The following is a 56,169-nucleotide window of genomic DNA, read 5'->3' on the forward strand; positions in this document are numbered from 1 at the left end:
TAGAATTTTTAAATCTTATATTTTATTTAAAACATTGAAAAATTAATTTTTCTTAATTTATAAATTCAAATAATAAAAATAAAATATCAGAAGATTCACAAAAATTCAAATAAATATTCTAAAAATCACATAACATAAAATTAATTAATTTTGATGGGAATCGGATTCGTTAGATTTAAGAAATTATCAGTACATAGGAGCACTCCACCTTCAACTGCGAATCACAATCCGTATAGCTTTCTCAAACTGACACAGCAGTTTCCATGATCCATAGTCCACTGCAAGGGTTCATGATTGGACCACTAAAGCCAGCCAATAGACTAGGAGACGTAATCCCAATTTATGGATTCCAGGTTCTCCTCTAGAGACAAAAAAGCATGGTCTGGAGGACCCTGATGCAACCATGACTCTATAGTGCATAAGGGTAATTTCTCGTAGATGTACACGCTTCGCCCTCATTAGTGAATCTCAAAACCGCTATCTATGTACATGTCGTGTGATGATATAACGATGGGGTTTTAGCCCTGTCTCTAAAGGCTATTCATCACACGCAATAGCCACACAGTCTCTTGGCTCTCATCTGGGCATACTTCGACCTCATCAAGGGATAACCCACTAAACCCTTCTCGGTAGATCCCTATGCTCAGGTATCTTGGGTTTTTCCAAACATCGGCTGGGCTAGCGCGTCGGGCCTAGTCCGAGTATCAGCAAATAACATTTGTCTAGTATGGTCCACAAAATGACCATACTTCTACTGAGTTTATGTTCTACTATATAAAATGTTCATAGAAGCTCTCATAAGGCGGCCACTTAAACCCAACAGTTTTAAGGTCTAAAATTATTTAGATACTAAAAATCCAAAGTTTTCTAAACATTTGGTCATAAAAATTTGATGTTTTCTCTGTGTACAGCAAGACCACAAACTTGGCTTGCTGGAGCCAGAGTGTGAGCTGAATGAATCTTCGGTGGCAATGATTCTATTGTGGATTTCGTAACATTGAAAAAGAGAGAGAGACGATGGGGAGGTTTGGGGTTATACAGATCGTGGAGAGAGAGAGAGGGAGGGGGTTTGGGGTGTGAGAATGAGAGATAAGAGAGAGAGAGTTAGGTTGAGAGGAACACGACACTTTGAATTAAGCCCTATTTCCCCGGGGCAGTTTGATTTGGGCAAACAAGCCAGGCCTAATTAAATAAAAAAGAAATGCAAATTGGGGTTATGTTGGAGATATCATACCACTCCTTAAAAGGCCAAAAAAATAAAATAAAATAAAATAAATCGAGCTACTATTGTCTAGAATAATGAACCGCCCCAACTACGGGCAATTCAAAAGATTTTTTTAATAAAAAGTGAGGGTCTGGTATTCGGGGCATTGTACAACCTAAAAATATATAAAATAAAAAACTAATAAAATGAGTACCTTGTTTTCAATACAAAAAAAAGGGAAAAGTTTATATAGAGCCGAGGCTCTAAACAATCAAATTTGAGCCTACAGCAAAAATTTATTAGAAGATGTTGTTTTGATACTCAAATATCTTCAAATTAATCATATCGGCATCAAGATGCATGGACATGAGAAAAAAAAAGATTGCAAGTTTTAGAAATAGAAAAAGTTTATATAAGGTTGCAACCTTAAAATGTAGAATTACAGATGCACCTTAAAAATCCATCGAAAAAGGTTGTTTTAACGCTGAAAAAACTCGAATTGATTATCTCGGCATCGTGATGTGAAAAAAAATAATAAATTGAATCCTAGAAATAGTGCATCTTGCAATACATTATCTAGACCGTCTATTTTCAATATTTTCATATGTTTATAGATCTACTTGATTTTAACCATTTTTTAAATTTAAAATTTTGTAATTAGATGTGACAGTAGATTTTGAGATAACCTAATAATTGTTTTTTAACAAAATTACATGTTATGATAAAATTTGGAGTTGCGCCTTAATTGAATTGTTTAAGGTTGCAACCTTATAGAAACCACACCTTTTGGAAATAGTGTATTTTGTAACGTATTTTTAGACCATCAATTTTCAATATTTTAAAGTTTTCATAGATATGTCGATCTACACTATTTTTGAATCTTTAAACTTTATAAATAACTATAAAAATATATTTTAAGGTTATCACAAAAATTTCCAATATTGAAACCATATTTCTCGACACTATTTGAAGGTAGGTTTTAATTTGATGGCTTAGAGCTTAAGCTATATACAAACCGCACCCATAAAAAAAAAAGCAAAAAATTTATATAGAGCTGAGGCTCTAAAAATCAAACTAGAGCCTACCTCAAAAATATCACTAGGAGAGGTTGTTTCGATGCCTAAATATCTTCAAATTGATCATCTCGACATCAAGATGCATAGACATGAGAAAAAAGAAATTTCAAGTTTTGAAAATAGTACATTTTGTTACGTATTTTTGGATCGTCAATTTTCAAGGCTTTCAAATTTTCATAGATTTGTCGATCCACCGTGCTTTTTAAGCTTTAAACTTTATAAAAAAGCTATTACAAATATTTTCAATATTGAAACACCATTTCTCTAACACTATTAGAAGGTAGGCTGATTGTTTAGAGCCTAGTGCACCCCCCAAAAAAAAAAAAAAAAACAAGAACGTAAACTTTATAAAACTGTAAGCCATGTAACGATTCCGCATATGAAAACCTTCCACCTGGGAACGATATTAGCGGCACTTCGTAATCGTCCTTATCCTTACGCTTATTATGTATTAAAGAGCGCCTCTAAAGTCTTGAAGTGATAATCCGAAAGCGACACTCTGTTGATTTGGGTTAGAGAGAGAGAAAATCTTACAAACTAATATTAAACGGTGAATAAACCACGGATCGTAAAGACACCTCAAAAATCTTCTGTATAGTTTATTGTATGCATCAAAAAAGACCTTTAAATTTCTTTTAGGAAAATTATATATATATATATATATATATATTTTATTGTTACAGCTCTACTGAATAATTTCCATTATTGCCTCTGTATCTATGTTGTAAGTTCAAAAGAAAATTTAAACAAAGGACGACTTCACTCGAATTCGCAGAGTTACAAAAAAACAAAACAATTTTTATCCATATAATGTAGAGAAAGAGGTGGAGAGAGGATACTCAGACTCACAACAAGGAAAAAAAATTATGTTCTTAAAGAATAAAAAATTTAAAATTTTTGGTTCTTGAATAACGAAAAATTTGAAATTTTCGGTTCTTCAACAACAGAAATTAATGTATTTTCAGTTGTTGAATAATTGAAAATACTTTGAATTCGATTGCTCAACAACCAAAAAAGGATAAAGGCGTTTTTTTTTTTAATTTCCGTTTTGACATGAAAAAAACAGACACAACGGTGATAACGGAAACTACTCAATAGAACCGTAATAACGAAAACTATTATAGATATATATGTAGTTTTCTCAAAATCTTTTGTATAAGTTTATCGTATGCCATAGAGCATCTAATGGTTTCCACTAATATTTAGGAAATATCAATGGTTTCCACCAATATTTAGGAAATGTCAATTTAGATCAGAAAAGTTCCTTTAATATACAGATGACACAGCGATTTCCGCTAGGAACGGGTTACTGTTATAATAGAACTTGCTAATCTAGCCCTGTTTTTTATTATTATTATTATTATTATTATTATTATTATTATTATTATTATTATTATTATTATTATTATTATTATTATTATTATTATTATTATTATTATTATTTTTATTTTTATTTTTATTTTTATTTTTTCTCAAATTTATTTAGTTTTTATTAGTAGATAATTTAGGCCGGATTCTCAATCTAAATCGGTAATTTTTGATCTAGACAGGTTTTAAAATGTGCTCGATTCACTTTGTCGATCCGGGGTTTTAAACATTGGTGTCCATAGTTGGTATCGCACAATGTTGTTGAGTAATTACCTTGTGGGGTCCAGCCCCATAAGAAGTGAAAAAAAAAAAAAAAAAAAACCCAATAAATATAAGAAAGGGTTAGAGAGAGAGAGCGAGAGGTTTTTAGCGAGAGAATATAGATGGTGTTTTAAAAGACAAAATAAAATAGTTTTTTCAAAGACTTCATTTACAAGCAAAGATACAGTTTTTTGAAAGCTCTTGGAGAGAATAAACTGTAGGTTTGTAGCAAGATTTCTATCACCATTCTCAGACCATCCAGATGTCATTTTTCCTATCTCTTACACTCAACACTCAGTTGGAAAACCAGAATAGTTGGTGTGCTATCCGGTTGTTTCTCCAAGTCATTGAAAGAACATTTTTTTTTGGGCTTTTTTAGAGTTGATATTCTTGGTGCTTGTGAGGTAACTTTGTATTTTGTCAAAGTTATTGTGTTCTCTCATGTGATTATAAGCCTCAAGTTTTGGGTAAAAACTTGAGAACAAACTCATAATGTAACCCTCATTAGATTTTAGTGGATTCTTCTCGGATTTAACTTGTAGTTTTTTTCTTTATATTGAAGGATGTTCCATATTAAATCTTGTGTTGTGATTGTGTTTGGTAGAATTTTTTTTTTTATTTTGTGCTTTCTATTGTTATTGAAACTAAGCAAATTGCCATTTTTAGTATTTGCTCGATCGTTACCTTTGATTCACGTATAGAAAGGAATGGCATTGCTTCTCAACAAAAGTAAAGTGATTAGCCATGTCCACAGTTGGTATTCCATAATGTAAGGTGATTAGACACTCAACAAATACATAGAAACCAATTTCTACGGTTGTCCTAATCCAAATCCCATGCTCTGATTCTTTTTTTTTTTGTTTGACAATAAATTGTTTCATTACTTGAAACAAAGTATTTCACCCATGCTCTGATTCTCTATGCAAAAGAGAACACTGGAAGTAAAGTGGTACCTCAAGATCCTCAACTTTGAAAGTCCTACTCTTTTTGGACATTTCCCATTATTTCAGGGCATAGTATAAAATTCCCATTGCTACACTAATCAGAGAGACTGAGAAAAAATCAGATGGCTGTGCTCTCTTGCTCACTGTATGTTAGCAAATGCCATAGAAGGCTAAATATCCCAGAAACACACTAAGCTCCAGCTCCTATCGCTTCTACCGATCATCCCAAAAACCAGGCTTCCATGAACCTTGCAGGGAACTCACAATCAGCTATGGAAACTCTCTCTTATTTCCTTCTCACTCATGGCCAGCAACCTATGTTAACCACTTTGATTATCCCTGTCCTCTCCACTCGGCTCCTCATACTCCTCTATCTCCACCGCAACGAACAGTCAGGCAGCGAAAAGAAGCGACCACCTTACATGAAGACTTATGGCCATGCGTTTTGTAGCAGGCCCATCCTTGTGGCCACCAACTACCTCACCTACAACGGCACATATGTGGCCTTTGCACCGTATGGATCATATCGGCGCCATGTTAGGAAGATTTGCATCCTGGAGCTTCTCAGCTCGAAGAGAGTCCAGTCGTTCGGGATTGTGCGAAAAGAGGAGGTGCGGCGACTCGTGGACTCTATCTTCTTATCCTCCAAAGCTAAAGCTCTTGTGAATTTGAGAGATGTGTTTCTTTCTCTCACGAACAACGTGCTCTGCAGAGTGGGATTTGGGAAGAGTTACTGGGAGGAGGAGCCAGAGTTGAGGGAGATAATGAAGACTTCGCAGAAATTGACTGGTGGCTTCTTTGTGGGGGACTTCATTCCATCACTGGAGTAGGTGAAATATGTGACAGGATTGCAAAGGACGTTGGAGAAACACTCTAGCCAAAGGGATTCATTCCTTGAGAAAGTATTCGCTGAGCACCTTCTTGCTACTCATGGGAAGGAGGAGGAGGAGAAGGACTTGGTGGATGTACTGCTGCAGCTCCTGAGAGAGGGCACCCCTGATTTCACCCTCTCTACAGATAACATCAAATCTGTTGTTATGGTAGGTAACAAATTGAACATAAAATCTGTTGTTATGGTAGGTAACAAATTGAACATATTTCACTGTTTTCTGCAATTCTCTAACTCCTCCTCCGGGAATGAGCGCATTTCACAACTCATCTCTCTGTCTCTGTAATTTGAATTTGTTCTGTATTCTATGTATGTTTTACTTATCAACCAGTCAAAATTTCAATTATATATAAATGTATTTGGTATTTTTGCTGCATGTTTGAAATCCTACAGCTCAACTAACAAGAATGAACAATATATTTACCAAATTATGATTGACTAGCGTGGGTAATGGGCTTTGGGTGTCGGTGGTTCAGGGGGCTGATGCCTCATCATAAGGTCCACCCCTTCTCGCCATTAACATATAAAAAAAGAAAAAGAAAAAGGAAAGAGGTATTGATTTCAGCCAATGTTAGGTTTTAAACTTCCCCTTCTATGCATCTGGCAAACGTCATGGAACTTTAAAATTTAGTAATAACCAGAAAAGTATGATATGTCACCACATATTCTTTGTTTTGAGTCATCAAGTATGATATAACCAGAAACGTATGATCTATATATACATATACCGCAAGCACCTTTAATGGCGCTGTTGTTAGTTAGGCGCTATAAGCTGCACACTGAACTGTAAATGTTTGCAGGATATGTTTGTAGCTGGGACAGCTACCACTGCAACAACACTAGTAGGGGAATGTCTGAGCTAATGAAGAACCAATTGGCAATGACAAAAGCCCAAGACGAAGTATGCGGCATAGCTAAAAGCAATAACACAAACATGATAGAAGAGAGAGACTTACACCAGCTCCATTACCTAAAAGCAGTGGTGAAAGAGATCTTGCGGTTACACCCTTCAAGTCCATTGTTGGTTCCTCGTGAATTGATAGAGGACTGCAACATAGAAGGCTACCATATCCCTGCAAAGGCTAGAGTTTTTGTGAATGCTTGGGCCATTGGGAGGCACCCATACTCTTGGATAGACCCTGAAGACTTTAGACCCGAAAGGTTTGTAGGTAGTAATATTGATTACAGGGGCCAAGATTTTGCACTGATACCATTTGAGGCAGGGCGAAGGGGATGCCCTGGGATTTTCTTTGCAATGGCTATCGTGGAGCTTGCATTGGCACATGTCTTGCTTTGTTTCAATTGGGCAATGCCTGATGGAAAGTATCCTGAGGATCTGGACACGAATGAAACTTCTGGACTAGCTGTGCACAAGGAAACCTCTGTGCCCCCAGTGGCAACTCCTCAAACTACTTCACAATAGCATTACTGGTGATTAGTAACATTTTTTAATTTCGTTTTGAGTTCTGTAATGCTACCTGTTCCTTAGGTTTTTGCTTCGGTCAACATATCAGTTTGGGTGAGGCAGGTCAAGGGTTCAAAACCTTAAATTTGTCCCATATGACCCAATCAAGCTATCTTCTGTATTTTTTTTTAAGTTGGGTACGCTGCAAGTTAGCTCTCATGCCCTACACACTAAGAAGAGAGTGATTGCATTCGAAGGAAAGTATCCAAACGGAAGGCAGCATTTGTCCTACATGCAAGAACTTTGTAGAAAATGTAAAGAAATGTGTAATTATCTATCCTATAATCACCTTGAAAGAAGGTTAATGTATCCTGAATAAACAGAAGCTGGAGGGTGATGACCGAAGTTCGAGGGCTAACTGCAGCAACAATACATGATTAGAAAATATATGTATAACATGAAGATAATTAGTTTGGCCAATGTTCACAGAATTGGGAGCCAGTGGTGAGGTGACCAAGCTGGTTCTGAGTCAAAGCCGGGAATCAGTCTTGTGCCCATGGAATCTGTCAATTCTGTCAGAGAACTGGCTTGTGAAAGAACTGGGCAACCTGGACTGGCGAGATGGCCTAGTTCCCACATTTTCATTTTTTTGTAATTTTATTTTTAAAATTTTTAATTTGAATTTTAGCTTTCTATTAACATAATCTTCTTGAGAGAGAGGTTCCCACCCCCACTATGTGCAATGGGGGAACCCGAAGGCCTTGGCAAGGCACAAAAAGCGGTGGAGTGAACTAGTTTTATATTTGCTTCTCAGTAATCTCTCTTACCTCCCCGGACTGGGACTAAAACTGATAAACAAGGCACATAAAGCTTTAACATTCATTTATAAGCAAATCTACTAGCTTTTATATAAGCTAGTAACATTCAAATTATAAGGCTTTCAAATTCTTAGATAAAGCTACTTAGTATAAGTGTTTGTATATAGCTTATACTATTGGCCGAAAGCTTTCCTATCTCTTTCTCACACAAAACAATGAAATGTAGGAGCTCTACTCATTTGACAACCATAATTTACACAACATTGATATGTGTATAACCTATGAAATTGGTGCGTCGATAAATGACTTCCATTATATAAAGCTCTATCTTATATAAGCTTTTGTGTAAAGCTCAATCTTATATAAGCTTTTGTATATAGCTCATACAAGTATTGACCAAAATTTTATACAAAGATTTGACATAAGCTAGTTGCATTTATTCAAAAGCTTATATAAAACTTCTACACAAAATCTTTTATATAATATATAAAATAAAAGCTTATAAGCTAACATTTACAGAAAATCTTATGTAAAAAGTTCATCTTTGTCTATAAAATAGTATTTGTTACTAACAAAAAAAATTTAACATTTTTCTGTACTGATGTGCATTAGCAGTGCCCAAATCAATCACAGTCGCTCATTCCCCCTCAGACAGAGAGGAATATCTTGTTATTCCATTGCTCACAAGCAAGTACTTGTAACTTGTGACTATTTCTGTATTTATGAAATGATTGTTGTAGTCAGTGAGCTTAATGCATATTATTGTCATTCTGTGATGTAACTTGAATATTTTGAATTCACTATATTGATATGTGATAACAATATAATATCTTAATAATTGTATCCTCTTATAGATCAATTGTGTTGCAATGAATTCCATTTGAAACTTCATTTTGACTGTGAAATGGATGTAATAGTCAACAAATACTCAAACATGAAATAAGTTCTCAGTATTTACTTGTTTTCGGTAAAACCATGAAAACCATAATGCAATACCTTCATTTCTTTTTGGAAACTTAAAAACTAGAGTTTCGAGAAATTTTAGCAATTTTTTGAAATTGTTTAAAGTCTGGGTGAGCTCAAGAAAACCAATCTACTAATCCAGATTGCTAAATCGCTGATTCGGATTGGTTTCCTGGATGACCCATTAGCCTGGCTAATCCAGGGTTTTAACTACTGGTTTGGATATTTTTTAGACTGGTATTTTGAAAAATTTTGAAGGCTCATCCATGTGGTTTTGAGGCTGTATTTAAGTGCTTTTGCTGCGTTGGGATTCCCATGTAGAATCTAAGTTTGGTAACAGAGCCTTAGAGGTTGGTCTTTTAAATTTGACAGCTCATGTGGTTGGCTCACAACAATAGAAAATGGTTATTAATTAATAAGCACCATTACTGGAGAAAGGGCTACTAGTTAGGAACTATATTCTGTAGACTGAATTGCATAAGTTTGCAGGATGTGTTTGTAGCTAGGACAGGTTCCACTGTGACAGCACTAGAGTGGGGAATGCATGCGCTGATGAAGAACCGATTAGTCATGTAAAACGCCCAAGATGAAGTATGAGGCTTACTAAAGCAGTCGCAAAACCTTGATAGATGAGAAAGAATAGCACCCGTTCCATTACCTAAAAGCAGTGGTGAAGGAGGTCTTGTAATTGCACTCTCCAGCTCCCTTGTAAAAGGCTAGCATATTCCTGCAAAGACCAGAGTTTTGGTGAATGCTTGGGCAACTGGGAGGCACCCTGACTCTTGGGTAGATGAGTTTAGACCTAAAAGATTTATAGATAGCAATATTAATTACATGGGCCAAGATTTTGCATTGATACTATTAGGGGCAAGGCGAAGGGGTTGCCCTGAAATTTCCTTTGGAGTGAATATCATGAAGCTTGCATTGGCCAATCTACTGCTTTTTTTTTATTTTTTATTTTTTTATTTTTATTTGGGCATTTCCTGATGCAATGAATCCTAAGGACCTGTTCATGACTGAAGCCTCAGGGACCAATGTGCACAAGAAAATCCCTTTGCTCCTAGTAGGCCACTGCATCATGCACTTCGTAGTAACTCTGCTGGTGATTGGTAAGATTTTTTTCTTCTTTACTTGTTGATTGGTGACACCAGTTATCCATTAGGTTCCTCCTTAGTGGTGGACATTGGTTTGGGTGAAGAAGGTCGAGGATTTGAACTTTTGAAAAATTTGTGCTAAAAAACACAAACAATCTAGACGTCTATTTTATATGTGATTTCTGGTTGGTTAAACTGCAAGTTACCTCTTATGCCGTGCACATTGAGGAAGGAGAGTGTTCTTGCATTTCGACGACAGTATGCAGTTGGATGGCAACATTTCTCCCACCTGGAAACCAAAGTTCATGGACCATGGTAAGAAATGGGTGATTATCTATCCATCCTATGTTAGCATTGCAAGAAGTTTAATGTGTGCTGAATAAACAAAAGTTGGAGGGTGAAAATTGCAGGAATAGTATAGAAATGGGTATGCTGACCTCCAAATTTCTTGCCAATAAAGATTAAAGAATATATGTATAACAAGGAGATATATAGGTCTGAATCAGGGTTTATAAAATCGACTCGGCCAAGGTACTCGGGCCTTGGCCGAGGCAGGTTACTCGGGTGAATCCGAGTAACTCGCCCTAGTCCTGTTCACCTTTTTTTTTTTTTCTTTTTTTTTAAGAAAATGAATATAAAAACATGCTATATATAATTAGTAGGCAACTTTTTCAATCAGACAGCTAACTTCAAGTGGATTACACCGCTTGACATAAATTTACCTTTTGTAGGAGGCGTGGGGTTCGATTTCTCAAGGGCTATCTGCAGAGCCATTCAGATTTTGATGACTAAAATTAGCTGCATTAATATAGATAAACTTTGTAAATATTTTATACAATCTACTCGCCCAAGACTCGCCTCGCCCATAAGGCAAAGCCGAGTATCAAAACGCTGGTTTGAGTATTTTGTGGACAGTGGTATTTGAAAAATTTTATACTGTGGCTTTTGTTCTGTTGGATCCTTTCTTAGGGTCTTGAGGTCTAGAGAGAAAAAAAGTCAAATTAATGTGCTTCGCTCTCTGAGAATCAAATATAGCACATGATTTTAATTTAGAAACATCTAAGCATTTGAAAGGAGCATTATGGATGAGTTGCCGAACCAAGTTAAGGCATCTTAGTTTGGAATCGTTCGTCACCATGCAAGAATTCTATCACTCACATGGCCTTTAATAAAGTTTATCACTTTAAAAATACCTTTTATAATGCGCAACACAATTTTTTTTTGTCATTAGAGGGTTGGGTGTGCTTTTGATTCATCATGCAAGGATACATACATTTCAAAGAACCACAGATGAACCCAATGGATTATCTCGGAAGAGTTTGGATATAGTACGTCTTTAAAACTATCATCCATTAAAGAGCGGTTTGACGTCTGGACCTTATAAAATCTCATCATATCATGTCAAAATGAGGTGGAACCTCAAATGTATGCTTAATAAGGCCTCAAACACCTATGATCCAAGAATCATAAGAATTGGATATGGTTTGGTTCATCATCGTTTAAACCAAGAAACCCAATATGATATTTGGAGAATCGATTTGAAACTATTGGAAAATCGTATATGAGGCATGACATACCTCATCCCAAAATTTTAGGCTATTTTGAGACAACTTGACCCCTCATCTACAACGATCAGAAGTCAAACCTAACCTATCTGTCTTCTACTAGTCGCATGTTATGCCAGGATGACCTCCTGTCACTAAAATTGGGATTTCTCCGAATCTACAATGCGTATTCTAATGGGACTTCGACCATTAGATTCTTTACTCAAAGCCCTATAAATCATATGAGGGACGCTTTCTTTGAGACTCGTATGTGAGAGCGGCTATCTTCGTAATAGTGGTCATAAAATTGTGTAAAAGTTTGACCATCTGACCTTGATACCTCTCGATGTATGGAGGCTTTTAAGTCCAAATATTGTGGATATGTGCGTCATGAGCCTCTCTACAAGTTTATCAATGTTTTAGGGTCTATAATCCTATATAGTGGAAGTGGTTTGTGTTACACATGTAAAAACAAATCACACATATGGGTGTTTTATTTGATTTTTCTCTCTTTTATTTTTGGCCATTGGATTGCATTTAATCCAATGGTTGTGATGGTTTAGGAACTTTAGAAAGCCAAGGGATTAAAATCGCTTTTGTTTAGGGAGAGAAAGAGTGAGAATAAGATAGAGAGATTGGGCTACAATTGAGGTTTCTCTTGAGGGCTGATGTATGCTCTGTTTTAGAGAGAGAAAGTGAGCAAAAGCTTGAGCCCATTATGGGTTTGTTGTGTGCACTCTTTTAGTAAGAGAAAGTGTCAAAGAGCACCCATTTTTTGGTATTCTTGATGCCTTGGTTTTGGGCTCTGTTTAGAGTTTGAAAGGGCTGTTGGAAATTAATGTTTTGAGCTCGATTCACCTTGTAATCTTCTCAAATCAGTAAGTAAAGTCCCGCACCATTCTCCCGTAGATGTAGGTCACGATTTGTAACCGAACCACATTAAATTGTTATGCTTTTTTAATGCATATTGTTGGATTTTTCATTCCATGGTCTTGCTTTGATATTGTGTAGTTTCTATTACTTGTTTATATTGATATGAATGCACAATAGCTGTGAATGTTATAAATCCTTGCCGATGTTTCACCAATCGATCCCCACAATTGGTATCAGAGCCTAGGGTTTGTTCTTCATTGTGTTTGTAAAGAAAATGTTTTTGCTATTGAGGTTATTTGCTATATTTTTCTTTAAAATGGAAAGGGTAATGGAATTTGAAAAATTAAATCAAGGCAATGATGGAAGATTATCTTGTTGGAAAAGAATTGAATAGGCCTGGAAAATGATGATGGAATATTATCTTGTTGGAAAAGAATTGGATAAGCCAATTCGAGGAAAAGTGGCCATGCCAGAAGGAATGGAAGATTGAGAGTGATATATTTTTGATCGAAAATGTTTGGCTGCTATTAGACCATGTATTTCACCATTGATTTTTTTTTATCTTTGTTAATGTAAAACATCTACATCGCTTTGACAATCTTTTTAGCAACCTTCTAGTGCAAATAAAATGCATGCGATGAAAAAAAATGAAAGAAAGTGTTACAATTATATCGCATGTGAGTGAATTTAATTAAATTTATGCAAAATTGAGGCGTTTGAAAGTGAATTTGGATGAAGAAGGCTAATATTTGCTTTTGCTGAGTTTTTTGCCTGCTAGTTGGGATAACTTGGTTACCACTGTGACTAATACAATGGGTAACAAATTTAATTTGAAAGATGTTTGTAGATTCATTGTTAAATGAAAAGACTAGAAAGACATCCACATAAATGCTTGTTGAGTCAAATCAAGCATTGACAGTAGGAGATAGATGAAGAACACAACATAGAGACCAACCGTATAGATTTAATTAGGAGTAAATCTCATAGCAGGGGCTGGTCCAGGTCACAAGGAAAGAAGGTTACTTGCTGGTATTGCTAGAAACCTGATCATACAAGAAAAGATTGTTATGCTCTGAAGCAATGTTTAAAAAGTCGTCGAGTCGAACCGAACTCGCCCAGTTCGACACGAGAATAGGCACCCTCGTGCCGCTTCCAGCAAAACATGAAAAATCGCCCGTGTCTAGAGAGAATCGGGTGAGTCCAATGATTAGGTTACTTGTTGGTATTGCTAGAAACCTGGTCATGCAAGAAAAGATTGTTATGCTCTGAAGCAATGTTTGAAAAATCGTCGAGTCGAACCGAACTCGCCTAGTTCGACACCAGAATCGGCACCCTCGTGCCGCTTCCAGCAAAACATGAAAAATTGCCCGTGTCTAGAGAGAATCGGGCGAGTTCGACGATTTTGATGTCAAAAACCGGTTTCTGATGTCACAAACATAGCGGAGTCGGGCGAGTTGGACATACGCATATGTGTGTGCTGTGCACACACGTGCATGAGCGCGCATAAGCTTGAAGCACCAACTTTTCACTGTCACGATGTTTGTAATTTTTTGTAACTAATTTGTAGTTGCTAATCTTTCTCAAAATGTTTGATGTGGGATATTGAGCTAGTAGTCTTGAGAACGTAAAGTAATATATATATATATATATATATATATATATATATATATATATATATATATGTATATATATATATATATATATATGTATATATATGTATATATATATGTATATATATGTATATATATATGTATATATATGTATATATATATATATATATATATATGTATATATATATATATATATGTATATATATATATATATATATATATATATATATATATATATATATATATGTATATATATATATATATATATATGTATATATATATATATATATATATATGTATATATATGTATATATATATGTATATATATGTATATATATATGTATATATATGTATATATATATATATATATATACATATATATATATATATATATATGTATATATATATATATATATATATATATATATATATATATATATATATATATATATATATATATATATATATGTATATATATATGAAAATGTTATACAAAACAACAAGTAGTGTAACGTGGTTAAGTCGGTCTGACTTTTGTTGCACTTGTTAAAGGTTATGAGTTCAAATCCTCCAGGCGACATTCCATTTTCTGTCTAAAAAAAAAAAACGTTTTAAAAATAAAAAAAGTTTCTTAAAAAAGAGAAGAAGTTATCAAAATATATACAAAGTTATCTTGACAAAAAAAAAAATTATGATAAAAAAAATTCATATTGAAAAAAAAAAAAGTTATGAAATAAAAATAAAAATTACTTTAACAAAAAAAATAATTTTTGTTAAAAAAATAAAAGTTATCTTGACAAAAACTAAAAGTTATTTTGATAAAAAAAGTTACATTGACAAAAAAATAAAAGTTATGACAAAAAATAAAAATTGTTTTGACAAAAAAATAAAAGTTTTAACAAAAAAGTAAAAGTTATCTTGACAAAAAAATAATTTTTTGTCAAAAAAGTAAAAGTTACCTGGACAAAAGATTTTGGTTGCCATTTTTGGTGGTCATTTTTGACAAAAGTTACCTTGACAAAAATAAAAGATTTTGGTGGTCATTTTTTTTATCGGTTTAATCCATTATTTATTATAGTTTATGATTATATATTTCATCCATGATAATTCTATGATTTTTCTTTTATGTGATATAAATTTAATTGTTAACATAAGTTCACACAGGGACATAACATCTCAATATTCGCATATTGATGAGAAAAATAAAAATTAATAGTGTGGTCCCCCAATTTCTTATTAGATTCCTGAAAAGAGAACATTTGTAATGAATTTTAATAATTTTTTTGGATTTTTTTTTAAAGTTTAATTCGACCGATTCGGTCGAATCCCGATCCGGATTGCCGATTCACCGATCTGGATGAGTTTTTGGGGTGCCCGATCGGGTTAAGGATTCGTTTTTTATACCATTGCTCTTAAGGATAAACAAAAGGCCAAGGGCAAGGATGGCCATGCCGAAACAAGTTTAATTTCAGATGGTGAAGATGGGGTCACTTTTAGTATTGTATGCATGATATTGTCTATTGCAGATACTTAGTTTTTAGACTTTGGTGCTTCATTTCATGTTTATCCAGAAAGGTCATATTTTTCATCTACACAAATGTGGATGGTGGCTAGGTTTATTTTGTTGATGATCGAACTTGCAAAAGTTTGGTTATTGGAAATGTTATTATCAAGCAATCAGATGGAAAGAAGCACACATTGAGAAATGTGAGGCATGTTCCTAACTTGAAGAAAAATATGACTTATGCTGGGCAATTAGATGATTTTGGCTTTATAGTGACTTTTGGAAATGAGTCATGGAAGATTTTAAGAGGTTGTATGACAATGTTGAAAGGGCAAAATGATGGAAATATCTACACTCTTCATGGCACGGCTCAAAGGAATGATGCTACAGAGAAGATCGTTGCTACACCTAATAAGCAAGATGAAATGAAGATTTGGCATAATCGATTGGGTTATCTTAATGAGCATGATCTTGTTCTTGTTTCTAAGCATTCATTTCTTGATTTTTGTGAACATTGTGCCATGGGTAAGCAACATAGAGTTAGTTTTAGAAGACATAAATCTCATAGAAAAAGTAAAGCATTATAATTGATTTATTCTGATATTTGTGGCCCTGTTAATATTAAATCTCTTGATGAAACTTCTTATTTTGTCATCTTCTTAGATGATTATTCTAGAAAGTGTCGGTTGTACCATTTGGCATCCGAGGATCAAATTTTTGAAGTTTTCAAGGCTTTCAAAGCCAAAGTTGAAAAAGAAACAGATAGATTTATAAAATGCATGCAAACTGATAATGATGGTGAATGTTGCTCAAATTTCTTTGATACTTTATGTAGAGAAAATGATATTCGTAGGATAAGGACTATTCCTGGGACACCATAATAAAATGATGTCATTAAAAGAATGAATAAGACTATCATTGAAAGAGTAAGGTGCATGCCTTCATAATCTGGTATTGGAAAGCAATTTTTAGCTAAAGCTGCTAGTACAACTGTATATTTATTCAATAGATCTCCCATTGCACCCTTGAATATTAAAATACTTGAAATTTTATGGAGAAGTAAAAGTGTGTCATATGAATAGAGCCAGTGAGAATAGAGCCAAGCTGAATGCCAAGTCAAGAAGATGCATTTTCTTGGGTATGATAATAATGATAGAGGTTTTACGATTTGGGATCCTATTGGAAAGAAGAATCTTAGAAGTTGAGATGTTCTCTTTAATGAGAATGTAATGTTTGTTGAAAAGAAGCAGGAAGAGCCAAAACAAGAAAGGCTTATTGCAGATATACAAGAATTGTTCCACCTCAACAACTGCAAGAGAGTCAAGCTCAAACTTAAGATAGATTGATGTAGGTAATGCTAGTTATAAGAATGACACTAAATTAATTCAAGATAAAGAAGGCCTACCAGTTACACCTGAGTCAGAATTAAGAAAATGTATATAACCTCACAAATCCATACAAATATATTCTCCCCCTTTATATTATGCTTTGTATACTGATAATTGTGAACTTGAGTACTTTCATGTGGCTATTTATTGCCTTAATGCTGAAAGATGGCATAAGGCAATGGTGAAGGAGATTGATGCTTTGCATAAAAATGATACGTGAGAGTTGGTGGAACTTCTACATGGGAAGAAAGCATTGAAGAATAGGTGGGTATATGCTATTAAATCGGAGGCACATAGTCTTATGCGATATAAGGTTAGACTTGTGGTGAAAGCTTATGGGTAAAAATCAGGTGTTGAATAAAAGTTTTGCTTATGTTGTTAAACATAACTCTATTAGAGTTGTTTTATCATTGATTGCTAACTTGAATTTAGAGTTAGAACAACTTGATATTAAAACTGCCTTCTTGCATGATGATCTTGATGAAGAAATTTATCTGTGTACTTAAAGGTTTTGAGAACAAAACCAATCCTAACTTGGTTTGTAAGTTGAGAAAGAGATTGGTATAATTTAGAACAAGCATCGAGGCAATAATATAAAAAATTTGATAGTTTTATACTGGGTGAAAGTTATTCTAGATGCGAATTTGATCATTGTGTGTACTTCAAGAGTTTAACATATGATTCTTTTACTGTTTCGTTGCTTTATGTTGATGATATGCTTGTTGCTAGCAACGATCTGAATGAAATCAAACCTATGAAGCTTGATATGTCCAAACATTTTTCCACCAAAGATCTTGGACAAGCCAAGAAGGTATTAGGCATGCACATCCATAGAGATAGAAAGCAAGTTAAGCTTTGGTTAAGTCAATCTGAGTATATTTCTAAGTTCTTAAGCACTTTAATATGATTGATTGTAAGCATGTTTCTACGCCATTAATTGCACATCTTAAGCCCTCTAAAAAGGACAATTCAATGAACAAAGTAGATAAAAGTAACATGAAGAATGTTCCATATATTTCTGCAGTAGGTAGTTTGATGTATGCAATGGTTTGTACTAGACCTGATATTGCTCATGCAGTGGACACAAAATGTATGGTTGTGTTTTGGAAACTCATCATTTGAAGTTGTTGGTTATGTAGATGCAAATTTTGCAGGATGTCGTACTACTAGAAGGTCTATCATTATATACATTTTCAATGTTGGTGGTGTGTAGTCAGCTGGATGTTAAGGCTGCAAGATATTGTTGCCTTGTCATCAACTGAAGCTGAGTATGTGGCATTAACTGAGGCAGCGACGGAAATGATTTGGTTGAGGATGTTTCTTGACAAGTTTGGGGTGAAACAAGATAAGCATGTTGTGCATTGTGATAACCAGAGTATTATTCATCTAGCTAAGAATGCAGCTTATCACTCCAAGACAAAGCATATACAGGAAGATACCATTTTATTCGAATCGCCCTCGAGCGTAGAGATTTGTAGGTGGACAAGATTTACACTGAGGATAACCTTGCTGATATGTTGACAAACATTGTCTCAATTGAAAAAAAATACGATATATATAAGGCCTTCATGGTTGAAGGAGACAAAGCCTCGAAATGATGGAGAATGATCCATTGGTGGTTGGTTTAGAGGCTTAGTGATTTGTCTTCAAGTGAGAGATTGTCACATATAAGAAACAAATCACACATGTGGGTGTTTTATTTGATTTTTCTCTTTTTATTTGGAGCCATTGGATTGCTTTTAATCCAATGGTTGTGATGTTGTAGGAACTTTAAAAAGTAAAAAGATTAAAAACCCTTTTGTTTAGAGAAAGAAAAAGTGAGAACAATATAAAGATATTGGGCTGCAATTGAGATTTCTCTTGAGGGCTGATGTATGCTCTGTTTTAGAGGGAGAAAGTGCGCAAAAGAATTAGCCCATTGTGGATTTGTTGTGTGCTTTTTTTTAGTTTGAGAAAGTTTCAAAGAGAAGTCATTTTTTGGTGTTCTTGATGCTCTAGTTTTGGGCTCTATTTAGATTGAGAAGTGGCTATTGAAAATTGATGTTTTGAGCTCGATTTCACCTTCTTGTAATCTTCCCAATTTAGTAAGTAAAGTCTCACACCATTCTCATGTAGATGTAGGTCAAGATTTGTGACTGAACTACGTTAAATTGTTGTGCTTTGTGAATGTATGTTGCTGGATTTTTTATTCTATGTTCTTGCTTTGATATTATGTAGTTTTTATTGATTGTTGATATTGATATGATTATACAATAGTTGTGAATGTTATAAACCCTTGTTAATTTTTCACCAATCGATCCAAACAGTTTGGCCCTCAATGCTCGGATGTATTGTCGGAATTCGCAACATATATGGGTCCAGTTCAACGAATCGTATCTCCCTGATCATTAATCCATTTGAAATGAAGTTTGGCCTATTGTTTTTGTCTTTGGGTCCTCTTTCTCAAAAATTTCAAATTGGAAGGATTTTTCATCATGGAATGAATTGATTACACTCATACATGTTGGAACAGTCTGTTGGTTTGATCTGTGAGACGGACCTTAATAACTGCAATCCCGTGATTCTGTCATGCAATATCACACCAAATCTTGGTAGTTTTAAATAAGTTTAAATTCATATAAAAGGATAGGATATATTGAACTCAAAACATCATAAAACCCTCTTGAGGATATTTTTGAATTCAAATAAATTATAAAACCACCTCCCGAGAGAGAGGTGGTTTCCGGTCAACAATATGGAAAGACTTCGTAGTTCTTCATCCTTATTATCTTAGAGACATTTATTTAAGGGAAAATTACAAAAAACCCCCAAAACTACATTTTCTATTGAACTTACCCCCAACCTAACTTTTTCTCACTTTTTTCCTCAAAATATACTTTCTATGCAAATACCCCCAACTAAAAATAAAATAAAAAAGGGCTAAACTATCATTCCTTACTTTTACCTTACCCATGCCTTTCTCTCCTCTATCCCACCAAAATAAGGGCTTCGGCACCGTGTAAGTGCAGTCTGGTAGTATGGCTCCAGTACTGTGTAAAGTGTGGTCCGACAGTCGGGGTGCGACACTGTGTAAAGTGTGGTCCGGCAGTAGGGCTCTGACACTGTGTAAAGTATGGTCAAGTAGTTGCAAAAGGTGGTTTGGCAGTTGCAAAGGGTAGCCTGACAGTTGCAAAGGCGGTTCAACAATATTCAGTTTCTGTCCGGTAGTTGTCTTAGGACGGTCCGGCATTTGGGCGCTCCAGCAATGTGATGGTGCGCTCTGACAATGTACTACCGGGGTTCAAAAGTTAACGTCAAATTTGGCCAAAGTAATTTTTGTATACGGGAAGGGCATTTTCGTTAATAATAATAATATTTTTCCCTTGGGGGTATTTACATAGAAAGTTTCTTTTGGGGAAAAAAGTGAGAAAACGTTAGGTTGGGGGTAAGTTGCATAGAAAGTGTGGTCTTGGGTTTTTTTTTTTTTTTTGTAATTTTCCATTTATTTAAACCTCACTTATGTAGAGAGAGGGTTGGGGGGACAATTAGACCTATTTTTCTGTTTTAAACAGTGTTCAAAACAATGGATCTGATCAACTAGTCGGTCTTGACTTGATCCGATTGGTTCGACCGATTCTGACTTGATCGACAGATTAGTGTCTCGATGTTTTTTAAAAAAATGGAATTTTGATAAAAAAATCTCAAAAAACTTACAAAATCCCAAAAAATTTGTAAAAAAGGTTTAAAATTTACATGTATTATATTTTATATTGTCACATTAGAAAAGAAAAAAAAAAGGTATAATTGGGTTTCGGAGAAAATGATTAGTCACTTGAAACAATACTTTTTCAGTGATCTATATATCATAAATATGTATTATAATATATAATATAAATTACATGAATAAAATATGTATATATAATATAATATAATTATATAAAATTGTTCGTCTCTTTGTTGATAAATTTCCATCTCTCTCTTTCATATTTGTGGGTATGTGTATGTCTATGTGCCCCTCGGGGATTGTTGGTGTAGGTATTGGATTGAAGATCAAATAACATGAACAACGAATAAATCTTATATCCCCCAAGTTGAGGGACAACTCTGGTGCGTGTGTGTCTACTGGCCAAACCCGACAAACCCTACAGTTAGCAAATAAAATTTGTAATAATGTATAGAGTTTTAAATTGAGAAATAGAAGAAGTAAAATTGTTTCATGCAGGTAAACCATAGTCTACAATATGTGGTCCAGAGGTAAAGATAGTTACAAATAGGTAGTCCATCTAAAAACAAGTGTAACTAATGCTTCAAATGTTTTTTTAATATAATTATTATTTCTAGCTTCCAAATTGTTATTTTTTTAAATTCATCATCTCCATAAAAAATATGATCAAATTATATTTTTAAAAATATATTTATGGCCAAGCCCACATTTCTACAATATGCGGGCTGGCAGTATCCATAGAAGAATAGGAAAAAAAAAAACAAAAGAAAGAGAAATATATAAAAAAATTTGTAACAACAACTTTGCAAACTATACATTGTGACAATGCACTTCTCGGCATATTTTTAGAACAAATCGCTGATTAGTGCACTAATCGACCGATTAGTGCATTGAAAAATTCCTATATGACCGTTAGAATCGGGCCAAATCGGGAACGGCCAGTGATCAATCCCGAATTAGTTAACCAATTTTTTAAAAATCGGCCGACCTTTTAAACATTGGTTATGAATGCCCTATACTTATGACGTGTTAGTGAGAAAGTGGAGAGAGAGGGAGAAATCTGTAAATCAATTTCTTACGCGCTCAATGAAGAAGATAAGCCTCCATTAGTGCGCTACCCTTATGTTGTGTGCGCTAGTATTTTTAAGAAGAGAAGAAGTAGCTACTAATTCCTACTGTCACTTGAAGCCCGAGGAGCAGAACGTGGACAACCCCCCCGTCACAGTCAGATTTACGGGCCCCGAAAGTGTTGATATTTTCGATTTTATATATGTTTTCTTATTAGAATATTTTATGTATACTTGAAGGCCCGAATCAAGAGCTTTCGATCCCTTATAGAGGATTGAGGTAAATTGTAATGGGGATTGAAAGTTCCTAAAACTCCTCACGAACTCGAGTCTACGTAAAAGCCCTTTTGGTTCAATATATAAAATTTGAAGGCAAATTTGGCAGTAGGGACAATGATATAGGGCCCAAAATGGGGCCTATAAATCTAGTACAGACCATAGTTACCGGGAGCGGGAGCGTCGGAACGATGTCTGGCCAAAGCTTCGGAGCTCGGGTAGCGAGTTTTGGTGAGGGTAAAAGTAGAAGATCGAGATCCTGTATGAAGAGGGAGCGCGTTCCCAATACATCGAGATTGAGATCCCTATTTAACAAGAACACTTTCCATGTCAAATGGGATCGTGTTCCCATATTCATTAGGATCGTGCTCCCATAAACAACATGATCACACCCCCATCTAAGAATGGCCATGCTCCTATTTGGAGAGGATCGAACTCCATTCAAGGAAGGATTGTGTTCTGTGCATATTAGTCCACGCTCCCATTACAGAACTCCACTTTATGAAAATTTGACTTAAACTATAATTATTTTATTTTAAAAATTAATTTTATTTAAGAAGTTTGTTTTAGAATATTTTGGAAAAATAGAGATGGAGTTTCGAAAATGTAGGGATCGCTCTTAAAACTTTGGGAGCGGGGATCTAATTTATTCAAGAACGAGATCCTAAAATTTAAAGAACGTGTTCCGTGCAATATCGAGAGCGAGTTTCGTTCTGAACGGGATCGAGAATCATAAAAATTGGAACGAGCTCCCAAAAAGTAGAGAACGAGTTTCGATTGAGATCCCTGCTACAGAGCGCCGGAGCGGGAGCGCCACCCTAGTTGGGCGCTCCCAATAACTATGGTGCAGACAACTCATTTTCATAAACCTAGAATGGTGCAATAGTAGGTTTTTAAAGTCTTGAAAGGGGTAAAGAAAGAGTCAATGTGAGGAGTTTCCAAGATTTGAGAATTAAAATATGCATAGGAACTTAGTGGATTGTATGATGGGAATGGGTTAGCTTTTAATATATGTTGGAAAGTTGAAAGACAAGTAGCATAGAAGGCGTTGGTCATTCCAATAGGGAGCTAATGTTTTATGTAATTTCACTTTTGCATTTTGCTGTAATGTTTTATCTAATTTCACTTTTGCATTTGCTGTAATATTAGGGTGAGCTTTGATTTTCTCTCTTTACATTCTCTCTTTGTGTGTTTCTATCATTAAGTTGCAATCTCTATCATGATGTAACTTTTAGACCAAATCTAACATATTCTAGTGAGTTTCATGTCCTTAAACTTTAAAATATTGTGACAAATTTATTAGAATACTCGCACTACTTTGCATACATAATTAGCAATTCACAACATCATACTTAAATTACTCTCACATATTTATACATACTCCAAAACTACTCAGAAAATCTCTGTAGTAGTAATATTACAAAACTCACTCAAACAAACACTAATGTTTAGCATTATCCGTACATAAAATCCCTTAAAAAAACAAAATAAAACTAGTTAAATGTTTGCAATGGAAACTGGAGTAAAAAATTGAAATAAAAAGACTGGGAAGAAAGGAGATGAGCCTAAAATCAGGAAAGTTGTAAAACGATGGGATAATGCCACATTTTTTTCATGGCCCGTATGTTTATTTGCCTTGATTGAGTCGCCCATGTGGAAACGAGTTTTAGAGATGTTTATTTTCCTTGATTGAGCCGCCCATGTTGAAACTAGTCAACTTTGTAATCGTCCTTATCCTCATGGCTTTATTCTGGTTTCCAGAATGGGACAAGAGTTGGTAGCCGCACACTTCGAATTATTTCGGCATATAGGGTTTATGTGGCTCCCTCATCTTCAATGGCTGGGATCGAATCCCTTCCTCTCACAATAAGCAACCAAGAAACCAGCACATTCTAGAAGTGAGATTTGGAAAGCAACATTTTGGAAAAGTCGATTTTAGGCTAGGGATAGAGAAGCCATTCCAATAATGTGTAGGAATATGACTGGGGATGTAGCACTACATGAAAGGTATGAAGAGCGTGAATCTTTTTAGAATGGGAATGTTATTGAATAAACCTAAAGTTCAAAAAAAATTCTTGGTTTTTGTGACTCAATCTAAATCATTCAATTTAACATCCAATAAGTAGGAATAATTGTGATCTTGTTGCATAAAAAGTAAATGGTTACTGTATATATAATCCCTACTAATAAATGAAAAACACCTTAAAGTCTTTTGTACGGTTTATAGTACGGTTTATAGCTATTTTGACCCAAACAAGTTTCAAAAAGACATTGCTTTTTAATCCTCTACCTCTTGACATGATTCCCTTTCTCTCTCACCCAATCAACCTCCCAAACCCCACTCTCTCTATCTACCACCACAAGCACCTCCTCCAACTCCATTGCCAATCCCTTCGCCACGACCAGCACGCCCACCAAAACCTCCTCCTAGTCCTCCACCATGATGCTTAAATCATGGGCCAAATGGACCATGCTTGTGGGCCAGCAAAAAGTGCTTATCATCGATAAAGCCATTGCTGACTTCAACAGCAAACACATTACTCACCACCACCAAAGCCACCACAAAAACCCCAGTTGAAACGACAACGCCACCCCTCATCTCTATATGAGAATTCAAACTACACCCAAGGTTTCAAGTGATGAGAGAAAAAGAAAGTATTGCAGTATTTATAGAGAGAGAAAGCAGGGACTCTGTGTGTTCATAAAACCAGTGGGTGTTCAAAGTGTAATTGCTTGTACTAGCGGTGGCATGTTCATGGACTTTCATGTTTTCTGGGGCTCAAACCCTGACCCTCAAAAACATTCAGAGAAGGAGGAGGCCCCAAAAATCCTTTTCCCCTTTAATTACTCCATTGATGAAATTTTGAACAACCTACACCAATTCTTGACGACACGAATTAGAAAATGACCACAAATCCAGATAGACCCTGATCTAACCAAAATGATAATCATTTTCAAAGAACCTAGCTCAAGATCTTCATTAGCCTAGGCCAAACACTCGTTGACTGAGTCCAAAACCCTGAAAATTTCAAGGGGATTCCCTTCGTTATCGGGTTCTTCCACTTCTCCACCGATCAAGCCATTGGGATCAACTTCTGAAGACATTCCAAAAAGAAGCTCGAATTTTTATCTCTTTCTGTTACAATTAACGTTGAATAAACCTACAAAGATCAATTTCAAAGAGAGAGAGATTCTGTTTTTTTCCGGTGAGAAATGTGTGTTTTCTGATGTGGGCTTTTTCGGAAAAGGGAGATGGAGGCAAAAGATGGTGAGCCTATTGTAGGTCGAGAATAAGAGCAAGAGAGCAACTAGAGAGAAGGTAAGTAATAAGAAGAAGAGAGGGGTTATGAGCATGACGAGTCTAGAGAGAAACATGGGAGGAGAAAGTTAGAAAAAAGGTGTCTTTTTTAATTTGTTTGGGTTAAAAATTGGAATAAAAATAGATAAAGTTATTTGGGGATTTGAAGATAGGTTTTGAAATTTTGAGTTTCGGAAGAAATGAAAGTTAAAAATAGGGTCTAAAGAGATATTTTTCCTTTTTAAAAAGGATTGTATGGAATGAGACCATTTATTGAAGTTTCTATAAGGCCTAGGCTTTATAAAAACAAAATAGAGCCTCACCCCAAATCCTCATTTGGAAAGCACTTTCAATATCGAAAATCTTCATGATGGCCCTAAAATCAATTTCCAATACCAAAAATAAAATTTGAAACTAAAAAAATGGTACAGATCTTACAAATTTGTAAACACTTATTTTTAGGGCGAAATGGATGGTCTAGATGATTTGTTGTAATATTCACTAGTTTTAGAATTCGAAATCCTAATTTTCTTTCACAACCATAATGTTCAAGCTGAGATGATCGATTTAAAGGTTTTTCACACTTAAATTACAATTTTTGATGAGTTATGAGGTGAGGTTTTATTTATTTTGATAGGGTTGCCGCTCTATCTAACCATTTTCCTTTATCTATTGTACAAGGAGGTCACAATTGGTTATAACCATCCGATATGAAATTTTATAGTTTGAGTGTGTCACAAAGTTCGAGAGAATTTCTTTTGAACTTTGTGTTTGGTCAATGGAATAAATGCAATCACCTAATTTCATATTCATAGGTAAAGATTAATTGTGACCTCCTTGTACAAAAAGTAAATGCTCTCATCGTATATTTTTCTATTTAAAAATGTCAATCCAAATCTTGATCATGATTGATTTTCAATAGGACTGATCTAGTTCCCTCAATATATCATGAACCAAGAGGTTCCATATAGGAACCAACCCGATAGAAGTAGCCGATCCAACCCTATATTTTCTTTTCCCCTCAAATTTTTGTTGTTTTGGGGTAGCTTGTTTAGGGTGGATTACCCATCTGGATTGGCGATTAGCGACCTAGACCTGTTTCATGGCCTTGCTGATACGGGTTTTTAAACACTGGCTTCCACTGATGCCACCCTAGATGCATGGTGCGGATCCCACCTCGTGTAATTTATAACAACCACTCGTTTGAGAAATATTTTCCCAAAAGGAATCAACCACTATTGAGATCAATTTCCTGATGGTCCTTATCCAAATCCTATACCTTGATTATCTATCCACAGAAGTTTGAGCTCCAGGCCAACTTTACAAAAGAGAACACAAGAAGTAAAGTGGTCCTCAAAGATCAAAACATTTTCCATTGTTTCAGGGTAGAGAGTGTGAGAAATAACACCGGTGCTTATGCTGTCACTCCATGTTAGGGAATTCCAATAGTAGTCTAAGCCCCACTTCCTCCACTCTTCCACCAGCCATCCCACTAATCAGGCTTCAATGAACCCTGCTGCGAAACCACAATCAACAAAGCTAAATCTCTCCTCATTCCATCCCACTCATGGCCTCTTACATGGCCATCAACCTATGTTCACTACTTTGATTACCGGTCTCCTCTCCTTTCTACTCCTCTTACTCCTCTATCTCCACCATTCCAACAAGTCAGGCAGCAAAACGAAGCGACCACCTGGTCCTTCAGGTCTCCCCATCATCGGTAACCTCCACCAACTAGGTTCCTTGCCGTACCGCTCCCTAGCCCACCTTGCCAAGATCTATGGACCCTTCATGCACCTTAAATTGGGCCAAGTCAGCACTTTGGTAGTCTCCTCTCCTAAGATGGCCGAGTTGGCCATGAGGACCCATGACCTTGCCTTGTGTAGCAGGCCCATCCGTGCGGCCACCAACCACCTTACCTACAACAGCACAGATGTGGTCTTTGCACCATACGGACCATATTGGCGCAACGTAAGGAAGATTTGCATCCTGGAGCTCCTCAGCTCAAAGAGGGTCCAGTCGTTCCGGAATGTGAGAAAAGAGGAAGTGGGGCGCCTCGTCGACTCAATCTTTGTATCCTCCAAAGCTAAAGCTCCTGTCAATTTGAGAGATGCGTTTCATTCTCTCACTAACAATGTGGTATGCAGAGTGGCACTTGGGAAGAGTTATTGGGAGGACGAGCCGGAGTTGAAGGAGATATTGAATTCTTCCCGGCCATTGACTAGTGGCTTCTTTGTGGGGGACTTCTTTCCATCATTGGAGTGGGTGAAATATTTGACAGGGTTTCAAAGGAGGTTGGAGAAAAACTTGAGGCAAAGGGATTCTTTCCTTGAGAGAGTAATCGCTGAGCACCTTCTTCCTACTCATAAGAAGGAGAAGAAGGACTTAGTGGATGTACTGCTAGAGCTCCAAAAAGAGGGCACCCCTGATTTCACTCTCTCTAGAGATAACATCAAATCTGTTGTTATGGTAGGTAACAAATTGAACATGTTTCACTGTTTACTGCATTTCACGATTCATCCCTTTCCCTCTCTACTATTTGAACTTTTGTCTATTCCAATTATGCTTATTTATCTCTTAGTCAAATGTTTAATAGTGTTGCTGATAAAAATGAAGCAATAAAATTGCCGCACTACTTCTTGGAATTTGATTTTTTATTCAATTTTCTGCAAGTGGTTTTAAAATTGAAATTTGGTACAAATAAGAAAGAAGGGATAATGAATATTTTGAAATTATTCACCCATATAAATATATTTGGTAGTTCATCTGCAAGTTTCAACTCTACTTCTCAAGTAAGAAGAAATAACAATATTTGCCAATTATAATTGACTTGCATCGATTTCAGCCAAAGTCTGGTTTTTAATTTCCACTCTCCACCATAATTATCGGGAGCGGGAGCTGCTCCGGTTGTGATTCCTTTTCCAAGAGCGAGAGCATTGAAACGATGTCTACCCAAAGCTCCGGAGCTCGAGAAACGAGTTCCGATAAGGGTAAAGCAGTGGATCGAGATCCTTTATGAAGAGGGAGTGCTTTCCCAATACATCAGGATCGAGATCCCTATTTAACAGGAACACTTTCCATATCAAATGAGATTGTGTTCCCATATTCATTAGGATTGTGCTCCCATCGACAATAGGATCGTGCCCCTTTCTAAGAATGACTGTGTTCTTATTTGGAATGGATCAAGTTCCACTCAAGGAAGGATCGTGTTCTATGCATGATTAGTGCATGCTCCCATCGCAGAGCTCCATTTTTATGAAAATTTGGCTTAAATTGTTGAGGATTGATGTCTTGTATTATTAGGAAATAGATTTGCCAAGGTGGAGTCAAAAGGACGACTCCGGAGGGCCGTTAACAGCCCAGAGGAGTGTCCAGCTAGGTAGATTCGGTTGACATGGCCACTGTGGGAGTTTGGGGGTGGTAGGCCCCGAGGAAAATTTCAGATATCTGTACATGGGGTATTTCAGTAATTTGTACCATCTATTTGGGACTCGATATATATTGTTGCCATGTGGTTTTTTTTAAGGTCAAGGGAAAAGACGTAGATCTCTTTGTAATAAGAGATAACAGAGAGGCGTCAGGAAGAGAGCTATTGTAACCCTATTCTCCATTCCCAATAAAGAAGTTCTCATATCGCGTGGACATAGACACGTTGCCGAACCACGTATATCTTTGTATTGTGGTTGATTGTTTCTTTCTTTTGTGTTTGTTATTCTTTCTTGTTTTCGTGTATTGCTTTTCGTTTCTACAAATTAGATCGAAATCCCTATTCAACGGAAACACTTTCCATATCAAATGAGATTGTGTTCCCGTATTCATTAGGCTCGTGCTCCCATCGACAACAGGATTGCGCCCCCATCTAAGAATGATCGTGTTCTTATTTGGAAAGGATAGAGTTCTATTAAAAGAAGGATCGCTTCTGTGCATGATTAGTCCATGCTCCCATCGCAGAGCTCCACTTTTATGAAAATTTGAGTTAAAATATAATTATTTTATTTTAAAAATTAATTTTATTTAAGAAGTTTTTAGGATGTTTCGGGAAAATAGGGATGGAGTTTCGGAAATGTGGGATTCGCGCTCCTAAAACTCTAGGAGCGGCGATCTAATTTATTCAAGAACGAGATCCTAAAATTTAAGGAACGTGTTCCGTGCAGTATCTGGAGCGAGCTTCGTTGTGAACGGGATCGAAAATCTTAAAAATAGGAGCGAGCTCCCAAAAGTAGGGAACGAGTTTCGATCAAGATCCCGGCTACGGGGCGCCGGAGCTGGGTTCCGGAGACGGAGTGCAACCCTAGTTGGGCACTCTCGGTAACTATGCTCTCCACAGCTCTGTATTATCCCGTTCTATACTTCTAATAGTGACTAGAAAAGCATGTTACGTTACCACACATTCTCTATTTTGAGTCATCCAATTCATCAGCAAGCAAGCACCTTTAATGGCTGCCATATTCATCATCATTGTTCATTAGTAAATACCGTATTAGTGAAAAACGGCTAGTAATTGCGCACGATAAGCAGCACACTGAATTGCAAATGTTGCAGGACATGTTTGCAGCTGGGACAGCTACCACTACGACAGTACTAGAGTGGGGAATGTCTGAGTTGATAAAGAACCGATCAGCAATGAAAAAAGCCCAAGACGAAGTACGAGGAATAGCTAAAAGCAATAACAAAAGCATGATAGAAGAGAAAGAATTGCAACAGCTCCATTACCTGAAAGTAGTGGTGAAAGAGATCTTGCGATTGCACCCTCCAGCTCCATTGTTGATTCCTCATGAATCGGTCGAGGATTGCGACATAGAAGGCTACTTTGTCCCTTCAAAGACCACAGTTTTGGTGAATGTTTGGGCAATTGGGAGGCACCCAGACTCGTGGGTAGATCCAGAAGAGTTTAGACCTGAAAGGTTTATAGGTAGTAATATTGACTACAAGGGCCAAGATTTTGCGCTGATACCATTTGGGGCAGGCCGAAGGGGATGCCCTGGAATTTCCTTTGCAATGGCTATTTTAGAGCTTGCATTGGCCAATCTCTTGCTTTGCTTTGATTGGGCAATGCCTGATGGAATGAATAATGAGGACCTAGACATGACAGAAGCTTCAGGGCTCTTTGCGCTCAAGAAAACCCCCTTGCTGCTAGTGGCAACTCGACAAGCACTTGATAGTAACAGTAATGGCGATTGGTAACGATTTTTGTGTTCTTTTTCATCTCTTTCGTATTGCTAATTTTCCCTTTGCTCCTGTTTGGTTCCCTGAGAATGTGACATGTGGGGAAATGTGTATTGAGGAATTCGTATCTCCTAGAATTAGCATTTCCTAAAAGATTGGTATATGTTGTTTGGATGGTATCCGGCATAGACTTGGAAGATGAATCTTCATCGTTTGGATTGCTTGGCAGTTTAATCTTCAGGAAATTCAAAATTTTTTATTTATCATTATTTTTTTAAATATAAGCATTCTCAATCTTGCTATTAATGTAGTTAACAACCATTTAGGTCTTTTTTAGTGTATATCCAAATGAGGAAAAAATGACGATATTTCAATATTGCTGAGTTTGTCTTCTAATATCTAACAATAACAAAATTTGACGAAAAAATGGAAGATACATTTTAACAGGTTCAATATAATATCCATTTTTGCAAAGGTGAGAATCTTTCATTCCAACATTCAATCTCATGAAACATGTGCATTCAAACGTTAACATCTTAATTATATTAATTAAATAATAATATAATATTATTTTATTATTATAATAATATTTTAGAAAGTATATAATGAGACTATTTATCTTTGGTACAAGATGGTCATAGTTAATCTTGACCATTAGATTTGAAATTGGATGGTTGTATCTATTCCATTAACCAAGCTCAAACTTCAAAAGAAATTTCTTGAATTTTGTGACACACCGAAGCTATCAACTTTTACATCAGATGGTTGCAAGTAATTGTGATGTCCGTGTATTAAACGTAAATGGTCTCATTGTGTACACTCCCTAATATTATTATAATAACAATATGATATTATGATAATATTATTAAAATATAATAGTAACATTATTATAATAACTATTATAATTATAATTAGAAAAAATATCTCTATAGTCCCCATTTTGAAATTTCATTTCTCCATTGACCTAAGGTTGCAAAACCTATCTTACTACGTAAAAATTCACTCTATAATATCTCCTAACCACCTGAACATATTTTATTCATTTTTTACTAATGTTTTTTACCCAAACAAATTTAAAAAAGAGATTGTTTTTTAAACCCATCTCTCTCCTCACATGATACATTTCTCTCTCCCCCGATCAAACTCCCAAACCCCTCTCTCTATATCTCCCCCCTCACCAACTCACCAAGAAACTATACTACCCCGGTCACCTGCTCGCCGAAAAACTACAAGAGGCGATGATGGGCTCCAGGAAATGCCACTGGGTTCGATCTCTTGAGCCATTGTCATGGCCGACTTAGTCAAAGAAAGAACTACCTCTAATTCATTCCAAAAACCCATGTCTCCAATTATATCTTCAACTTCTCTGGCAAGAGGATTCTGTGAGCGAAGAAGCTTAAAGGAGTCGTCCATTACAACAAGTTGCAAAGCTCGAACAGTGGCCATGATGTCCTCTATAGTGGGGAAAATCAGAGGGAAGTTTTTGCCAAAAAATGCATCAGAAAAATGGTTTTCTCGCAAGACTCTGATCAGCCCCACCGTTTCATGCTCCTGCAACTGCAACTTCTCAAACCCAGCTCTCAATTGAGCTCTCGAGTTAAAGAAATTTGCGATTTTTAGGCAATTCATAGCTACTTTTCGAAACAAAGGTAGTTGTTTGCCGAAATCCTTGATCAAGCTATTGAACCCTTGGAATTGGCAAGAAAGGTTCACCATCCAATGGTTTTCAGACTCCAAATTCCTCAAAGCCTTGGCTTTGAACCTATCGGCGACTATACCAACACATCTCTGAACAACTCCACCATTAAATTGCATTTACACTGTCCCAAAGTGTTTCCTCAACAAAATTTGAGGGAACAGAGCTAGTAGTGAAAACTGCCTTTCTAAAAAGAATGGTTCCATTAGGGAGGTTAACTGGTAAATGAGGTTTCTATTTCTAGAGTGGTGAGAAGAGGTAGCAGTTGGGGCAGAGAGAGAGAGGATGGTGAAATGGGGCAAATGATGGGGAAGCTAGAGAGAGGTTTTGGGAGATTTGCAATGAAATTGGGGCAAGTTCCTCACTTTAGGTGCTTGGAAGCTGTTATCGAAGGGTTGGAAGCAGCGAAGAGAGAGTTTGGCCGCACCAGTGTCCTGATTTTGAACCAGGATGGGCTCGAGATGAGCCCAATACTAAGTTCTCTTGCCTTTAATGGCCTTCGAGTGTACAGTCGTCGAGCCTTCAAAGCTCTTGAGCACTCCTTTTGCAGAGACATCGTCTTCGAAACCAAGGGTTCTCGCCATAAGAGAGAAAGCTCATTTCTCACTCCTCCAAGGCACTCTCTCTCACATCTGGGGACACAGCTCGAGCCCCAAGGTCACCAAGAGCATTGTTCAACGTGTCTTTTAAATTTGCGTTTTGAACTGGAGAAAGAAGTTACTAGTGAGGAGTCACATAAGGTTGTTTTTACCTTACCTGGGGATAAAGCACCGGGACCTAATGGTTTTCCTCTGGCACTCTTCCATAAATTTTGGCCGTTGGTTAAAAATGAAGTGCTTCAATTGGTGAAAAGTTTTATGATTAGGAGTCAAATTTTCAAAGGTATTAATTCTACCTTTTTAGCATTGATTCCTAAGAAAGGGTTGATTTCTAGTCTTGTTGATATTAGACCCATAAGTTTGTTGACAAGCCTGTATAAGATCATTGCTAAGGTTTTAGCAGAGAGGCTGAAGTTGGTGCTGCCTACTCTTATCTCTAATGCCCAATCTGCCTTTATTAAGGATCATCAAATCACAAACAATGTTTTGATAGCTCAAGAATGCATCCATTGAAGAGTTATTAGTAAGAAGTCGTATATTCTTTTTAAGTTGGATATGGAAACGCCTACAATAGGGTGGAGTGGGGGATCCTTTTGAAAATTATGAGCGTTATGGGCTTTGACGAGAGATAGAGATCTTGGATTTTTGGGTGCTTATCATTAGCTCATTTCTCTGTTTTGTACAAAGGTAGTCCCGTAGGCTTCTTCATTTCCTCTAGGGAGCTGCGGCAAGGAGACCCCTTGTCTCCTTTCCTCTATACAATTTATGCTGAATGCTTTAGTTTAATGTTAAATAGAATGGAGAATGAAGGCTATTTCACTGGGTTTCGGATTGCTAATTCTGATATCCAAATCTCTCAACTTCAATATGCAAATGATACCCTTATTTTTTGTCAGGCAGAGGCACTTCAAGTTTATAACGTTGGCAGATTTTTGGATATCTGCGAAGCAATCTTGGGTCTGAGATTTAATTTCCATAAATCTTCCATGGTTGGGACTTGTTGTGAGGATGGGATGATAGAGGAGATGGCTACTATTGTGGATTGCAAGGTTAGCACCTTCTCAGTGACCTATTTGGCTCTTCCTATCTCTGATTCAAGACTTACGATTGCTGTCTGGGATATAGTGCTTGAAAGAGTTAAAAAAAAGTTGGACTTATGGAAGTACAAGTATCTCTCTTTGGGTGGTAGAGTTACTCTTTTGAAATCGTGTTTTTAAAATCTCCCTATATACCAGATGTCTTTAATAAATATGTCTACCTCGGTTGCAAAAAAATTAGAAAAAATGATGCGAGACTTTCTCTGGGGCTCCTATTCCAATGGGAGGAAGTTCCATTTGCTTAGATGGGATAGAGTATATATACTTAAGAAAGATGGTGGGTTGGGACTAAGGAGAATTAGGGTGTTTAACCAAGCACTGTTGTAAATGGTGGTGGAGGAGCTTTAAAACTCAAGAACCATTTGTGGTATAAAGTTCTTATAGATAAATATCCAGTTGATAGATTAAAGGTGTGGTTGGGTAATGGGCACGGAAGAGAGGTTTCACAGGTGTGGTTGGGTAATGGGCATGGAAGAGAGGTTTCACAGGTGTGAAAGTCCATCTTTAGATGCAAGCCTATTGTTTCAGGTTATTCTAGATGGAGTGTTGGTTGTGGTACGCAAGTGTCTCTATGGCACCATAAATGGATAGGGGATTATCCATTGAAAGTGGCCTTTCCTGATCTTTTTGGATCGGTAACTCGGCCGACAGTGACCATTCATGAAGCTATAGAAAGAAGAGGCCTGCAAAGTTCTTGGAATATTGTTCTATCTTATGGTAGACTAAGTAATCACCTATTATCTCAATGGTGCTCTCTTATGAAAATACTAGATAACACCTATGTTGCTGTTGATGCTGAGGATGAGATTATATGGGAGATTGAAAGCGATGGTGTTTCTTCTGTGAAATCTTGTTATAATCTATTATTTCAAGATAGGATTAGATGGTCTAACTCCAATGTTGCTGCTGTTTAAAAATGACCTATACCACATAAGGTACAGTGCTTCATTTGGCTTGCTTCTCTGAATAAGAATTTAATGGTTGATGACTTGATTAAAAGGGGAAAAAATTTGCCTAATGTTTGTCTTTTGTGCAAAAAAGATAGGAAAACAGTAACACATCTCTTGATCCATTGTTCCTTTACATCCCGTGTGTGGTCCTGGCTTTTCTCCACACTTAGGATACTTTTTGTCATGCCCCACTCAGTGCAAGGTATTATTTCTCAGATGTCTTTAATCCATTTGCCGGTAGGTGGGAAGGTCCTATGGAAGATTTCTAAAGCGGTTATCCATTGAGAAATATGGAAGGAGAGGAATAGAAGAACCTTCGATGGGAGTTCATTGTCCTTTGAAAAGGTCATAGGCAAAATTGAGCAATTCATTGGGATATGGCTATCAGTGACTAAGGAAGGTTGGGGTATTTCAATTGTGGATGTTTTGTCTAATCTTCACAATCTATTTTCCCTAGGTATTTCTTGTCCCAGTCTAAAGAGCTTTTGGTTAGCACTTGACTTTGGGAGTGTTAAGCTAAATTTCGATGGAAGTTCCTTTGGAAATCCAGGTAGGGCTGGCATTGGTGGTGTTGTACGTGACTCCACGGGCTATGTTATTCTCTCCTTTGCTGGACCGCTAGGGAATAAAACTGCAAACTTTGCTGAATTGAGTGCTTTGTTGTGTGGGTTGAAAATTTTGTATGAGAGGAACATTACTGGTAATGTTTGGATTGAAGGAGACTCCTTGTATGTGACAAAATGGTGTAAATTAGAACAGAAGGTTTTGTGGGAATTGAGATATTTGTGGTTGCAAATAATGGATCTAGTTGGACCTTCTATTTCGTTCAATCATGTCTATCGGGAAGCAAACTCCATTATCGATTCTTTGGCTAAAGGAGATGCATCTTTACCTTCGCTGTTGATGTGTTCTGATGTAATTTCTTTCACTTAGTCATCAATAATACTTTTGAACATTTGTCAAAAAAAGAGTTTTTCTTAATTTGTTTGGGTTAAAAGTTGGAATAAAAATAGATAAAGTTATTTGGGGGGTTAGAAGATAGGTTTTGAAGTTTTGGGTTTAAAAAGAAATGAAAGTTGAAAATAGGATCTATGGAGATTTTTTCCCTTATAATTATGACTAATATAGTAGATAATAGTAATGTTATTATATTATTATTATAGTAATTATATTCTTATTATTCAGTAATAAAATAATATTATTTTATTTGTGTTATATGATATTATAGTGTTGTTTCATAAGTGAAACTATGAAAGTATAATACTATTATTATTTAATAGTATCATTATTTATAATTATTATAATATTAAAATAGAGTAATGATTCTATAGGACCCTCCCCCACCCATGTATGTAGGATCTTAAAGGATCACCATTAAAGTTGGCACGTATCTCTAGAAAAGTTATGACATGGGTGTGGGACTTGACTTTTCTATATATCCGTACCAAATTTAATGGTGATCCTTTGGGTTCTTACACACATGAGTGGGGGAGGATCCTATAGGATCATTTCTCATAAAAATATCATAATAAAATAAAAATATTTCAATAGTAATATAATATAATATTAATATATTAAAATAATAACATAATATCATAATAAGTTCGTAGACCATGTAAACAAATAGGTAATTATACATGGAAAGATTTATGTAGTTCCCTCATACATTGAAGATATATACTTCTCCTCCCATCCAGCCATCCAAATTAGATCAAGTAAGCTATTGACTGTCTGATCTAGATCCAACACTTCAATGTATTTTTTATTTCTTTAATTTGTTTTCTATAAATTATATGAATATGACATTTGGGATGCACCTAAAACAAATATTAAAAATAAATTTTCGGTAAATATAATAAGCAAAATACCCCTTGAAACTTTTAGGGGTATTTTTATCACTTTATTTCTTGAGAATATTATTTTTTATATTTTCTACAGGTGCGAGTTTAAGAGATGAGTGGATGGCTAAAATTTGGTGTTAAAATATTTTGTACAAAAAGTTAATGTTAAAATCATGTAGAGACGTCGTTACATTGTGAGTATGAGTATGAGTAAACTGAAGTTCGAGTATGAGTAAACCAAAGTTTGAGAGGAAAAACAACAACCCATGATTAAGGATTATGTGTAACAAGGAGATAGGTTTGGTCGATGTTAGATAGACCAGCGGTTAAGATCGAAATCGCTTGATCTAGGTATGGAACTAGTGATGATTGGGCTGGTTTCCAATGGGAACCATGAATGGCCCAGTTCTTCTTGTTGGGTATCCCATCCCATAAAGGATGGGCACCAATGAAAATAGACTTTCGAGAAAGGCAGATTAGAAAAGAAAAAAATATGATTTGTTGACCAAATCATGAACCCATGCAATATGGGATGTCTCACATGATTGATAGGGATAGATATTCCTATTGTCTCTAACTTAAAGAGATAGAAATACTTCACCTTTTAGGAGGTTATGTGATATTATTTCTATATTGGTCTTTATCTCATTGACCGATAAAATCAATTGCATAAGGGGTTTGTGGTTACTCTTGGTTTTAACCAAAGCTCTTGGGTCATTTTTGGGGCGTACTTCTCTTGGGCCATTTCTTGAGCTTTTCTTGATGTATTGAAATACAAGATGTCTCCATTTGCAGAGAAGAAGAAAAGACGATCATATAAAAAGTTATCATTATCTTAAATAGAAGAATAAAAGAGAAAAAGTTATCACTATCTGAGAGAGAAAAAGAAGTGAGAGAGAAAGTTACCCTTATTCTTAAAGAGAAGAAGAAGATGAAAGAGTCAGTGATCATTTTCTTATTCTTTATATAAAAAAAAAAGATAGAGAAGAGAAGAAAAAGGGAAAAATAGTGAACTTTTTCTTTTAGAGAGAGAAAGCCTCTAGAAAGAAAAGAAATATCGGGGAGAGAGGGAACCTTAGAGACAAAAACCTAGAGAGAAAAATATTTTAATAAAATCAGTAAACCCAAGAAAGTTTGTTTCTTGGAAGACTATCGTAAAATAGTAGATTTGTCTATTTCTCTCATGGACGTAGCTTGAAATGGTGAGTCACATAAAATCTCAAGGCTAAGTTATTTGCTTTATTTGTATGTTTTTCTACTCATACACACACATCGACTTTGACATATGCTTATGTTCTAGATATCCGCATTCCACTGCGCGCATCCGTATTTGTGCTAGAAGACTCTAATTGGGTGAGCTCAACCCTTATGCATCTCGCATTTTTCATTTTTCATTATAGAACTGCGCTATTTGGACTGGCTGAATCATCCGGTTCCCTTTTTTTTCGTCAACTTTTTATTTTTCCTTTTTCAGGAGCAATGGGCGAAACCTTATGTATGGGCAAGGCATACAAAGTGCTAGAGTAAGCTATATTTGAATGTTTTGAAGATATGCTGACTGATTTTTATATTGAGTTTGTGAGGTTCTCCTTCCCGAATTTTTTATCTGTGAATGATAATTTTTGGCGTAATTGGTTGTTTCTGAAAATTTGTCTAAGTGTTCATGTTCCTTGTCTTGGTGGATTCATAAGGGTTGCTTTGTGATGCAGTATAAAATTTATCAGTAAATAATATTAATAAAATTAATCGTATTTAAGAGAAAAATTAAAAAATCATAAAAAAAATCACAAAAAAAAAGAACAAAACGTGCAGATTCGAATATTTCAGCATAAACCAAATTCAAAAGAAAACACTCACAAAAAGACCACTCTCTCTCTATACAATCTATAAAGATTAATGTTTTTTCATTCAATCAAAATTCACCGCCATTTACATTGCACGAATAACCCTTTTATATTAGGGTCCTTTCCAAAACTTTCTAAAAAATATATATTCTCTTCCTTATCTAACGAGGGTGTATGCCTCTTAATGTCATGACGCAGACCCTTTTTGACGCAGTCCCTTAATGTTAGGAACTTAGAATGCAAGCCCTCCGTGCCATCGAAACAAATAATGCAACTCTTATCTACATACGAAAGATATCCTTCTCCCAACTCCTATTACAAAACATTATCCCAAAAGGAAAGATATAAGGTTGTAACCCTAAAATGTAGAATTACATATGCACCTAAAAAATCTATCAGAAAGGTTGTTTTAATGTTGAAAAACCCACTATTTGATCATCTCGACATCAAGATATATAAATATAAAAAAAAAAAAGTTTTTGAGTCTCAAAAATAGTGCATCTTGCAACACATTATCTAGGCTGTCCATTTTCAAGATTTTCATATGTTTATAGATCTCCTTGATTTTAACTATTTTTGGAGTTTAAAATTTTCTAATTAGATATGAAAATAGATTTTAAGACAATCCTCAGAATTTTTTACTACAAAATTATATGTTATGATAAAATTTGGAGGTGCGCCTTAATTAAATTATTTAAGGTTGCACATACCTTTATCTAAAAAAACACTCATAAAACACATATTACCAATTCAAAAGGGAACCAGTGGTTTAAAAACGGATCAGTACCCTAGATCGGGCACCCCAAGGACCCATCTGGATCAGTGAATCAGTGATTCGGATCGGGAATAAGCCAAATCGGTTGGATTAAGCCTTAAAAAATTTCAAAAAATTTATTAAAATTAGTTATAAATGTTGTTTTTTAGAAATTCAATAAGAAATGGGGGTACTATATTATTAACTTTTGTTTTTTTCATCAATTTGTGAATATTAAGATGTTTTTTCCTTGTATGAACTTATATTAACCATTAAATTTACATCACACAAAAGAAAAATCACAGAATTATCATGGATACAGTATATAATCATACATGAACTACAATAAAGAATGGATTAAATCAATGAAAAAATGGCCACTAAAATATCAAATTGGCGGAAAACCTAATCCGCTAAAAACAAAAACCAAATTATTATAGCTTAACTAACTATAATTCAAAATTATTATAACCTAACTAACTACAATATTATATACTGGAATTAAAATTGTTGGCTTGCTTTTTATAATTATTTTATTATACAAATAATAACAAATCTAAAATATCTTATAATATCATTTAATTTAAAATGTATTATTGACAACTGTAAGAAAAATAGTACATTATATGATTTATAGTGTAAATAAATTAATAAATAAAATAAAATATTTGGTTTTCAATGTAGAAATTATTAAAATGCGTACCAATTTTGAAAATAACAATTTAAATTTCAAAAATTTAATTTTTTAGGCTTCTAGAATAAATTTAGTGGAGGAGATTGTTAGTAAAGAGAGAGATTTCAAATGGCATCATTGTATGAACCCTATCTTTAAATTAATATTCCTAAATTTATGTTAAAAATCACCTTGTCATAAAAATAACAAATATAATTAGACCATTTATTCCTAGGTTGTATTAAGAAATATATGTTGTATTAATAAATACTTGTTGCATTACCTTTTATATTTTTCTGACAAAAAAAATATGATACTTGTTGTATTACCTTTTATTTATTTTTGACAATAAAAATAAGAAGATATTGTATTACTTTTTTCTTCAGCTTGTTGTATTAGCTTCTTTTTTTTTGACAAGAAAAATAAGAAAATGATGTTGCCAAGGCACCTTTTATTTTTTTATACATTTTAATTGATATTTTTGACAAAAAGTACTTGTTATATTACTTTTTTTTATTTGACAAAAAAAATAAGAAGATGTTGTATTACCTTTTTTTTTTTTTTTTACAATAACTGCTTGTTGTATTACCTTTTATTATTTATTTTTTTATTTTATTTTTGTTGACAACTTTATTTATTTTTATTTTTTTCCTTTTTATTTTTTTTGACAACAATATTTTCTTATTTTTATTCTTTTTGAAAAAAAAATAAGCCCAAGTTCGAACTTGAGACATCCAAGATGAAATCGTAGGTGATAATCAATTGCACCACGTCACAAAGTATGATGCTTTTCATAATAATAATATATTGAATTAACATCTCAACGTTTTATTACCGTGTTCGAATCCTACATCGAAGAAGAAAAAGAGGTTTGAGGGGAATAAATACCTCCTCAATACCTTATTCATTAGGGTGTTAAAAAAAGTGAGCAGCGCGATGTAGCATGATGTACATGCGGCATTCCTTGTAAAATGATTATTTTAAAACTAAATTACAAAAATACCCTCATCCAGTGACTCGATAATTTATAATTGACCATTTATAACCGAATGTCATACTCCGATATGTGACCATTTATAACCAAATGTCATACTTCGATATGTGACGTCATTCCAACTATTTGTGATGTCATACTCCAATATGTGATGTCATGCCAACGATTTGTGATGTCTACTCTAATATGTGACCATTTATAACCGAATGTCATACTCCGATATGTGATGTCATTCCAACGATTTGTGATGTCATACTCCGATATGTGATGTCATTCCAACGATTTGTGATGTCATACTTCGATATGTGATGTCATTCCAACGATTTGTGATGTCATACTCCGATATGTGATGTCATTTCAATGATTTGTGATATCATACTCCAATATGTGATGTCATTCCAACGATTTGTGATGTCATACTCCGATATGTGACATCATTCAAACGATTTACTGTTCAGAACCGGGCGAGTCTATGCTTTTTAGAGAAATCGACACGGGGTACTGATTCCCGTGTCGAACCGCGTGAGTCCGTTCCGATTTTTCGAGTTTTAAATCCCTAGGGTAAACCATTTTCTTAGGGACTTATATCTAAAACAAATAGATTATTTCAAATTAATGATGGACTAAAATTAACAAACTTATCAAACTAAATCTAAAAAACTAATTTTAATTATTAATCCTAATAGATAAAAATAAAAAACTCTACTCAAACTCTAAAAATAAAATTAATATTTGTAGCCAGCAGATTTTGATCTGCATGACTTTGTTCGAGGAAATAGCTGATCTCATCGATGTGTGATTCGTAGGCATTACTCTGTTCAAAGAAGTAGAATGACTTATTGTTGTATACTCTGTTCATTCCAAACTACACTGCAAATATTTAGTGGCCTTTGATCATAAAATTTAAAGTCTTCAAAAAAATAGTGTAAAAGCTTCAAAAAATCTATCTATGCAAATTGGAAAATCTTGAAAATTGACGCTAAGCTAATTTGATTGTTTAGAACCTCACACTTATATAAACTTTTTTCTTAGTTAAAAACTATTATATCTAAAGGAAGGATAAGACAATCACATATAGGCATATCGCAAAAGACTCGGCACAAATTTAAATCAAAGGGGGACAGCATTCTAACCTTCTAACTTCTCCAACACCATTTCACAACATTTTCCATTATGAAAATCACAAAAAATTAATTCTAGATAATTCTAAAAGAATAAGAAAAACTGACATATCTCATTCAAGAAAAAAGAAAAGAAAGAACAATAGGATTTCCAACCAAGAAGTAACCTATGAAAACCTTACTTAATAAATATGAAATTTGTGTGCAAAATCTTGTATTGACCATACTGACGTATTGAGTTTTAGGGGTCTCACATTGTAAAAGCTGATCTGTATGATTGTGTAGTTTTGTATGAAATTGGGATCAATGACCGAGAGATCTAAAGAAATTGCAGGTTAACTTATGCATTACACACAGGGTGTGGTTTCTATAAGTTTACAAGCTTAAACAATCCAATTAAGGTTTATTATAATATGTAATATTGGTATAAACAAGCATTAAGATTATTTTAAAATGTATTTTCATCTTTAATTATAAAATTTTGAACTCCAAAACCGGTTAAAATCAAGTAAATATATAAAAATCTTGAAAATGGACGGTCTAAAAACCAGTCTTCCATGAACCTTGCAGGGAACTCACAATCAGCTATGAAAACTCTCTTCTTTCCTTCTCACTCATGGCCTCTTACATGGCCAGCAACCTATGTTAACTACGATGATTATCCCTCTCCTCTCCATTCTAGTCCTCTTATTCCTCTATCTCTGCCGCAACAAGCAGTCAGGCAGCGAAAAGAAGCGACCACCCTTTCCTTTGGGCCTCCCCATCATCGGTAGCCTCCACCAACTTGGTTCCTTGCCGCATCGCTCTCTAGCCCATCTTGCCAAGATCTATGGATCGCTCATGCACCTTAAATTGGGCCGAGTCCCCATTCTGGTAGTCTCCTCTCCTAAGATGGCCGAGCTCGTCATGAAGACTTATGACCATGCCTTTTGTAGCAGGCCCATCCTTGTGCCCACCAACTACCTCACCAACGGCAGCACAAATGTTGCCTTTGCAGCATATGGATCATATTGGTGCCACGTAAGGAAGATTTGCATCCTGGAGCTCCTCAGCTCGAAGAGGGTCCAGTCGTTCAGGTTTGTGCGAAAAGAGGAAGTGGGGCGCCTCGTCGACTCAATCTTGTATCCTCCAAAGCTAAAGCTCCGGTCAATTTGACAGAGGCGTTTCTTTCTCTCAGTAACAATGTGGTCTGCAGAGTAGCACTTGGGAAGAGTTATTGGGAGGAGGAGCCGGAGTTGAGGGAGATATTTGAGTCTTCCAAGTCGTTCATTGGTGGCTTCTTTGTGGGGGACTTCTTTACATCATTGGAGTGGGTGAAATATTTGACAGGGTTTCAAAGGAGGTTGGAGAAAAGCTTCAGGCATAGGGATAATCGCTGAGCACGTTCTTCCTACTCATGGGAAGGAGGAGGAGGAGGAGAAGGACTTGGTGGATGTCCTGCTGCAGCTCCAGAAAGAGGGCACCCTGATTTCACCCTCTCTACAGATAACATCAAAACTGTTGTTATGGCAAGTAACAAATTGAACATATTTCACTCTTTTCTGCAATTCTCTAACTCCTCCTCTGGGAGTGTGGGCGTTTCACAATTCCTCTCTCTCTCTCTCTCTCTCTCTCTCTCTCTCTCTCATTTGAATTTGTTCTGTATTCTATGTATGCTTTACTTATCAACCAGTCAAAATTTCAATAGTTTGCCAAAACCTATCCAGCAATAAAAATTCTGCACTGCTTCTTGGAATTTGATTTTTTTAAAATTTTCTCCAAGTAGTTTTAATATTGAAATCTGGTACAACTAAAAATAAGTAATTATTAGCATTTTCCAATTATTCAATTATATATAAATATATTTGGTATTTTTGCTGCATGTTTGAAATCCTATTGCTCAACTAACAAAAATGAAGAATATATTTACCAAATTATTATTGACTAGCATGGGTAATGGGCTTCGGGTGTCGGTGGTGCAGTGGGCTGATGCCTCAACATAAGCCCCGCCCTCAATTGTCGCCATTAACTTATCAAAGAAAACAAAGGAAAAAGGAAAAAGGCATTGATTTCAGCCAAAGTTAGGTTTTGAACTTCCCCTTCTATACATCTGGCAAAGGTCATCTAACATTAAAATTTAGCAATAACCAGAAAAGTATGATATGTCACCACATATTCTTTGTTTTGAGTCATTAAGTATGATATGACCAGAAAAGCAATTACCAGAAAAGTGTGATCTATATATACATATATTGCAAGCGCCTTTAATGGAAGCCACATTGCTCGACATTGTTAATTAGTTGCTATAAGCTGAACACTGAATTGTAAATGTTTGCAGGATATGTTTGCAGCTGGGACAGATACCACTGCAACAACACTAGTATGGGGAATGTCTGTGCTGATGAAGAACCAATTGGCAATGAAAAAAGCCAAAGACGAAGTACACAGGATAGCTAAAAGCAATAACACAAACATGATAGAAGAGAGACTTACACCAGTTCCATTACCTGAAAGCAGTGGTGACGAAGATCTTGCAATTGCACCCTCCAACTCCATTATTGATTCCTCGTAAATCGGTAGAGGATTGCGACATAGAAGGCTACTTTATCCCTTCAAAGACCAGAGTTTTGTTGAATGCTTGGGCAATTGGGAGGCAGCCAGACAATTGGGTAGACCCTGAAGTGTTTAGACTCGAAAGGTTTATAGGTAGTGACATTGATTACAAGGGCCAAGATTTTGCACTGATACCATTTGGGGCAGGCCGAAGGGGATGCCCTGCAATTTCCTTTGCTGCAAGTGTTATCGAGCTTGCATTGGCAAATCTCTTGCTTTGTTTTGATTGGGCATTGCCTAATGGAATGAATCATAAGGATCTAGACATGACAGAAGATTCAGGGCTCACTGTGCACAAGAAAACCCTTTGCTACTAGTGGCTACACTGCCAAGCACTTCATGTCAATAGTGTGGCGATTAGTAACATTTTCTGTGTCCTTTTCCAATTCTTTAGTAATGCTAATTTTCACTTTGGTTTCACCTCCAGGGTTCGAACCCTTGAAATTTTTCGCAAATTATCCAACAAGCTAATGTATCTCTCTTTCTTTTTTCCAATTGAAGTAAGCTGTGAGTTAGCTCTTAGGCTGTACACAGCAAGGACGAAGAGAGTGATCGCATTTCATAGAAAGTATGCCAATTGGATGGCATCATTTCCGCCACATGCAAAACTAAGTTTGTAGACCATGTAAAGAAATAGGTACTTATCAAACAAAACCCCACGAAACCTATCGAATCCAATGTCAAGGTATGTGAGATCAGCATTATAACACAACAAAAGGGAAGGGCCCTGTAAATATGTTGTTGCTCAAACTTTCTCAGCTAGAGAAAGTCCAAACTCAGGGAATGTGCCTTTGAACCTGATGGTTTTGAGGTGGAGAGAGATTAGCAATTAGAGAGATCAGAGAAAGGTCCCTTCAAACCATAGTTGAGATCTGTACCTATCACTGCAAGCTCTGAAGAGCCCTCCAATGGTGATGTACAGAAATCCCTCTATAATTGCAAGCATTGGTGCGCACCCATGAGCTTGGAATACAGAATGGCTCATTGAGTGAGGCATGACTTAATATAATCTGAATAACCCAAAGTTGGAGGATAAGTAAACCGAAGTTGGAGGGTAAAAACTTAGAACTGCCACAAAAGCACATTATTAAGGATTATATGTGTAACATGGAGTTTGGTCAATGTTTGACAGATCAGCGGTTAGAAATCAGTTGATCTCGGTATGGAACAAGTGATGATTGGGCCGGTTTCCAATGGGAACCAGGATTGGCCAAGCTCTTATGCATCTAGCATTTTTCATGAGAACTGGGGGATTTGGACTAAGCTGAATCGTCCAGTTCCCAGTTCCCAATTTTTTGTTTTTTATTAACATTTTGTTTTTCATTTTTTTATGTGCAATCAGCGAACCTTATGCATAGAGTAAACTATATTTGTTATGCCTTGCCGCCCAATAAACTCTTACACCTCTTATAAGCTAGACACATGAAGTAGTTGAGCGAACCACTTATATATTGTCCTAGTTTTCGGTAATCTCTAACACCTCCCTGATATAGTACTAAAATTTGTTAGTAACATATATACAAACGCTTTGGCATTCATTTGTAAGAAATTTTGCTAGCTATTATATAAGCTACCCATAACTATAGTATAGAGCTTTAAGATAGTATAGAGCTTTAAGAGACTTATATAAAGCTATATCATAAAAAGTGTTTGTATATAGCTTATAATATTTATTGAACGATTTCCTCTTCCTGTCGGTCAAATTCTCGCCCAAAAACGAAATGGTAGGAGAGATCTTCATAATTTACACAAAATTAGGGCTTGCTGTGCATATGAAAAACCCTTCGTTCCTTGTGGCAACTCCATGAAACACTTCATAGTAGCACCGGTGATAATTGGTAACATTTTCTGTTACTTTTCCAGTTTAATAGAGACACTACTTATCCCTTAGGTGCTGCATTAGTTGTACTAATTGGTTTAGATGATCGAGGATTCGAAATTCTGAAATTTGTTACAAGAAACCCAAACAAGCTAGCATATCTATGTGTTTTTCTTTTCCTTTTTTTTTTCCAGTCTGGGAAGATGCAATTTAGCTCTTATGCCCTAGATACTCAGGAAAGAAAGAGTGCTTGTATTTTGAAGAGAGTGATAGATTTCGAGAAAACAAAGATGAAAGAGAGAGTCCAACAGAAATAGAATGTATGACCAATACTTATAAACAAGAATGAAACCGTAAAAGCATCTATATACAATATATATTTAGTGTAGACCAAACTATCCCTAAACAAATATACAACGACAATAAATGACAAATGAAATATATACTAAAATAAAATTTTATTCATTATTACCACTCCTCAAGCTGATGCGGAGATGAGGAAAGCACTAACTTATCAACAAAAAAATCATGGCGTTTTTGAGTAATTGATTTAGTCAAAATATCAGCCGTTTACGCAGTAGAAGAAACATTAGGGAGAGATAATGTGACATCAAGGTAGCGGTCACGAACATAATGGCAACCTACATTAATATGCTTTGTCCTCTCATGAAAGACTAGATTAGATACAATTTTAATCATACTTTGGTTATATGTATATAAAGGTATAGGATCTGAAATAGTGATACCGAAGTCATTGAGAAAAGCACAAACCCAATAATTTCACTAGCAATAGCGGACAAAGCACGATACTCCACTTTAGTACTTGACTTTGAGACAATATCTTGTTTTCTGTTCTTCCATGATATTAAAGAGGATCTAAGAAGTATACAATATCCTGTAGGAGAGTGGCAAGTGTCTATATCACTTGTCCAATCTGCATCAGTATATGCACTAAGATCTAAAGAGGACGTGGAGGCAAAAAATAACCTACGATTGAAAGTGCCTTGAACATAGCATAAGATTAAGTCAACCGCTGATAGATATGGTTGTCGAGGATCTGAAACAAATTGGCTCACAACATGGACTACATATGCATTATCTCGGCATGTCATAGTGAAATAGATGAGGAAGCCTACGAGTTTGTGATACATTATAGGCCTAGGAAGAAGATCTCCAATATGCACAAAAAATTTAACATTGAGCTCCATAGGTGTATCCACAACCTTCATGTCAGTCAAACGGGCACTGGAAGTAAGATCAACTGCATACTTCTATTGATGGATATAAATACTACATTTAGAACGAGTGATTTTAAGGCCAAGAAAGTAAGATACTTCCCCAAGATCCTTTATTTGAAATTCTTTTCGCAATTGTAGCTTCACATCATTGATGGAAGTAAAATCATATCCAGAAATGAGACTATTATCAACATATAGAAAGATAATACAAATGACATGCTTTGTGGTATGAATAAACATGGAGCGATCATGTTTACTTTGAATGAAACCAGTTACAAGAATGACATCTGTAAAATACTCAAACCATGCACGAGGAGTTGGTTTAAGAATATAAATGGCCTTAGGAAGTCGACAGACCATTGATGCATTTAGAGTAGCAAACCCAGGTGGTTGGCACATATAAACTTTATCTTGAAGTTCTCCATTAAAAAAAAGCATTTTTGACATCCATCTGCTACATAGGCCAGTCACGAATTGAAGCTAGTGCAAAAAGAGTACAAATTGTGGTCATCTTAACAACATGAGCAAAACTTTATTCATAATCAATGTCATATTCTTGGGCATAACCTTGTGCAACTAATTGTGCTTTGTGCCTGTCAAGGATGCCATCAGCCCATAACTTAACCTTATAAAATCATTTACTACCAATAGCATATTTGTTAGGGGGTAGTGGAACTAAATCCCAAGTGTGGTTCGCCTCTAAAGCTGCAACTTCCTCATTCATAGCCGTGTGCTAACATTGAGGTTTAGATGCACAAGAATAAGATGGATCATGAAAGAAAGGGTGTTGGAGGAAGCAAATAAAAGGCTTATGTAATGTTGCAAAAAAAAAGGATGAAAGTAAATCAAAAGAAAAAAACGAAAGAAAGGAAGTCCAGAGAAAAAACGGATAAAAAAAGCAAGAGCAAACGAACAAAATAATGATGAACTTTCTCCCTCTAGAACAAATAGATATCTCTCTTTACTGTCAAGTTTGAGAAAATAACACCAAAAATCAATCCATTAACTGACCTTCACAAAAGAATATGATAATCCAAGATCAGCAATGAATGAACTAATGAATAACTTGCATGAGCAGTAGTAGGCAAAGAAATAATCCGATATTTAGTGCTCTAATACCATGATAGATTTCGAGAAAACAAAGATGAAAGAGAGAGAGGCAGAGAAAAATAGAATATGTGGCCAATTCTCATAAATAGTAATGAAACCCTAAATATACAATATATATTTAGTGTAGACCAAACTATCCCTATATAAATCTACAACGATAATAAAAAACAAATGAAATATATACAAAACTTCTATTTTATTTATTATTAGAGAGTAAGCTTGCATTTTGAAAATAGTGTGTTTTGTGCGCAAAAGCTCTAAACCTAAGGGGTCGATTTTTGGTAAATAAAGTACGAAAAACAATGCATGAAACACATACCATAGGAATACAAAGATTTACGTGGTTCAGCCCAAGAAGGGCTACAGGCACAGCAAACTGAAATCCACTATACCAATGAAAGTTACATTAAAGATTTTGGAACATAGAGTTACCTCTATAACCCTCAACAAAACCCAGTCGAGCAAACCCTTTTAAACCACTCGTCATGCCTTCTCTTTACATCTGACAACCATTACCAACAACACCAGATAGAGATGTGAGAGCATGGTGAAACTGATTTTTTCTCTAACTAAAAGGGGAAACAACTTAAAATCTCAATGAGAACCGTTTCTCTACAAGAAACAAGCTTCTCAATCTTCATGAGGTACAATCACAATGCTTCTCCGTATAGGAAGCTCTCTTCTCTTAGAGGAAATTGTATCTTATACACAAGAAGCTCTGCGTCCCTCTCTATAAAGGAACCACCATTCCCATATATATATATATATATATATATATATATATATATATATATATATATATATATATATATAATATAAGTTATGAATCCATACAAAATAGGAAACTTCCTATCGATGTCACATATATTTCAAAACCAAGAGATATATCAAAGAGTCCTAATCTTTTTGGATTTCTATTTTCTTTAAGAAACGTACCACTATCAATCTTAATCTCAATCCCACATAAAATGAGATTTCTTTATATAGGTGATTTGGGATAGCACCAAATCCAACATTGTGCCAGTTGAAATGGCAAAATTTCCCCCATATGGAAACAAAGTTCGTAGACCATGTTATGAAATGGGTAATTATTTATCCATCCTATGTTAGCATTGAAAGAAGTTCAATGCATCCCGAATAAGAGGGGCGAAAATTTCAAGAACCGCACATATATGTGTATGCAGACCTTGGATTTCTTGCCAATAATGATTGAAGAATATATGTGTAACAAGGAGATAAGTGGATTGAGTATTTTGTAGAATCTGGTATTTGAAAACTGTTATATTGTGACTTTTGTGCACACGGCCCCTTGCTTAGGGTGTTGAGGGCCAGAGCAAAATGTCAGATTATTGTGCTTCGCCCTCTTAGAACCAAATGTTGTTCACATTCATTTCCGTTTAGGATTTCGATTCAAAATCGTTCGAGCGTTGCGTTTGAGTTACATGGTTTCATATAGAGCATTGTGGATGAGTTTCCGATCATAGGTTTGAAGTTAAAACATCTTTGCTTGGAATTATCTTTTCGCCGACCATGCATGAATTTTCTCAATCGCATGGCCTTTAATCAAGTTTCACACAGTAAAAGCACCTTTTATAAAGCCAAACTCATGTCGTTTTGTCATTAGAGTCAAGGAATATTCATAATCTAGAGATTATTCTTTGGTGGTAATTTTTCCGATGGCTTGCTCCTTGTGGATGGAAGGACTTCCATAGAATTGGAGACTTTGTGTCATGAAGAGAAAGAAGAGAATATAAAGCAGAACAGGTTGGATATTTCAAATAAAATGTAATTGAGAATATCTTCGAAAGATAAATCTAAGGGACTTAAATAGGAATCAAGATTAAAAAGGAAATCTTGAAAGGGGCTCTTTTATATATGGGAGTCTAAAAATTACACAAAAGCCATAACATATTGGAGTTTGAAGTCTTCCATGGAGCTAGTTACTGTACACTTAAATAACAGCACATATAGCTATTTGAAATTATATCACACATGAATTCCAAGATACCCAAGCATGAAAAGTTTACAGAAATCCAACGGGAAATCTGAAAGGAACTATGTTCCTTTACCTAACCTCTAATAACATGCTCCAACGAATATGACTCTGTTCCTAATTATCCTTCCCCAGCAAATGGATGGCTGTATGGTCCGCACAATTTGCACTTGTTACCCCCTGACCATCAATAAAACTTCAATAGGCACTTCACAACTGAAAAACAGAAGTTATGCTCATCGATCAGTTATATGGTTTGGCAACGACAACTAAGTGTTCTTTCCTATGCATTGTTATACCAAATACTTCTGTCAAGTCGAATTCTTCTGGTCTCACCCCGGGGGGTAGCTCCCAGTTGAAGTGGTAGAGGAGATTAGCAAGGGCAAGCTCCACTGTGGCTGCTCCAAATGTAATGGCAGGGCAACTCCGACGACCAACACCAAATGGTAACAACTCTAAGTCTTGGCCCTTAAAATCAATCAAACTATTCATAAATCGCTCAGGGCAAAACTCTTCAGGGTTATCCCAAGATTTGGGATTTCTTCCGATTGCCCAGACATTGACAAAGAATCGGGTTTTTGCTGGAATATTGTACTCACCTATCTTCACATCTTCCATGGATAAATGAGGAAGCAACACCTAGGCAGCTGGGTGTAACCGAAATATCTCTTTTACTACAGCTCTTAAGTAATCTAGTTCTTGCAAATCGCTCTCCTCGATTTGTTCTTTGTGTCCAATTTTGCTCCTAATGTGGTCTTGGGCTTTCTTCATTACCCTTGGATTCCTAATGAGCTCTGTCATGCCCCAGTCGAGGGTTATGAATGTTGTGTCTGTACCGGCGGCAAACATGTCCTAGAAAGCCAATGAATATTGTATCAAAGAACACATAGATAGAGATATTTAAGATAATGATTCATTTCGTAAATTGCTATTAAAAAATAACCACTATTGTTGGTTGGTATGCAAATTCCAACGCTCCAAAACATTTTATTGAAAGATGATGTCAATATATTACATAGAGATATAGGCAATAGAAACAATTTCAATTTTGTAGAATCTTAAAAGGCAAAAAAAAAAAAACGATTGATTTAGCTTACAATCGTATAAATTTGTCAAAAAAGCAAAGATCGTGAAAGATGAACAAGCCATTGATTACATTGTCACTTTTGTTTTGTTTTCTTTTTTCTTTTTTGTTGGTTATGGGGGAGGGATGGGGGGTAGGGTAATTCTGAACTAGGCGTTGGTTTCATTTTTAAAAGTCAAAAAGAATTACAATCAAGATCAGGCCGAAATCCTACATATTTATTCATGCATAAATAAGGAAAGCTCAGCTATGGATCTGATCTCTATAAAAAGAAAAGATCAAACACTTTATGATTAGCAATATCAAACTAAATTTTGTAAATTGTAACTAGAGTCTGTTCTAAGCTGTAACCGTGAAAAGGCATGCAAAAGTGATCCAAAATCTTGAAATATCTCCTTCATCTATTGGTTTCCTCTACTTCAGTTCATTGGAACTTATATCGCTATTCATTAATAAATGAAAAACAATTTCCACTATTTCGATGTGCGAAGAACAAATCACAATTAAGAGACGAATTTGCCAAAGCCATCATGACAATCCAGCAGAGCTCGGAGTCTATGGCTCTGATATCATGATACGTATCCTACGCTCACACAAACCACAACTGGAAGTATGATTCTTGTGGCTGAACAATCAGAAAAAGAAAAGAAAAAAAAAAAAACGCTAATATTATAAGAGAACTAAAAAAGGCATTCCTTTTAAAGCATTTTTTATTCTAGTAAAATCAGTTGCGGTTTCTTTCAATAAAATATCATATTCAAGGAGCATCTTGATTTTCACCAAACAGTGAAATTTGTATATTATCAAAGAATTAATCTGCAATGCTACCAATTCGATTGATTGCAATTTAAAAAACCAAAATAATCAAGTAACGTTAGAAAATGAAATGATACATGGTTTGGAGGTTAACCACTTGTTTGTCCAACTACCAACAAGCTTTGAGCCATTGGTAAAAGGCCTCTCTAGAGACATAGCAACAAGGGCATACGGGAGTGGGTAAACTTTTTATGTGGTTTCACACACATGTAAAAGATATGTGATTGTGTTTTCTCGTTGTCTGATCTAAAAGGGACTAATGTTTTTCCTGTGTTAAAATACTTTTTTCTCTCAATTGTCTGATTCTTGATCAGACAATTAAGTGTATGCCCATGTATTTAATTTTACAATTTTTATAGTACATTAGTTTGTGTTCAAATTTATAGTGAGAAATTACAACGAAGGTGGGTCAATGTACCTTTTTTTTATTTTTTTCAAAATTATCCTTTGATCCAAGGATGGAATCCTCAGTAATTTTAATTTTTTTTAGTGTTGTTGTTAGTAGGGCAGTGCCTTAAATTTAAAAGTAGTGCCCTACTAACGAAAAAAATTAAAAAAAAATTAAAATTAGGTCCAAGAATTTCCTTGGGCCGAGGGGCAATTTTGAAAAAAAAAAAAAAGAAAAAAGAAAATGTTGTTAGTGCCCTACTAACGAAATTTTTTTTAAAGAAAATTAAAATTCGGTCCAAGAATATCCTTGGGCCAAGGGGCAATTTTGAAAAAAAAAAAAAGAAAAAGTTGAAAGACCTTTGTAATTTCCACCTCCAGGAGCATTTTTATTTTAGAAAAAAATTTAACGCCCATACGTAAATCACTCTAAAAAATATAAACAATTGACAAAAATAAATAACAATATACCTTTGAAGTATTTAGGGGTATTTTTCTTATTTTTAGTTTTTAAAATTTTTTTATATTGTTTGCTTGTGCAACGTAGTAAATCATACTCACCCTAAAAATTTTATCATGATTCTCTTTCTTATTAAATTATAAAATTCAAACAATGTTTTATGCACTCCAGTGTTCTATCAAAGAAATCAAAGATTAAATGACGTCAAGAAAAAAAAAAAAAAAAAAAGAAAAAGGCAAAAGTGGGGTTTGGTGAACTCGTTTCGGAGTACATGAGGACCGCAAATATAGATTGAATCTTGGAAAAGTCCACAATGATCAAGATTGAGTGCGGATACTCTATATCATATTGATTTAGTGGAGCAACGTCATAGAGGAATGCAAAGAGTGATGTTATGGAATGTGACCCTTTGGTAAGTCTGCTCTCTCTCACTACCGCTGCAGTACTTGAATAGTGCGCTAAGAGGCTTAATTGCAATTGATTTCTAAGAACATATCACTCAATTAAAGTAATGAGCAGTACAAAAGGGCAACATTTAACTTTTGTAATACGAGGTTATAATGATTTCCAGCTGCTAAATTTGAAGTTGGATGGCTAGAGGTGTTCTACTAATCAGGCTCGCTATGCACAAAGGAAGTTTTTTGAATTTTATTATGCATTCAAGACGGTTAGATTTCACATATTAATAAAGGTTGTTGTGAACTTTTCGTACCTGAGATAAAATGATCCTTCACATCGTTCTCACCCCCAGGAACCTTCGATTTCCTGCGGTGATCCCGGATCGCTTGATCAAAAAATCGATCAAAATCCTCCAGAGTCTTCTTCATCCTCGATGCCATTCCGGTGATCAAATTCAACCATCCTTCTAAATAGGGGAAAAAATCTCCCAAACTAAAACCCCCGAACAATACTTGGTACTCTTCTAACATCCGCTTGAACTCCCTCTCATACTCCCCACCTTCGCAGTCGTTCTTCCCTAACGCAACACGGCACAGTAAGCCATTAGCGAAAGGGCCTAGAAGTTTGGTGAGGTCGACTTCGCCCACCCTGCATGATGAACGTATTGAGCTCACCAAATGTGCTGCTTCTTGTTCTCTCATGGATCTGAAGGATTGCACCCTCTTTGTGCTGAATAGCTCCGGGATGCATATCTTTCTCACCTGGGGAGAAAACCATTACTCAAATGAAAGACGACCACTAGTTTGATTTTCGAATTCTCTTAAAAGAAAGAGCATTTTACGTATCGACCGAAATGCTTCATTTATAGGGAGAAAACGATTACTCAAATTAAAGACGAGCACTAATTTGATTTTCAAATTCTCTTAAAAGAAAGAGCAATTTACATATCGACCGAAATGGTTTATTTATAGGTAGAAATTACAAAGAAAGTCGATCAACTTGCCTTTTTTTTTTCAAAATTACCTTTCGATCCGTGGACATTCTTGCACTGAATTTTTATTTTTATTTTTTTTTAGGTTTTTTGTTAGTAGGGCATTGCCCTAAAGCTTGAGGTAATGCCCTATAAACAAAAAACTAAAAGAAAAAAAAAAAAGTAAAATTCATATTGAGGATGATATCTTTATACCGAGGAGCAATTTTGGAAATAATAAAAAAAGTGGGTTGAAAGTGGAGCATTTTGTATTTTAGAAAATATTATAGGGACCGTATATAAATCACTCTAAAAAAAGAGTAAAATGTTAAGCTTAGCTTAGAAAACCACTGCGGTTATCGATTCAACTAAATTATTACTTTAAAAAGACCATTTAACGCAAGACCTTCCCTCTTTTATTTTCTCTGAAAAGATGTACTTCAATATATAGAATCCTGTACAAGGTGGATGTATTGAGTAATTTATCGTTTTTAGATGGCCCAAGTCAGATGGCATAAATACCATTATGTGTTCAAATTTCCTACCTACGTAAAAGATGATTTATATCATTTCACTTGATTTAGGTACTCTGACCTAAATGATAAAATTATCTCAAATTGTTTCGTAATCCAAACTAAGAACATGTGTTTTTTTCAAAAAAATGGCATGCTTAGGGTTTGGAATCAAGAACAAGTGGGATATTTTCTCAATAAAATAGATGTATTATGAGAGAAATTTCTAAAATAACACTGCTAGTTGAAGATTCCAAACAATAAATTGGCACATTTTGAGCATAGTTGAAGAGGTATTTAAGTGAAAGGATCTTATTCATAGATTCTAGATCTCCTAGGTAATCTTTTCATATTACCTTTAGACCAAGAAAACCTTTTCAATAATAAAACACCTAGGCATGTAAAAGGGTACCATAAAGGCCGTGTCGTTATACATACCATTGGCAACAATATGTACGTGTAGAGAAAAAATTTAGAAAATTTAGTAATGTACTAAAGTAAGGATAATATTAGCGAATGCTTCTTCAAAAGCAACCATTGTAAACAACTTTAACTCACTCAATTTTACGTTCGTGAAAAAAATGCAACTGTTATAAATGGATTCGGATTTAGTTATAGGGAAAATATCTTTATACTTTTTATTTTTAGGTTTTATTTCACAATAGCTTCAAGGTTTTAAAAGATATCTTAAAGCATAAAAATTGTAGATTTTATTTCTTCTAATCCTCAGAGCTAATTTAAACCTTTTTTTTTTAGGTCAAACAAATTT

At 35.4% G+C, this 56,169-nt stretch overlaps 1 protein-coding gene, 2 long non-coding RNA genes, 1 other non-coding gene and 1 pseudogene across 10 annotated transcripts in view; 3 read left to right on the forward strand and 2 right to left on the reverse strand.

The window, feature by feature from the left end:
* The first annotated feature begins 4,551 nt into the window (after nucleotides 1–4,551).
* LOC18431178 (uncharacterized) lies at nucleotides 4,552–11,800 on the forward strand. 2 transcript variants are annotated; one of them, XR_016058637.1, is made up of 3 exons: nucleotides 4,572–5,893; nucleotides 6,543–10,337; nucleotides 10,754–11,800. It is a non-coding gene; the product is annotated as an uncharacterized LOC18431178 (long non-coding RNA). The 2 variants fall into 2 exon arrangements; XR_016058638.1 differs by lacking the exon at nucleotides 10,754–11,800 and having other exon boundaries at nucleotides 4,552–5,893; nucleotides 6,543–7,846.
* Nucleotides 11,801–25,981: 14,181 nt separating this feature from the next.
* LOC18431177 (cytochrome P450 71A1) lies at nucleotides 25,982–38,282 on the forward strand. Of its 6 annotated transcripts, none has more exons than XR_016058639.1 (3): nucleotides 25,982–27,754; nucleotides 29,440–29,593; nucleotides 29,828–30,679. XR_016058639.1 is itself a non-coding variant. In XM_088870998.1 (3 exons), exons 1-2 carry the CDS (start codon nucleotides 26,792–26,794, stop codon nucleotides 37,971–37,973), a joined length of 1,002 nt encoding a protein of 333 aa, XP_088727124.1. In that variant the 5' UTR covers nucleotides 25,982–26,791; the 3' UTR covers nucleotides 37,974–37,987; nucleotides 38,109–38,282. The 6 variants fall into 6 exon arrangements, 5 of the variants coding, with proteins under 5 accessions (XP_088727124.1, XP_088727123.1, XP_006841372.1 ...); XM_088870998.1 differs by lacking the exons at nucleotides 29,440–29,593; nucleotides 29,828–30,679 and adding exons at nucleotides 37,935–37,987; nucleotides 38,109–38,282; XM_088870997.1 differs by lacking the exons at nucleotides 29,440–29,593; nucleotides 29,828–30,679 and adding an exon at nucleotides 38,109–38,282.
* A 4,308-nt stretch (nucleotides 38,283–42,590) lies between these two features.
* LOC148781796 (uncharacterized) lies at nucleotides 42,591–45,032 on the forward strand. Its single transcript, XR_016058640.1, has 2 exons — nucleotides 42,591–43,528; nucleotides 44,338–45,032. It is a non-coding gene; the product is annotated as an uncharacterized LOC148781796 (long non-coding RNA).
* A 5,587-nt stretch (nucleotides 45,033–50,619) lies between these two features.
* The window catches only part of LOC18431174 (cytochrome P450 71AP13), an 8,822-nt gene continuing 3,272 nt past the window's right edge, over nucleotides 50,620–56,169 (reverse strand). The window contains exons 2-3 of the transcript XR_016058641.1: nucleotides 54,232–54,679; nucleotides 50,620–51,624 (exon numbers count right to left, since the gene is read on the reverse strand). This is a non-coding gene — a transcript (cytochrome P450 71AP13). The remainder of the gene's footprint in view (nucleotides 51,625–54,231; nucleotides 54,680–56,169) is intronic.
* Nucleotides 51,016–51,390, reverse strand: LOC148781797 (cytochrome P450 71AP13 pseudogene; annotated as a pseudogene).

The sequence above is a fragment of the Amborella trichopoda genome, chromosome 6, assembly GCF_054954075.1.
Source record: "Amborella trichopoda isolate Santa Cruz 75 chromosome 6, AtrichopodaSantaCruz75HAP2 v2.0, whole genome shotgun sequence".
NCBI lineage: Eukaryota > Viridiplantae > Streptophyta > Magnoliopsida > Amborellales > Amborellaceae > Amborella > Amborella trichopoda.

Coding starts and splice junctions, on each gene's coding strand:
- LOC18431177 (XM_006841309.4), top strand. CDS start 26,792: ATGAACCCTGCTGCGAAACCACAATCAACAAAGCTAAATCTCTCCTCA. Junction 27,755..29,827: donor ACATCAAATCTGTTGTTATG/GTAGGTAACAAA, acceptor CAAATGTTGCAG/GACATGTTTGCAGCTGGGAC.